Here is a 72089-nt window from a genome sequence, read left to right as displayed (position 1 = left end):
AACACTTGTACCAAGGACCGTCCACACAACACTTGTACCAAGGACCGTCCTCACAGCACGTGTACGAAAGTCCTCACACAACACATGTATCAAAGTCCTTCCACGCAACACGTGTACCAAAATTCGTCCACACAATACTTGTACCAAAGACCGTCCACACAACACGTGTACAGTGTCCGTCAACACAACACGTGTACCAATTTTCCCGTTTGAGCACAAATACCTGAGAGACTTCCCTTGCACCAGCCGTGTATCACAAACGCGTTCAATTGTCCTTCCCGTGGTCACGTTATTGATGGAGGACGGGTATTATCGGGATGCACTTATCACAGAAATCAACGAGAATATAGGGCGACTGTATCCTCATCTCCAAATAAGTCAAAGGGTTCGCGAACTAACTTCAGTTGAGTATGATCATACACCGCTTACATTCCACCAGTATAACGGCGAGGGGCAATAAGCTTATAAGCCAACTCATCACGCAGATAATAAGAAAGTATCGAGACACCTTACCTTGAAACAATACAGTGCAGCATGGACCAACTGGATTAATGACAATTACAATTAAACAACTTTTCATCACCTCACCTGGTTGCTCAGTGGGAACGAATTCCTTTTATACCGCGCGCACTGTATTGTTTCAATATAAGGTGTCTCGTTGCTTTCTTATTACCTATGTGATGAGTCAGCTTATAAGCTGGAGTCTGTCTTCTTGATAGTTGACATGAGAGCAGATTGTGAGTCTGTCTTCTTGATAGTTGACATGAGAGTAGATTGTGAGTCTGTCTTCTTGATAGTTGACATGAGAGTAGATTGTGAGTCTGTCTTCTTGATAGTTGACATGAGAGTAGATTGTGAGTCTGTCTTCTTGATAGTTGACATGAGAGTAGATTGTGAGTCTGTCTTCTTGATAGTTGACATGAGAGTAGATTGTGAGTCTGTCTTCTTGATAGTTGACATGAGAGTAGATTGTGAGTCTGTCTTCTTGATAGTTGACATGAGAGTAGATTGTGAGTCTGTCTTTTTAACAGTTGACTTGAGAGTAGATTGTGAGTCTGTCTTTTTGACAGTTGACCTGAGAGTAGATTGTAGTCTGTCTTTTTGACAGTTGACCTGAGAGTAGATTGTAGTCTGTCTTTTTGACAGTTGACCTGAGAGTAGATTGTGAGTCTGTCTTCTTGATAGTTGACATGAGAGTAGATTGTGAGTCTGTCTTCTTGATAGTTGACATGAGAGTAGATTGTGAGTCTGTCTTCTTGATAGTTGACATGAGAGTAGATTGTGAGTCTGTCTTCTTGACAGTTGACATGAGTGTAGATTGTGAGCTTTGAAATGTACTATCCCTGTTCCTAAGATACTGGGAAATGAAAAATATGTGCGATTGTGTACGTGACTGCAGGATGAAATATCAGTGAGAACACGTTCAGGAGCGGCCATCTGTTTTTCATCAATTGTTGGTAGGATGTTGGACGCATGGTACAGTTGAAGTAGACATCTCTTAACTGTTTGGTCCTTCATTTGATTGTCTGGTCCATCACTTGATTGTCTGGTCCATCACTTGATTGTCTGGTCCATCACTTGATTGTCTGGTCCTTCATTTAATTGCTTGGTCCTTCACTTGATTGTCTGGTCCTTCACTTGATTGTCTCGTCCATCACTTGATTATCTGGACCATCATTTGATTGTCTGGTCCTTTACTTAATTGTCTGGTCCTTCACTTGATTGTCTGGTCCTTCACTTGATTGTCTGGTCCAATACGTGATTGTCCAGTTTGTTTACAGGCCGGCGTTGCATGATAGAAGTTCTGCTATGCGGTATTAGGCAACAAATAAACAATTGTATTTGAAAGCAAATGGTGGCAGGTGCCACCGGTAGGGCAAGACTTGCTTATACATTTAGCAATTACCTGTCGCCAACACCGATTTTCAATGATCCATTTATTTAATTTTCACAGCTGTTTGTCTCTTACGCCCAATGGAATCTGTTTCGGGAGACATTCGACTCTGGTTATTCCCTGGCTTTGACGTTATCTATTTCCAGGAAGTGATAGGACTCGCCTGCATTAAACAGTCTTAAAAGCCGTGTGTGTCTAGATTCAGAAAAATGGTGCAAAACATGTACATCATTCAATGATGTGAAAAATGTTTGCGTATCGAAAATAATTGCACTTTTTGGCAAATTCAGGTTGGTTTAAAGCTACAGAAAGAACCACCCACACGTCTTCGACGTCCGCACCACATGTTTTGTTAGTTTGTTGTTTAACGCCGCACTCAGCAATAATCCAGCTGTTTGACGGCGGACTGTAAAATAATCGAGTCTTGACCAGACAATCCAGTGATTGACATCATGAGCATCGATGCACGCAACTGGGATACGATGACATGCATCAACCAAGTCAGCGAGCCTGACCACCCGATCCCGTTAGTCGCCATTTACAAGTATACTCGCCTTTTACGACACTGGTCATCCCTGGTATTGGATGGCGAAAAATGTCAACAATATGATGGTCGTTTGTTAAACAATTTTTTTATTCGGGTGTCCAAAATTATGAGACAAACCATCAGAGTTGGTCTGTCCAATTCATGTCGCTGTGCACATTTTGGTTTTGTTGCAATATTAGATTTTGAGTTAGTGAGCAATTCATCGGTCTCAAATGGAATCAAACGGACTGTAGTATACATTGTATCAATATCGTGGTGCAGTCATTCTGACACCAGAGGTTTCGATCCGTTTCTATACATGGGGCAGGGTAATAATGATAGATTAGAAGCCGAATGAGTATCTGTATATATCACATCACAATAAACTGACCGGAACGCAATATACTGTTATGGCACAAACAGCCCTCCGTAGAGTGCTGGGCTGTTGCGGTTTCACGTGCATGTTGCTCTAGATAGTTTATGACCTACTTTACTAAGGATTCGACGATAACATTCGACGACAGACTTGCTTCAACACAATAAACTGTGTACACGTGCTTCAACACAATAGACTTATATAACATAATTCAATACTAAAGACTGTGTACGCTTGCTTCAAGACAGTAGACCTTGTACACATGCTTCAACACAATAGACTGTGTACACGTGATTCAACACAATAGACTTATATAACATAATTCAACAAAAGACTGCACACTCGCTTCAACACAGTAGACTTTTATAACGTGATTCAATCCAATACACTGCGTACACTCGCTTCAAGATAGTAGACTGTGTACACGTGATTCAATACAATAGACAGTGTGCACGTGCTTCAAGACAGTAGGCTGTGGGCACGTGATTCAGTACAATAGACTGTGTGCACGTGCTTCAAGACAGTAGGATGTGTTCACGTGATTCAATACAATACACTGCGTGCACTCGCTTCAAGACAGTAGGCTGTGTACACGTGCTTCAATACAAAAGACTGTGTACACGTGCTTCAACACAGTAGACTTTGTACACGTGCTTCAATACACTAGATCCGTCATGTGGGCGTATTTGAGAAACATTTCGATCTTGGGGACCAGTTTTCTCCTAGAATCTCCACGGAGTACGCCTTTTACCTATACATTAGGTTTGTTTAATGGAAATATAGAATGATTAAATCGAATAACACTGAATGCATATGAAATGCGCGCTGTTAAACGGCGTTAAGTGATATGGTAATGTTAAGAGATCAGTATTTTTAATCACGTATGGCCACTTTGGGTACAGAATTGAAATTTGAATAGGTCAAAGTAATATCAAATGTCTTCACATCAGAAAAACTATTTCTAGAATCCAACACTAGCCGTGTGTTTTTATTGCTGAAACAACTTCCTTAAGTCACCACATATACAATGTGTGACGTTCAGCTCACTGAGTCATATATATAGTCCTTTCTGTCAAAACGGATGGATGGCCTCATTTACCCAACAAGCCCAAAGGCGAAATGTGATGTAAATCCCTGATATTCCACACGATTGTAAGTACAATGTGTCTTAAACAGAATACACATACTACTACCTTGTCGAGTACCACTTTTTATCTCATATTTTGTATTAGGAAAGACATATATGTAGATTTTTTCAAGAAGATGTTGACAATCGAATATGCCATTCCCCATTTTGTAGGGGTGACGGGTTGTAGAAATAGTTTTTAAAATGTTAAAGGAATATATTTCTCCAACACTCTTTATTAACATTTTACCTGATTTGACATCTTAATTTTAAGATTTCACGGATTAGACGCCAGCCTGTTCTGAAATAAATTTCATCAGGATCAGTTGTTATGATAAGTAACATATGCTGTGACTTCAGTGATGTCGGGGTATTGTTTGAGTGTCCTTTTCGTAAGGACTTTCAAATCCTCTACTGACAAATCCCTCAGGTAGTTGCTTGAGATGCAATGAATATTGATCACAAAAAGGTTTGTTAACAACATGTTGTCATGAATATCAAAAATTCAAACACGTTTTTAATAACACATGTGATATTTCACATTCATTGTCGGTTGTTTCAATGTCTTAAGTAAAATTGACTGTTCCGAGTCTGTTCACCATCGAACATGTCCTTAACAGTTTCATAAACATTATCATTGCATGCCAAAGATATGCCTTCGTTAAGTCTTGTAATCTCATCATCGAAACAGTCAGGGTTATGGCCAAGTACTACATAGTGTGGCCAAATATACAACCGTATTTCCTCTATTAGACGCAAGGCCGTCTACTAATTTCGGGAGAATCGCTGACCCAACTTGACCAGATGGTGATGAGATGGGTATTCGTTGTTGTGATTTGATGCGGCGTACGGCGTTTTTATGTGACGGATGACATTACGATGCAATGGACGGTGTTGAGATGTGCAGCAGGGTGGACGTTGTTGTGATTCGATGCGACGCACGGCACAAGGTTTGCTTGCCTGGTCCATCACTTGCTTGCCTGGTCCATCACTTGCTTGTCTGGTCCTTCACTTGCTTGCCTGGTCCTTCACTTGCTTGCCTGGTCCTTCACTTGCTAGCCTGGTCCTTCACTTGCTTGCCTGGGCCATCACTTGCTTGTCTGGTCCATCACTTGCTTGCCTGGTCCATCACTTGCTTGCCTGGTCCTTCACTTGCTTGTCTGGTCCTTCACTTGCTTGTCTGGTCCTTCACTTGCTTGCCTGGGCCATCATTTGCTTGCCTGGTCCATCACTTGCTTGTCTGGTCCTTCACTTGCTTGTCTGGGCCATCATTTGCTTGCCTGGTCCATCACTTGTTTACCTGGTCCTTCTCCTGCTTGTCTGGTCCATCACATGCTTGTCTGGTCCTTCACCTGCTTGACTGGTCCTTCGTTTGATTTGACGGACAGCGTTGCCATGCGATGTTACAAGGGAATATATTAGGTACATAGCTTTTGTTCAAAACGACCCATTACGCTACCAATGCAATGCAAAATTCAACCCAAGATCCACCAAAAGCCAAACTCATACTCAAATTTTAAAGTTGAAATTGCCATCTCACGCCTCAGACTCGGACACAAAAAGCACAATGACAAGGTTTGTCCATCTTGCAATCAACCTGAATCCATTGCTCACGTGTTACTGGAATGTCAAGACCACGCCCAAGTTCGGGCTCTGTTAAAACAAGAATTACAGTTAGATCCTCTATCTGTCACAGATTTCCTAAAGCCAATTATTAAGATATGCAATAGCGAAGGCCAAACTAACTCTATTTTTGACAGATGGACAGCTACTCGAACGTATATAAACAGAGCAGCCAAAGATAAAAATGGTATTATATCAATACAAAAAACAGAATTTCTGTGAACTCGCAATATATCTGTGTGCCCTACTCACACACAGGAGTCCCAAAGAGGGACAGGTCAGCCGAAATTGCTAAGGTAGAAGGCGACCTCTTAAACACTTAATGCAACAACAACCCCCTCCTGGGTTGCACAAACTCAACTTTCCCCTTTTCGGAAACACATTAAATGGCCTGGCCGGGCCTGTGTGCAATATACGCTTGCAGTCGGAAAGCGCACGTTAAATCTCCAATATAAGTAAGTAAGTAAGTGTAAGTAAGTAAGTAAGTAAGTAAGTAAGTAAGTAAGTAAGTAAGTAAGTAAGTAAGTAAGTAAGTAAGTAAGTAAGTAAGTAAGTAAGTAAGTAAGTTTTCTCTTTGTTTGAGAGGCATTACTTAGAAGTTGACGGATGACAAGGTAGACACAATTTAATGGATAACGTTAAAGCACCACCAACAACAATAAGTCAGGGAGACAGACAGAACATAGATGTATGTAAGTGACAGAGCGGGCCCCCGCACCCGGGAACATTGGCCACTCGGCCCCGGTGTGCGTTCTGTCACGTTCTTATCAACATGTACCCTTTTGACCTATTTCAACCTGCAAAAATAAACATGGCTGCTGTCGTCTAAAACATCACGCTGAGTTTTGTCTTCCGTCATCACCCAGAGCTGCTTTCCGAGGGCCGAAACATACGCCCTTGTACAGAAGGCAGAATCAAGATATCAGGTCAAGTATATCCAACGTATCAACAGGACTACCACTGATATTATTACTGCCTCATACAAAATGTTTCTGCCACACAGTAGTATCACGTTTAGCGAATACCTGTCGCCAACACTGATTTTCAGTGATCCATTCGTATAATTTTCCTTTTCCATTTCTGGCGTCCCCCGCCGTGATATTGCTGGAATATTGCTAAAAGCGGTCACTGTGAGTCAGTATACTGTGTCTGAGTAGGGTATTCATGTTAAACTGTAGCATGGTATCTCAATGTGCTCTAGCACTATAAGTCGGCATCAGACACACACACACACACACACACACACACACACACACACACACACACACACACACACACACACACACACACTATATCGCAATATAAGTACAATAACCTTTGACGCGACGTTAAACCCACTTTCACCTCACCCAAACTCAATACAAAAGGGGGTGGTAGGGTAGTCTAGTGGTTAAAGCAATCGCTCGGGCGAAGACCCTGGTTCGATTCCCCACATGGGTTAAGTATGTAAAGCCCATTTTGTAATATTGCTGGAATATTGCAAACAGCAGCGTAAAAACAAACTCACACAATACCATAGATTTAGGGTATGTGATTTACTAATAGAGTACTGTGTACACTTGCTTCAACACAATGGATTGTGACCCGTGAAGATGCGGGGTAGAATAGGTCCTCAGCAATCCTTGTAAAAGGCGACTTTGCTTGTCGTAAGAGGCGACTAACGGGATCGGGTGGTCAGGCTCACTGACTTGGTTAATGAATGTCTTCGTATCCCAGTTACGTCGATCGATGCTCATGATGGCAATCACTGGCTTGTCTGGCCCAGACTCGATTAATTACCGACCGTCGTCATATAACTGGAGTGCGGCGTTTAACAACAAACAAACAATGGATTGTCTACATGTGCTTAAAGACTATGGGCTGGGTACATGTGCCTCAATACAATGGATTGTGGACACATGCTTCGATGTGGACCTATCTGACATTTCGATGCTGGGGACCAGTTCTTCCCTGGTATTTCCACGGAGTACGCCTTTTACCTATACATTAGGCTTTTTTAATCGTAATATAGGATGATTAAATCGAATAATATTGAATGCATACGAAAGACTGTTAAACGACGTTAATTCAACCAATTAATATGATAATGTTTAGAAGTCAGTTTGTTTGTTTATTGTTTAACGCCGCACTCAGCAACCTTCCAGCTATATGACGGCCGTCTGTAAATAATCGAGTCTGGACCAGACAATCCATTGACTGACATCATGAGCATCAATCTTCGCAATTGGGATAGATCACATGCATCAACCAAGTCAGTAGAAATCAGTAATTGTAATCGTATTTGGCCAGTTTGGGTACAGAATTGAAATTTGATTACGTCGAAGTAATATTAAATGTCTTCAATGCCAAAAAAACACTATTTCCTGAAGCAAAATGAGCCGTGTGCTTTTTATTGCTGAAACAACTTCCTTAAGTCACCACATATACATTGTGTGGCGTTCAGCTCACTGACTAGAGTCGTATATAAGTCCTTTCTTTCAAAAGAGATGAATGACCTCATTTACCCATCAAGCCCAAAGGCGAAATGTGATGTAAATCCCTGATATTCCACACGATTGTAGGTACAGTGTGTCTTAAACAGAACACACATACTACCTTGTCGAGTACCAGTTTTATCTCATATTTTGTATTAAGAAAGTTCGACATTCATCATGCACTCGAGATGGCATGGACAGCGGCTGTGTTTATCCTGTCACGAGGGGAGGTAACCATGGTGACCCAAACCGTCGGACTCCTCATTTCGGCTGGTTAAAGTAGGTCGCCCACAGTCAACAAAGCATCGATCACTACTGAAGTGATGGGTGTGGACACATAACAGGTATCCTTGACAACGAAAGAGAGATTTTACGTCACTTTTCTGACGTATGTTACAATGTCCTGACGGCACATGGGCTTCATATAGTGTGCATGTCAGGAGTTATTCGTGAATCGTTGACACGAGCGATCGCTTAGTCCACAAAACTCTACCCATGGTCAACCAAGCCTCCTTCCTTACTTCAGAACGAAGGAACGTGATTTTTAGCCTAACCGACCATCCGTAGTTTTTATAACCCGTTCCATGGGCTTCGTACGCCGTACATATATTGCGAGGTGGAGGTAGCGAGAGTTGAATCAGCAACTCCTCTCCAACCAAACCTGGTCCCAACCAATTTCAGAATACAACCAAGAGGAACGATTTTCAGCCTTAGAACGTGCTCTCGTGGTTTATGTCAATAGGACAAAAATAAGGTAAAGGACACTCAAGGTAAGGTCGATAACCTGTATAATAATCTGTTACAGCATTCCTCGCGTACTTTGTATGTTCACGTGTTTGTTGTCACACGTACTGGATTAAGATTTCCAACAGCGTCGTACCCATGACCTGTCATCGTCAGACCACACAGGACCCCCTCCCGATGCACCAGGGGCACGGGTAGAGGGGGTGGGGTTCTGGTCCCCACCCCAGGCACGTGGTACAGTAGATAACAACTTGGGAAATAACGCCGCTTTGAACAGTATTTCAGTCTCGCGGGGTTGTCATGAGTAAAGGGGCTTTTAATTGATAAGCCGCTTTACAGTGAACAACCATGTCACTTTTGCCCAACTTTCTAATGTGCTCGACATTACCTGTGGGTTTGTTTTTAACTTTATGTCAGGAGAAAATTCATGACAACGGATCGACAACGGCAAAAATGAGAACATGTCTGACCATTGTGACAGGTACAACTGGAATATTATTATCATTGGAATGTTATCATCATTATTTGTATGTCTTACTGGTGTTTTCGTTGCAAGCGTTTGGAAAGGACGAGTTGATATAAGTCACAACACGTTAGTAAAAGTTTCTTTTAAAATTTGATCGGACATTCTCATACTCGCCGATGTTAACTTAGAAAACTGTTAACATACATTTGTTAAAGTTTATGAATTTAAAGCAACAACACGTTTCTTACGTTTTACATGCCATTTTTGTGTGAATGTAAATGATACAAATATACTAATGTAAATGGTAATATCCAGTTATTTTACACAATCCGACGTGTCGTGAAGAGGTCGCTTATTTACTGTTGCGTAGGGATACATTATGTTCATGTTTCAGCCGCTAGACATTTAGAAGGTGGTTAGAGATGGGATCTAGACAAGTTTTCAGTAAAATCGATTTTGTGTAAGAAAGAAATATTCGACTCGAAATTTGGAACTACGGTTTATCTTTCAAAATGTCCGAAACTTAACAAAGCTTATCCTGTGGAGAGGGCTGATCTGATGTCATTGAGAGTTAAATGTCACAGGACTATTCGTGGAACAAAGTAAATAGGGCTTCGTAATTGCCTCAATTGGTTGGATATCACCAGGGGAAGTAAAATACAAACCCCTCTTTACCAACTGCAACGCCCAGATAGTCAGACTGAAAGAGAGAGAGAGAGAGAGAGAGAGAGAGAGAGAGAGAGAGAGGGGGGGGGGGGAGCACACACAGAGAGACGGGGAGAGAGAGACACACACAGAGAGAGACGTGAGACACACACACAAACACACACACACACACAAACACACAGAGCCAGGAGAGAGAGTGAGAGAGGAGAGAGTCTGGGAAACCTTGTTATTGATGATGGTATCGTTGCTTATGAAATTAGCATACACACACTTCGGATAAACGAATCAATGTTTAACAAACAAACAAAACTTCTTTTTCTGAAGAGTATGTGAGTGGCGGGGACTTCCGGTGCAACAGGACAAGCGTAAACATTTCGCGAACACCTGGTGTCGATGATTTTCACTGATCCATTAATATAATTGTCATCACCAGTTCCCAATGGGATCTGTTTGGTAGATACTATACATTTTTTATAATAAGTATTATTGTCCTTTGTGTAATTTGGTAAAGGTGTTTAACCCCTTATCGCCCGGAGAGGTTTCCACAGTAACGAGGTTGCATTGTTAATATTGGTCCCCCTTCAAGCCGACACGCCGTGATATATTTGGAACACCATTCAGAGCGGCGTTACTGACCATATCGTGATGACCTATTTCAGTGACCTACTTGATGGAGTAGTCAATTCATCAACTGAATTCGCCGACCTTTGAACATGTAACACTAGGGACTGTTTTCCGCCATGACGCAGATATATAACCCTGTATGCAAAATCGACATTTGCGAATAAGAACAGATAAACCTACTTCGTTTTGGAATTTTATTTAGTCCCATTGTTGAGTAGAGATACCTCTTATTTTAATTTGGAACCGGGCGCTTTATGAATGGTTGATCTCCATTCTGCCATGATGGCAACAGCACTTTGGAAACGGTACTCTCTTGCAACGCGGAACTACATCGGGTACAAAGGTCCGCTGTCTTAATACATTCCGAAAAGGGGTCATATATGTAACAAATATTGTTAAAGTTCAAAATTAAGATTCCCATAGTCTTGACTGGTTCAAAATAAGTGTTCAAAACACATAGTTTTTCAAAAAAGAAGTTGACAAATAACCCCCAAAAGTCCAAAGATATATGTTATATTTTCATCGCAACCTCTTGTGCACTCATCAAGTCAATTCTTGCAAATCAGTGCGACAAGTCATTTCTTGAAAATCAAATATGCCATTCCCCTTTTTGTAGGGATGACAGGTTGTAGAAATAATTTTAAAAAATGTTAAAGGAATATATTTCTCCAACACACTTTATAAACATTTTACAAGATTTGACATCTTCATTTTAGGATTTCACGGATTTGACGCCAGCGTGTGAAATAAATGAGACAATTGTGGCCATGAAACAGTGGTTCCTGTATTATTTGCTTATCAAGATCAATTGTTATGATAAGTAACATGTGCTGTGACTTCAGTGATGTCGGGTTATTGTTTTCGAGTCCTTTCGAAGGGAGGTGTGTTTCCTTAAGGACTTTCAAATCCCCTCCTGACCAATCCTTTAGGTAGTTGCTTGAGATGGCAATGATCTCAAAAGGGTTTGTAGACAACGTGTTGTCATGAATATAAAAAATTCAAACACTTTTTAAAATGTGATATTTAACATTCATTGTCGGTTGTTTCAATGTATTGAGTAAATTTGCCTGTTCCGAGTCTGTTCGCCATCGAACATGTCCTTAACAGCTTCATACACATTATCATTGCATGCCAAAGATATGCCTTTGTTAAGTTTTGTAATCTCATCATCGAAACAGTCAGGTTATGGCCAAGTACTACATAATGTGGCCAAATAAACAACGGTTACCGTATTTCCTCTATTAGACGCTGTTTAATAAGTGTTGAGATGGGCAGCAGGGCGGACGTTGTTGTGATTCGATGCGACGCACGACGTTTGATGTGACGTATGACGTTACCCTACGATGGATGGTGTTGAGATATGTAGCAGGGTGGACGTTGTTGTGATTCGATGCGACGCACAACGTTTGATGTGACGTATGACGTTACCCTACGATGGATGGTGTTGAGATGTGTAGCAGGGTGGACGTTGTTGTGATTCGATGCGACGCACAACGTTTGATGTGACGTATGACGTTACTCTACGACGGACGGTGTTGAGATGTGTAGCAGGGTGGACGTTGTTGTGATTCGATGCGACGCACAACGTTTGATGTGACGTATGACGTTACCCTACGATGGATGGTGTTGAGATGTGTAGCAGGGTGGACGTTGTTGTTATTCGATGCGACGCACAACGTTTGATGTGACGTATGACGTTACTCTACGACGGACGGTGTTGAGATGTGTAGCAGGGTGGACGTTGTTGTGATTCGATGCGACGCACAACGTTTGATGTGACGTATGACGTTATGGCAGCAGGGCGGACGCGCGGCGTTTGATTTGACGGACAGCGTTGCCATGCGATGTTACAACGGAAAATATTAGGTGCACAGCTTTTGTTCAAAACGACCCATTACGTTACAAATGCGATCTAACGGATCTGACGACCAAAATGTCAAAATAGTTGCTGTCTGAACGTATTTTGATGCTTTGGTCGACTGCAAAACAAACAAGAGCAATTTTCGTTGCCCAAAATGGTGACCGGTTTATCATATGTACCGGGCAAACAACCTTCACCCAGGTACGATTTATCCCAGTTATCCATGTCTGATTTTTGGAATCCTAGAACGGCCATTGTTGCACTGTCGCCCATATAAAAACAAACCAAACATGTCAAAATTAACCAGTGCGCGACAATGCAACATTTTGGCCATTGTCGCGTTTTAAATATTATTGTTTGGTTTTTCACAAGGGCGACAATGCGGCAACGCGACATTTGTCAAGGTAAAAATATATGGTGTTGTCGCATTTACCTCCATCTGAAGCATTTTAAAGAAGCGTTAAAATTCGCGAGAGCGCAACACTGTCCCTTCTTGGATTCAATTCTGATATGTTTCAGATTAAACTGAGAAATGGAACCGAATGTTCTTCATCTCCAAGATGGCGGCGGTTGCACGCTGGACGTTCAGGAGTATGAAGGGATCTACTTCCCCAAGGTGTTCAGTGTGGACGTCATTAGCAACTTCCGCTCTATGGAGATACGTGCAGATGACGTACTACTTAGCTGCTTCCCAAAAGCTGGTGTGTGTTTTTCCTGTACTGGATAAGTATCGATGGAGATGGTGGTGTGTGTTTGTCCTGTACTGGATAAGTAAGCGATGGAGATGGTGGTGTTTATTTCTCCTGCACTGGATAAGTATCGATTGTGATGGTGTGTGTTTATTTCTCCTGCACTGGATAAGTATCGATTGAGATGGTGGTGTGTTTATTTCCCCTGCACTGGATAAGTATCGATTGAGATTGTGTGTGTTTATTTCTACTGCACTGGATAAGTATCCATGTTGATGGTGGTGTTTATTTCTCCTGCACTGGATAAGTATCGATGGAGATGACAGGGCAAACCATACATTAGTTTCTTGTTTTACGTCGCACTCAGCAATATTCCAGCTATATCATGGCGGTCTGTAAATAATCAAGTAACTGATATCATGAGCATCGAACTATAAAGTTGGGATACGATGACATTGACCAACCAAGTCGGCAAAGCTGACCACCCGAATCCGTTAGTCGCCTCTCAGACAAACATAGTTTGCTGAAGATCAGTTCTCACCCGGATCTTTAAGCGCACAAAACCACAGAACGTGTCTTTGATATAGATATATATGGGATATCAATTTGTCAAATAACATGTTTATCTCATCTGGTGACGTGACAACATTGGTATTTTCATCATCAGCGCAAGTCATCGTGTGAGTTAAAGGGGTTAATACACAAATACAAATGTTCCAACTATTCTTGCAGGAACCCATTGGTTCTGGGAGATTCTCAGTCAGCTGTCGGCAAGAAAGGCGGAGAACATCCGAGACAAGTGGAAGGGGGACATGATGATAGAGTGTTGTCCCCAGTCGGTCTTAGACGCTGCACCCTCCCCCCGGGTTCTCAACACACACGTCCAGTTTGAGCAGCTCCCCCAACAGATTGTGGAGAAGAAGTGCAAGATTGTACACGTGCTCAGGAACCCTAAAGACCTGACCGTGTCCTTCTACAACCACCACAGAGCATTAAAGGATATGTATAACTACCACGGGGAATGGAAGGACTACCTCCATCTGTTTTTGAATGGGCTGGGTATTATTATTATTATTATTATTATTAGTAGTAGTAGTAGTAGTAGTAGTAGTGGTAGTAGTAGTATTGTGTTTGTTGTTTAACGCCGCATTGTGCAATATTCCAGCTATGTGGCGGAGGTCTGTAAATTGTCGAGTCTGCACCAGACAATATTTTTTATCATCATCATCATCATCAGCAGCAGCAGCAGCAGCATCAGCAACAGCAACAGCATCAGCGTCATTATCATCATCAGCAGCATCATTATCAGCAGCAGTAGTGATGGGAATGTTATGCAAAAGGCTGTTGATCAAGTGGGCAGTCCATGGTCGCATGGAGGGCAATTGAAGTAGTTCTTGTCAGGTGACCTCAGATCGGACTATGATAACGAGTTTATCCGACTGGTTTATCGCATCGATAACGCTATCCTTGGTTTGATAGCTAGACATTTGTGGTACAAATCCTACTGTGTGTGGGGTGTGGGAGGACGGGAATAGCCAAGTAGAAACGTTGGATCATAACGCTGAAGGCCCGGGTTAGCTTCCCATTATATATGTACAATGTGCGAGGCCCATTTATTCTGTTCCTAGAGCGTCCGCCAGGAGAGCGGAAGGCCCGGGGTTTGATCCCCGGCTGCGTCATACCAGAAGACGTTAAAAGATGGTACTTGTTGTTACCCTGTCTGTGGCTCGGCAATAGGGTGTTAAACAAGGACTAGTCGGCTCGGAGACAGTATACTGTGTCTGAGTGGGGTATACATGTTAAACTGCGGCATGGTATCTCAGTGAGCTAGCACTATAAATCGGCATCAGTCCGGACTAGTACAAGCAGCCACACAAACACACACACGTACATGCACGTCGCTATATAAGTGAAATAATCTTGGACTCGACGTTAAAGCCAATTTCACCTCACCTCTTCTGTTCCCCTGTTAGGTCAGAATCTTGCTTAAAGAGTCGTTAAACTACATTCACTAACTTACTCCGCTGTGATATATGGAAATTTACCTTCAGGCCTTTTTTCAAATGAAAACTTTTTAAATTGATTCACATATTTCACTTCACAAAATCTTTGTCAACGGTAGAAATGAAGAAAATGGACCCTTCTTTTCTTTTGATGTTTCTAAAACCATTGGGTTGTTAGGATCAGAATTCTATTTTTTTAAATTTTACTTGATCTACTTTGGCATTTTCGTGAAATCTGATGAGATTGATAAACACTGCTTGAGCGCCACAGACCGCTTGAGTGTTGGTGACGTTATGAGTAGTAGTATAGCATATATCACATTATCAGACAGAAATACTACTTATAAAGTATAATAGGGCTTTAAACTGGAGGGGGCACGGGTGTCCAATTCGTCTAAGGCGCCGCGATTCGCTGTGCAGAATTGCGTCCCCTGGACACGCCAGAAACCTATGATTGTGGGTTCGAATCCCGTTTCACCCCGATTATGTTTCTAGGTTTATCAGCACCTTACCCGTGCTCGTGGGTTTCACCGAAGTGGTACACGTCTAAGACCTGCATCACTTGGGGCTTTCCTCCCACATTAAGCTGACACGCCGTGATATAACTGGAATAATGTTAAAAGCGGCGTTAAACCCAACTCACTCATTCACTTTAAATTGGAATTTTGATTTTCACATTCAAGATATGTAGGAAATAACTGACGACAGTATATTTCCGTTGACGTCTGTATATTTCCGTTGAATGGGGCTCCTGATTTGGCGACAATAAAACGCCTGACTTCTTTTATATTTCAGTTGACTGGGGCTCCTGGTTCGACAACACCCTAAGCTATATAAGAGCAAAGGAACAAAATCCCCAACTCCCAATACAGATAATGTACTATGAAGACATGAAACAGGCATGTATTCATAAGTTTTGTCCTAATGTTTGAGGTTTTGAGTTGTGGATTGATAGGTTATGTTTGTTTTGTTGGGCTTTTTTTACACGCCACACTCAACAATATACTCCAGTTATATGGCGGTTGTCTGTAACTAATTGAGTCTGGATCAGACAATTCAGTGATTGATAGAATGATCATCGATCTACGCATTTGGGATACGATGACATGACATGCTGAAGATCAATTTTCTCCCAGATTTTCACGCGCACAAGACCATACATACTAGTGCTTGATATCTATAGGATATCAATTTGTTCCGTGAGTCGCCCCTCCCGGCAAGCATGGGTTGCTGAAGACCTATTCTAACCCAGATCTTTACGGATCTCGATAGGTAGTGAGTGACTTGAGTGATATCACGGCGCGTCAGCTTAATGTGTGAAAGTACGAGTGTACGCTGTGAGTGGAAAGCCCAAAGTTCACCACTTTGGTAGAATTTACTGCTGACAAACCAAGAATCGCGTTCAAGGCGAATCTAGTTTTCGAACTCACGATCACCGGAGACGTAGGTTTGAATAGGCGATTTGGAATTCGCGTTCTCGGAGCTATTGATAAATGATTCTTTGTGTTGACTTGAACAGAGTCACCAAATCCTATTGAAGGGCTGGGAGACCTACGACACACGTGGCCTGAATACAATGAACGTCACTTCTGGCACATGTGAGCAGTACAACTTCGTCACTAAACCTATCTAAAAACCCATACAATTTATTCGTGTGTACATTATAAAGAACCCTTGGTCTCACATACAGCTGACACCCAAACCCTCTTTGAAACGATCACTCAATACCTGCCTCAATTGCTGCCCCGGGCCACGAACAGGGAATCTCATACGGTGACGCTACATGGTAATGAGACCCGATCTTCTGTGCGAAGTACGGGGGCACGGGTGGCCCAGTTGTCTAAGGCGCCACGATTCGCTGTGCAGAGTTGCGTGCCATGGGCACGCCTGAAACCTCTGATTGTGGGTTCGAATCCCGGTTCGCCCTGATTATGTTTCTAGGTTTGTCAGCACCATACTCTGTGCTTGTGGGTTTCACCGAACTGTTAAACGTCTGAGGCCTGCATCACTTCGTACTTTAACACATTAAGCTGACACGCCGTGATATAACTGTAATATTGTTAAAAGCGGCGTCCCATGAGTGAGTGAGTTGGGTTTAATGCCGCCTTTAACAGTATTCCAGTTATATCACGGCGCGTCAGCTTAATGTGGGAGGAAAGCCCGAGGTGATGCAGGTCTCGGACGTTTACCACTTCGGTGAAACCCATGGTATGGTGCTGACAAACCTACAGACATAATCGGGGCGAACTCTGCACAGCGAATCGCGGAGCCTTAGAATGGATAGACTGGGCCACCCGTGCCCCAGCATCCCATTCCATCCCATCCCATCCCAACAGGATCAGGTAGTCAGGTTTGTCAGGTCAGGTGACTTGGTTGATTGCTGTCGTCGTACCGATGGTCACTGGATCATGTGGTCCAGGCGTCATATATTCTGTATTAGGAAGAGACTTGGCACACTCGCGTGATAACGTCTGTATCTTATAGTTTCTGCATGTTGGTTGGTTGATTAACGTCCATGTTGTGTGTTACAGGACCCGGTCGCTGGGGTCCGACAGTTAGCTGACTTCCTTGGCGTGGAGGCAGATGAGGAACTTATCAAGGGAATCTGTGATAAATGTGGCTTTGAAAATATGAAAACCGTTGCCAGTGAAGTGGGAAAAGGACTGATACAAGATGGTGTGCCACAGGTATTCCGAAAAGGTGAGGTTCAATTTTCTCAACACGACAGATTGTGTGGATCAGATAATTCTTAATTCAAAATCTCCTTTTGGACACTGTCTCTGTAGGAATTTCTTCTTAAAAGAACACTGAAATAATGGACATGAAATATATTCCATGATTGGCGTTTATATGAAATATAACCTTATGACCCAGTTCTGGTGGCAGACGACTGGAGTACTTACCGTTTGGGCCCACTCGGGTCCACGCGGCTCCACTCGGGACCACTCGGTTCCACGCGGCTTTTTCCGCTAGCTGCGTGACCTGGAGTGGACATTGCTTGAATCATAGATCAAATACCGAGCTTGAATTCACTGTAAGCCGTCTAACGCAAGATCCTGCCGCATAGAGTTCGTTTTGTTCATATAGGACAGTGAAGACAGGTTATACTGTGCTCAACAGAAATTAGGTTCGCACTTTGATGTGAAGACAAAAACAAACAAATTGAACAGTTATATAAGCTCCATCGCTGTCGTCGGGTAGTGCTGAGTCACCTCCGTGAAGCTGGATGGAACACGGATTCCGGCGCGGGCGACGTCCTGTGTGACGGAAATGACCCGAATGCTTAACACTGACTGTCTCAGTTGTTGGGAAAAATCAAAACAAAAAGGCATCTTTCCGAGTCAAGGGCGTTAACTGACTATGACTTCCACGGAAACTGGACTTTTGTAGTCAGTTAACGCCCTTGCCTCGGGAAGATTTCTTGAGGGACGCAGCTCTGCACGCCGAATTGTGGCGCCTCAGACGCTAGGTCGTGTCTCCCAGACAAGTGTAATATCACAGCTGTATGAGGTAGCTATTGGAAATAGTCTACTATGTTCTCGTCACAGGCATAGCGTTATGTTCATCTATCACCAGGTGGCGTGGGGGACTGGAAGAACTGGTTCACAATTGCGCAGAACGAGGAGTTTGACAAAGTCTACTCGGAGAAGATGGAAGGATATGATCTCCCATTTAAATATTCCATTTGAAGATTTCACTCTGCATTATGCGGGGCGTGATTGTCTCAGTCTGTATACAATAAAACCCCGTCAAACCGGACGGTAACGTTTCCTGTTAAATCTTCTTGGTAAATCAATTTTTTTAAATAAGGAATAATGTTGGAGAGTTGTGTCCCTTTACTTCTACATTTCGTACAAACACGACCAATTAGCACCAGGGGTACCAGACTACCGGGGTCCCAGACGACCGGGTCAGGCCTAAGGAGGTTTTACTGTGGAACTGTTGTTCATGTGTTATATTGGACTTTAAACTATCAAGTGCATTAAGATAAATGACGTACTTTGACTTCACCAAGACTCCACTGGGGATGTTATGGACGAACGTGACGTAAAGAAAGCCGTGAAATATTGGCAATGTTAATTGACAAACAGTCATATTTAATTATTTTGGGGGCAAAATTGTTTGATCGACTCTTGTGGGCCTATATTTTTCTGGTAATTTAACGAAAGCTATAGCGGAGAAATTACTAGTTCTATAGTTACTCATTCTTTGACATAAAGAGATCAGAACAACGTGAAGTCTGTGAATGGAGTTGTACTCTAATACATGGTGTTGTACTCTAATACATGGAGTTGTACTTTAATACGTGGGGTTGTACTCTAATACATGGTGTTGTACTCTAGTACATGGGATTGTACTCTAATACATGGGGTTGTACTCTAATACAAGGTGTTGTACTGTAATACATGGTGTTGTACTCTAATACATGGGATTGTACAGTAATACGTGGGGTTGTACTCTAATACATGGTGTTGTACTCTAATACATGGGATTGTACTCTAATACATGGGATTGTACTCTAATACAAGGTGTTGTACTCTAATACATGGTGCTGTACTCTAATACATGGGGTTGTACTCTAATACATGGTGCTGTACTCTAATACATGGGGTTGTACTCTAATACATAGTGTTGTACTCTAATACATGGTGCTGTACTCTAATACATGGTGTTGTACTCTAATACATGGTGTTGTACTCTAATACATGGGGTTGTACTGTAATACATGGTGTTGTACTCTAATACAAGGTGTTGTACTCTAATACATGGGGTTGTACTGTAATACATGGTGTTGTACTCTAATACATGGGGTTGTACTCTAATACATGGGGTTGTACTCTAATACATGGTGTTGTACTCTAATACATGGGGTTGTACTCTAATACATGGTGTTGTACTCTAATACATGGGGTTGTACTCTAATACATGGGATTGTACTCTAATACATGGTGTTGTACTCTAATACATGGAGTTGTACTCTAATACATGGGATTGTACTCTAATACATGGGGTTGTACTCTAATACATGGGATTGTACTCTAATACATGGTGTTGTACTCTAATACATGGTGTTGTACTCTAATACATGGGATTGTACTCTAATACATGGGGTTGTACTGTAATACATGGTGTTGTACTCTAATACATGGGGTTGTACTCTAATACATGGGGTTGTACTCTAATACATGGGGTTGTACTCTAATACATGGTGTTGTACTCTAATACATGGGGTTGTACTCTAATACATGGTGTTGTACTCTAATACATGGGGTTGTACTCTAATACATGGGATTGTACTCTAATACATGGTGTTGTACTCTAATACATGGAGTTGTACTCTAATACATGGGATTGTACTCTAATACATGGGGTTGTACTCTAATACATGGGATTGTACTCTAATACATGGTGTTGTACTCTAATACATGGTGTTGTACTCTAATACATGGGATTGTACTCTAATACATGGGATTGTACTCTAATACATGGGGTTGTACTCTAATACATGGGGTTGTACTGTAATACATGGCGTTGTACTCTAATACATGGGGTTGTACTCTAATACAAGGCGTTGTACTCTAATACATGGGGTTGTACTCTAATACAAGGCGTTGTACTCTAATACATGGGGTTGTACTTTAATACATGGGGTTGTACTCTAATACATGGGGTTGTACTCTAATACATGGAGTAGTACTTTAATACATGCAGTTGTACTCTAATAAATGGGGTTGTACTCTAATACGTGGGGTTGTACTCTAATACATGGAGATGTACTCTAACAAATGGGGTTGTACTTAACACATGTAATTGTACTCTAACAAATGGGGTTGTACTCTACTACGTGGGGTTGTTCTCTTATTCAAGGGGTTGTACTCTAACAAATGGGGTTGTACTCTAATACGTGGGGTTGTACTCAAATACATGGGGTTGTACACTAATACGTGGGGTTGTACTCAAATACATGGGGTTCTCCTCTAATACATGGAGTAGTACTCAAATACATGGGATTGTACTCTAATACATGGGGTTGTACTCAAATACAAGGCGTTGTACTTTAATACATGGAGTTCTACTCTAATGCATGGGAAATTACTCTAATACATGGGCTTGTATTGTAACAATGGGAGTTTCATTGTAATACTGCCAGAATGCATTCTTTATACATGAAAATGAAATCAGAGTCGAAGAACATGTACAATTAACTGGAAAGTGATGTTTACAGATAAATGGCCATTTTATCACTGTGTCCATTACGAGACGACGATACAAAGTTGATCACATGGTCACGAGAATGGCAGGGTTCCCCCATTCGGCTTGTCCCGGAATGACACAAATGGTGACGAATGGAATATGCTGTGATCAGAGGACTAATTCCATAGTGGTTAACATTCAGAACGCTGTCTACCTAACTGAAGGGGAAGGACAATATAATCGTGTCGACAAAGGAACGTATATTTAACTGCTATCATGATGTTAAAGTATTACCCTGACTCATTGCGGAGACATATATTCTAATAAAGGTCGTATAAACGCCACAGTACACAACACAAATTGAAGTTTTTCTTTACGATATCTATGCCAAATTTATACAAGGTCACTACCCGTGGGGATCCTGGGTCAGAATATAGGACTCCAGCAAACTGTCGCTGTCCTAAGAGGCGATCAACGAAATCGAGTGGTCAGGCCCGGTGACTTGATTGATTGCATGTCATTGTATCCAAATAGCGTGACACCCGTGAAGATCCGGGCTAGAATAGGTCTTCGGCAGCCCATGCTTGCCGTAAAAGGCAACTATGCTTGTCGTAAGAGGCAACTAACGGGATTGGGTGGTCAGACTAGCTGACTTGGTTGATGTAGGGTCATCGATCCCAATTGCGTGGATCGATGTTCATAATATCAATCACTGGATTGTCTTGTGCAGATTCGATTATTTACAGACCGCCGTCATACAGCTGGAATATTGCTGAGTGTGGCGTATAACAACCAACCAACAAACAAATTAAACTACGCAGGTTGACGTTGCATCTTGGGCTTGCTCTCAGTGGCAATGCAACCCTCTTTAACAATAGAGTGAGTATATAACGCCACGCTTCGCAATATTCAGGCAACTGTACGGCGGAGAACACACGTAATGTGCACCAGTGGAATCAAACCCGAGACACTGCTTTAACCGCCAGGCTTCCCCGCCATCCGTATCTATACCACAGTGGTACAATGTGACGGTGCTTCTCCAGGCTGCAGTTTGCGTAGTCAGTTTCAATTGTCAATGAGTGCACGTGCAGCTTGTGTAGACAGGTTCAGCTGTCAAGCAGTGCACATGTAATTCGTGTAGTCAGTTTCAATAGTCAATGAGTGCACGTGCAGCTTGTGACCATGTTAGAGCATGATGGGTCTATTTATGATGAACTGGATAGATCTATGTGGGCAGAATTGTCAATGTTTCGTGGCGACCATTCCCGATTAAATTGTCAAAAGTCTAATCAACATGCTGTGATTCGTGGCGGGAAATTCACAAACAATCAGATATTGTTCAGAAAGTGTCCCGATTCAGCCGTTTCCAGCCGAATTCGTCCCGATTCTCCCGTTCTCAATCCGAATCTGTACTGACAGCGTCCCGATTCTCCCTAATGCGATCCGACAAAGATCCGACAGTGACAGACAGTGAACCGACAAAGAGGGTTTGCATTTGGCAAGATCTGGACGCATTCTGGAATCAATCGACAAGAAACGGCAATGAACAATTCATGCTCGTTCATAACAACAGCGTCCCGATCCTCAGGACACCGTCCAGACAACACAGGACATTGTTACGATTTTGATCCGATACAGCAGAATCTGTCACGACATAGTCACGATTGTAATCCGACTAGACATAATCGGCTGATTTTCCCGAATGTTACGGGACGCACCATACTGTCGGGGGTACTTGGTCGACCTCTCATGACCTTCCCGATCCGTAGGACTCTGTTAGGAACGTATACGACTGCGTTCAGACAATGATAGGACATTCAAGATCATTGAGGATAGCGATCCGACTTTTTCACTTTTCGTGTCGTAGCGCTGTCTGATCTCAAACGGGAGCCATAATCAGCACTGTGTGAACCTGGCCTAACTGTAGATGGCTTTACAGCAAGTGGTTAGCAAAAGGCAACAACATGTGCTTTCGGTTGCTATATTGCAACAGTATTTGCCTGGCAGCGCTTGCTGTGTAGCAACGGTTGTTGCAGGGTAGCGGTCCCTGCATTGGGAAGCCACCTGGGTCGCTTGGCAACGGTTGCTGCATTGGGTCGCTTCACACGGCTGAACATCATATCATGCAGTCCACTACTACCTCCACATCCGCGACCTTTAAGCATCTCTTGTCTTAATTTCAAGTTCCGCTATCACGCAGGATAGCGGAACCTGGCCTAATTGGGTAATGTCGTCATGGAATACACTGGTACCACGACAATGTATGAATGTTTATCGGGAGATGTACATGTACAACAGACCCGTGAAGATCCGGGTAGGTATAGGACTTCAGCAACCCATGCTTGCCGTAACATGCGACTATGCTTGTCGAAAGAGGCGATTAACTGGATCGGGTGGTCAGGCGTGCTGACTTGGTTGATGCATATCATCGTATCCCAATTGCGTGGATTCGATGCTCATGATGTCAATCACTGGATTATTTACAGACGGCCGTCATATAGCTAGGTATATTGCTGAGTGCGGCGTTAAACAACCACCAACACCACCAACAACAACAACAACAACAACAACAACAACGACAACATACCCAACAGCATGCAACTGAATGAAGCTAAATGTGTTATACACAGAGGTCACGTGATACATTTAGATATGTTTATGAATTGTTTATTAAGTACATTACATATTCATGGTTAATTATATCGTCTCCATGGAGATGTCGGGTAAGAATTTACCCTACCAACAAACGCTTGTGGTAAGAGTCGACTGAATGGATCGGATGGTCAGACTTGGTGACATGGATTTTTGTCAGTCATCGTACCCCGAGGACGTGGGACGTTGCTCATTATATCAATCACTGGTTTGTATGGCCCAGACTCAACAATTTACATGCCGCTGGGTTTTAACCGAAATATTACTGAGTGTGGCGTCTCTTCCTCGCCATTGCGCGGTTTGAATTGAATGACATCACAAAGCCCAGTACAAGAAGCGTCAGTAAAATCTCTCTGCATCGCTTTACAGTTGGTGACAACACAGTTAGTGATACTATAGTTAGTGACACTACACAGTTAGTGACACTACACACAGTTGGTAACACTACACACATTTAATGACACTACACACAGTTAGTGATACTATAGTTAGTGACACTACACAGTTAGTGACACTACACACAGTTGGTAACACTACACACATTTAATGACACTACACACAGTTAGTGATACTATAGTTAGTGACACTACACAGTTAGTGACACTACACACAGTTGGTAACACTACACACATTTAATGACACTACACACAGTGACACGACACACACTAAAACAGTTAGTAACACTACACAGTTAGTGACACTACACACAGTAACACTACACACAGTTAGTGACACTACACAAATTTAGTAACACTACACACAGTTAGTAACACTACACACAGCTAGTAACACTACACACAGTTAGTAACACTACACGCAGTTAGTGACACTACACACATTTAATGACTACACACAGTTAGTGACACTATAGTTAGTGACACTACACAGTGACACTACACAATATTAGTGACACGTACTACACACAGTTAGTGACACTACACAAAGATAGTAACACTACACACAGTTACCAACACTACACACCGTTAGTGATACTATAGTCAGTAACACTACACACAGTTAGTGATCACGATCCACAAACAGCAAATTACAAAACACTGTTCACATCATTGAACCGTCCATGAAAACTGATGGAAGTTGAACTGGCCCCTCAGATACTGCGGGATACTGCTTCTGTCTGATGAGGAGTCGTGTGTGTTGTCATTGGGAGAGTCGGTGGTCTAGTTGCCTGGTTGGTCCAGCAAGACCTTGATTCATCTGAATAAAGTTACTGAGTGAGTATGGTTTTACGCCGCTTTTAGCAATATTCCAGCAATATCACCTCGGGGGACACCAGAAATGGGCTTCACACATTGTACTCATGTCGGGAATCGAACCCGGGTCTTCGGCGTGACGAGCGAACGCTTTAACCACTAGGCTACCCGATCGCCCCATCCGAATAAAGAATGGTGACAGCTTCGGGTCACAGAGTACCGTGCATGAACAGAAATGAAAATCTGGAATGAAAATATCAAATATTAAAAACATGTACCGAAAACAAATGAAACAACGTGAATGAGTCAGTCATGATTGTCCACGTGATGGTCAGCTGCTGTCCAACTGTAGCACACCTGGTTTCAACACAGTCATACAGGTCACACATCGTAACCACTTCATCTTCATCCTCATCCTCAAACTGATGCTACATGGTAACATCACAGAAAACAAGGGGTTACGGGTGGTCCAGTCGTCTAAGGCGCCGCGATTAGCTGTGCAGAATTGCGTCCCTTGGGCACGCCAGAAACCTGTGATTGTGGGTTCGAATCCCGTTTCGCCGCGATTATGTTTCTAGGTTTGTCAGCACCATACCCATACTCGTGGGTTTCACCGAAGTGGTAAACGTCCGAGACCTGCATCACTTGGGGCTTTCCTCCCACATTAAGCTGACACGCTGTGATATAACTGGAATACTGTTAAAAGCGGCGTTAAACCCAACTCACTCACTCACGCACTCATTCACTCACAGAAAACAAACATACAGATCATTATTACAAATTCCTTGCGTTCAGTGTGGTTTAAGTCAGTGTCAAAGCAACTGCTGTCAGAGAATATCAATTTTATGACTTCACAAAACACTCTTATCCCCATAACGAAATCATCAAGATGAAAAAGGGGTTATCTCCAACAGGTTAGAAAAAGCGATATATCCTTCCTGCTGTATTGACATTTAAATTCGCCGTGCTAAAATAAGAATAGGTGATTTGTGTGGCTATATCAAAGTCAGAACTCACTGACTGGAACTCTCACATTGTTTTTCACCTGAACAAAGTAGGCAGAGTTTCCTATGTATTGCATCTGAATGAGAAATATTCACGTTGTTATTATGCACACTGACGGTATGTACCCATAGGTTAGTAATCATATGTTATCGAGACTGTGAATGGTGTTTTAGTCTCGTCAGCTGAGATCCTGAAGCACTTCACTTCCTGGTAAGTGACTTGTAACACATTTATCTGTAATCTATAGTATTCCCACTTAAAAAGAGGTCATTTTGGATCAATAAAATATGTGAGTAGTTCGTGGTCCCAACAAATCCGTAAATAATGAATACGCCACACCATCAAACACATACATGAAAAATGACGTCATGCTGCTGGCATACCATCAAACACATTCATGAATAATGACGTCATGCTGCTGGCATAAAATCAAACACATCCATAAATAATGGTGTCGTTCTGCTGTCATAACATCAAACACATCCATAAATAAAGACGTCATACTGCTGGCATATATTTAAACACATCCATGAATAATGATGTCATACTGTGACATACCATCAAACACATCCATGAATAATGGCAATACCATTGTACTATCATACCATCAAACAACTCCATGAATAATGACCTTATCATAATGCTGTCGTGCCATCAAACACGCAGAGAAATAAAGAAGTCATACTTATAGCTTATCTTCAAACACATCCATGACTAGGATGTCATACTGCTATCATACCATCAAACACATCCATGACTAAGATGTCATACTGCTGTCATACCATCAAACACATCCATGACTAAGATGTCATACTGTTGTCATACCATCAAACACACCCATGACTAGGATGTCATACTGCTGTCATACCATCAAACACATCCATGACTAGGATGTCATACTGCTGTCATACCATCAAACACATCCATGACTAAGATGTCATACTGTTGTCATACCATCAAACACACCCATGACTAATGACAATGTCATTCTGCTGTCATACCATCAAACACATCCATGACTAATGACTTTATCATACTGCTGTCATACCATCAAACATTCATTCATGAATAAGATGTCATACTGCTGTCATACCATCAAACAAATCCATGACTAATGATGTGATACTGCTGTCATACCATCAAACAAATCCATGACTAAGATGTCATGCTGCTGTCATACCATCAAACATACCCATGACTAATGACTATGTCATACTGCTGTCATACCATCAAACAAATCCATGACTAAGATATCATACTGCTGTCATACCATCAAACACACCCATGACTAATGAGTATGTCATACTGCTGTCATACCATCAAACACTTCCATGACTAAGATGTCATGCTGCTGTCATACCATCAAACATACCCATGACTAATGACTATGTCATACTGCTGTCATACCATCAAACAAATCCATGACTAAGATGCCATACTGCTGTCATACCATCAAACAAATCCATGACTAAGATGTCATGCTCCTGTCATACCATCAAACACACCCATGACTAATGAGTATGTCATACTGCTGTCATACCATCAAACACTTCCATGACTAAGATGTCATGCTGCTGTCATATCAAACACACCCATGACTAATGAGTATGTCATACTGCTGTCGCACCATCAAACACATCCATGACTAAGATGTCATGCTGCTGTCATACCATCAAACACATTCATGACCAAAATGTCATGCTACTGTCATCAAACACATCCATGACTAAGATGTCATACTGCTGTCATACCATCAAACACACCCATGACTAAGATGCCATACTGCTGTCATACTATCAAACACATCCATGACTAAGATGCCAAACTGCTGTCATACCATCAAAACACACCCATGACTAATGACAATGTCATACTGCTGTCATACCATCAAACACACCTATGAGTAATGACTATGTCAGACTGCTGTCATACCATTAAACACACCCATGACTAATGATGTGATACGGTTGTCATACCATCAAACACACCCATGAGTAATGACTATGTCATACTGCCATCATACATCAAACACATCCATGACTAATGATGTCATGGACCTCGTTTCATAATATGCCATGGAATTATTTTTACAACGCCGAAAAACGCAATACTTCGGTTGTTATAACCATGTAACCACATACTCCATTAATATACACTAAGAAGTAAAGGGGCAGCCGGGTAGCCTAGTGGTTAAAGCGTTCGCTCGTCGCGCCGAAGACCCGGGTTCGATTCCCGACATGAGTACAATGTGTGAAGCCCATTTCTGGTGTCCCCCGCCGCGATATTGCTGGAATATTGCTAAAAGCGGCGTAAAACCATACTCACTCACTTACTCACTTAGAAGTAAAAGAGAAAGTACCTCCCTGTTGTATTTTTCAATGTTTCATATTCAATTGAAACTATCTTAAGTTAGCTATATTATTATTATATCCACAAAATGAACTGTACTGGCGCTTACTCAGCACTCGCAGAATACTTCTACATGCTATACATCTTATAATTTGATTTAAAACTTTCAAATATTAATTAAAAAAAACATACGCATGATACACAACTGCTGATGGGTATTTTAGACCTCTATCTGCTTTTTTCGGCACAAATGTACATTTCAAACATGGATGGGATCATATGGTTGCACAGTCATTTCTTATCCCATTCTTCATTGAATATATTTTACACAAAACTACACAGAGTTATTTTGACATGCTATTCTAGCAATGTGTGATGATTAAACAGACGTTATCAAATTTAAAAAAAACATTTCTTTCAATTTTCAATTACATAAAAAATAATTTTGTGATACTTTAATTTGCTCCTCATTTGATATAGCCAGGTGTTGGAATATTAAACCTTCTCACTGTCATAACTTCCAAGATATATGTTTCAAATTTATACGTCTGTGTCCGTTTATATTTTAGAGTACTCGTCAGTGACCATGCCCATATGGGCTGCTAATATTTTGCTCAAATATATTCACGACATTTTACTCACTAACTTGTTGATGTGACATATGAAGATTCAACTTTATGAATATGCTCACAATATTTTCATTTTTGGTAAAGTACAGTAAACAAAATCATCAACAACCACTTGAATTCCGTTGTTTTGAGAAATTTCGAAATTAAAATATAAAAATATTAATGGACCATATCGGCATTTCCCGTATATGAAACTCGGATTTTTATACAGAAAATAAAGCTTCGGAGATATTTTGAATTATCCTACATTAACAAAATAACAAACGGTATGAACTATTAGTTTAATGATATTATGAATATTATACACTACCACGTGCACCTTCCTTTTTGTCCAAATTCCAGTGCACACAAAAAAAATATATTGTCAAGTGTTACTCGGACACTCACCATGTCAATGTTAAAAACGTTCGTTTTTGTTTGGTATTGATTAAAAGATTTTAGTAGTGCTTCAAATGTGTTGATCTTCCAAGGGGAATAATTTGATGAATTGGAAATATGCGTGAACATCGTATCTAGGGATATTGGCGATACGATGGTAATCAATAGTTCTCAGGAAAATATCTTTAAAAAAATTATAGTTAATATCTGCGATTTATCGATAATATATGTTAAAATCCTATTTCGGATTCGAACTATTCCCTGATTTATATCATTTCCGGTTGCGTTTATATCCATTCCGCAATTTTAAGTAACTCTATCAAAATGGTGTTGGAAAGCACAATTGTTTGGTAATTATTTTGGTGTATTGTATTGGAATTAGACCATATGTTCATACTTTTGTGACTTGTACTTGTTACGAATTCAAATGTGTTACGAATATGATGATCAGTTTATAATATGACTTCCTGATTCTTTCCAAATACGGCCGTGTCCAGATATGACGATGCACATTTGGTACTCGTCACCTATTATCGTTAGATTTTCAGCTACGTTTTGAATTAAATATTTTGATTTAAACATAATGTACGCATATTGTGTTTGGATCCATATGAAGTTACACCACACTGACCGATATAGAATTTATAATATTTATCTGCTATATTGTTTTGCTGAGATATGAAAGAACAAAAAGACCATGTTTTCGTTCTTCAAGTTGAAAGAACAGTCGGGTGCGAATAAGTAGGCATAGTCCAAATATTATTTTGCAATTAAACATTTTTTGTGTTACGAGATTGATGTATTTGAGTTGTGAAGGTGATTCATTTTCTATGACCAAAAGGGGGATCAGCCATGAGCCGCGATGGAGTCCTACAAGTCCAAACATAACCCTACATCACGACTGAGAACACCATTTTCCTACATCCCTTTCAGACTGTAGTGGTCGATTACCCCTTAAATATTCCTAAGATTTTTAAGAAATATTTCCCATGGGTTTGAGACTGAAAAGTTGATACTGCTGTACTCCCAGATATCTATCTAGACGTGTTATATCTTACACGGCATCTAGCAAAAAACGCACCGATTGGCGAAAACAGCACTGCGCCGAAAGTGAAAACGGTTACTATTGCCTGGCGATAACGGCGCCTTATTTTTTTTTTTACCTTGGTAGTGAAATAAATGAAATTAAAAACACACATAGTTACTTGCAAACACCAATTATTGTGAAATGTTAAGACAAGCTTACATTAGGAATTAGCATCTACTCCAATTGACTTGCCGACTCTGAATGGGAAGCGCAACTAAACTTATTGTGAAAACATCACATGCTTTGAATTTTGAAGTAACTTTATTTAAATTAACGAAATGTCAAGCTGAAACTGTATTTTTTTATCATTATATAATATATATTATTTATTATTTTATTATGAATCAGTGATTAACTGTGGAAGACAATGACAATGTAAATAAAGCATAAATACCACAACATAACATTATAAAGCATGTAAATAAGGCATATATACTACTACATTAATCATTCTTATCGTTATTATAAATAGAGGTGCCGTGTTCGCCCGACAATTAGCCGTTTTTGCCAAATGGGGTGCCGTTTTCGCTTAAGAAATTGGTGCCGTTTTAGCCTGCACCCGACTTACTCTCTGCTACCTCTGACATCAGTAGTCCATAGTGAAAACATGCCGTTTCGTGTACTTGCACGGAGGATACATCCAGCTGTGTGTAAAACGTTGGCTAATTCCTAATTTCATTGACACAAGTCTCTTAGGCATTCAGGTCGTACTTTCTAAAGGTTTGATAAATGAAGCAGTATTAGATTTGTCGAATGTATACAGTATTCTTAGAATACAAATATGTGTCTGTATATATGTACACAATAACGTTTTCTGGAGAACGCAGATGCGCATAAGAGAACCAGAGACCATATACGGACAAAACTTAAAGAGATTATTAATGTTGGATCTAATGCAGGGTTTCCATGTGTAAATAGGTTACCCATTTCAAGCATACTTGGATCATCAATGTCTAAGGTGTGTGTCACATTATGTCAATCCAATCCATCTTTTTAAAAAAAAAAAGTGGTATATTTATCCATCTTCCTGTTTGATAATGGTCGCAACATCTAATTCTCAATACAGTACAGTGTATGCCACTCACAGTATTTAATTGACAATCGATCAGGTTCTGAATTTCCTTCGATAAGTCTAAGTGTGGCCCTGTTGGATGGTTCCGTTTTATTAGATATTATATGGACATTTCTTGGTTAATATCGGTCAGCTTAGAAGTAGTGAACATGTTCTTCTTGAGCATTTTAACAGCAATGGACTTGGACAATCCTTACCCACAGAGGTCCGTACCTAACTGTTTTTGGCAGATTCGCACCCAAATGTTGGATAACCCGTACCCACTCATACCTAAACAACTTGATGACCCCAACCCAACATAACAATAGCAATACAATTTTCTCGTAGACAATGTGGACAGTGTATTACAGAAGTTGACTTGTCGTTATGAATTTTGATTAGCCTTCAACATGTAAATCAAACTAGATGATGGGAGAGGCTGTGGGTCTCACACACTGTATCCAGTATTAAAAACAGTACCATTAAATGCAGTTACAACTAGGGGTGGTTCGATACACCAACTGTGTGATCCGAGACGTATCACGATACTTGCATATGATCTAAATCTGTTGTGCATAAGCCATATTTTTCATTGATAGGATGGCCAAATACCTGGCGACCCGTGAAGATCTGGGGTAGAATAGATCATAAGCAACCCATGCTTGCCGTAAAAGGCGACTAACAGGATCGGGTGGTTAGGCTTGCTGACTTGGTTAATGCATGTCATCGATCCCAATTGCGTGGATCGATGCTCATGATATTAATCACTGGATTGTCAGGTCCAGACTCGATTATTTACAGACCGCCGTCATATAGCTGGAATATTGCTGAGTGCGGCGTTAAACAACAAACCAACCAACCAACCAAATACCTGGCACACTAACGACTTACAGTTGGCAGTGTCTACATGGTCAAGTGTGGCGTATTGGATGAAAATATTTATGTTTTCACTTCTTATATTTGCTAGTAATTAGTATTTGGTGTAATATTTATTAAATAATATATTTAAGGTAAGGCTCAATACTTTTGACTTAGTGTGATTGTGATAGATACTTGTTTCGAGAAGTAAAAAATTGCAATCCACCGATGCATCGTCCCACAAATTCAAGAAAGTTTTTTCAATATTTTCAGTGTTGACAACAGTGACTACATGCGGAATGGGGATTTCGTCCCAACTCGACTTCAGGCACAGCAGGATGCTGTCAATCTTGTTTGTCTGTCAAAGACGAGAGCTAACCCGGAGAATAATGTAGGACTACTGAAGATGTCTGGGTATGTACTCGGAATAATTGTTGATCTCTTTCCAGGGTTGCCATGGTCACTGGATCCCCCCCCACCCCCACCCCACCCCCCCCACCCCCACCTACATTCATCCTATGCTTCTACAGTTGGTTTCTGTCAATCTCATTAAAATCAGATCTTAGTTCTTGCTTCCGCTAAACAAAGATCTGAGGACATCCCATTACGGGTCACATCAGACCGACCTTGGGCGAACTTTGACCGACCAATTAAATGACCAATCAGAAGACAGCTTTCTCGTGCTTTACGGCACTAATTTCAAATTGGCGACTTCGCTTCGAAACATATTTTGACAAATTCTCGATTACAAATATGAAACCTGAACAAAGAAAAACATTCTGGAATGGCTAATAGATGGTCTAGATTGTAAGGATTCAGTCGTTAAACCTGTAACTATCGTTTGGAATACCCCATGTTAAAGTTTTCGAGGTTGCATGATTAGAAATCACATTGCGACTGTCACTTTCATAATCCGGTAAGCGACGCTGTGATCGGTCGGATGAAAGGTCGTTCTGACGTGACCCCGAATGGGATGTCTTCAGATCTTTGTTTAGCGGTAGCAAGAACTAAGATCTGATTTTAATGAGATTGGGTTTCTGTGAGCATCTTAGGGTTTAACCATGGTAATTGAGCACTTCAATGATGAACAGGATGATGAATTTAGCACTTCAATGATGAAAGATGCTTTTCATTTTACATCATGATCATTATGCAGTTCAGTATGGCTGAAGTGAATACACTATAAGGTGAATACAATATGTATAATTGAATATTTATGAACATTTATTCATCATGTTCATGAAAATAACAAGTCAGCAGTTGACATATTCATAGTTGCATCGCTCGTTACAACCTTACCCTGGGGGTCCAAAGAATTGATGGGCGTTATAGACAATCAACCATTTACCAAGGTGGCATTGTAGATGGCCAACACAGCAGACTTACACTAGTACTGCATGACTTGTATATGTTTCATTTTGTATATCTCGCTTTAATCAATTGTTAATAAATGACAGACGAGATGACAGTGTGGTAAGCTGTCCATGCTTACAAGTAATGTTTAGTGATTGAAGTTTGCTGTTTTGTTTCATCATACAAAATCTTGGACAACATAATAGTAACAGTAACCACCTAACAATCATATAAATTGAATTTTAGGCAAAATGTTTGTTTTAACTGTTAAAATCCAACCTTATTGGTAAATATTTATTTGTCAATTACAAACAATGTGTTCGGTGGTACTGTGGCAGAAGACAACATAAAAGAACTATATCATATATGTACATCTGTATGTCTGCAATAAAGATAGGAACAGTCATGATTACACATAGTATAGAATTAGTTCCGGATGAGTTTAAACTGACATTTTGCATAGTAAAACACAATCTATAGACATGATGACACACTGCCATGATTTCAGGCATGACTACACCAATTCATGCCAAGAATGTCTTGGTCACCTAGCCCGACTACTACAAGCATCATTGCAGACTTTTATGTTACTGTTGGACTATTATTAGATTAGCTTACTTTATGTACTGGACCGAAGACTGGTGAAGATCTGAGGTAAAATAGGTCTTCAGCAACCCATGCTTGCTTTAAAAGGCGACTATGCTTGTCAGAAGAGGCGGCAAATGGGATCGTGTGGTCGTGCTCGCTGACATGGTTGATATATGTCATCGAATCCCAATTGTGTGGATTGATGCTCATGATATCAATCACTTGATTGTCTGATCCAGACTCGATTATCTACAGACCGCAGTAATATTGCTGGAATATTGCTGAGTGCGTCATTAAACAACAAACAAATAAGGCATCATTGCACCAATTGGTGTAAAACTGTTTGAGTCTTCTATCCCGACTTCTACCAGCATCATTGTCTGTAGATTTTGATGTGACTGTTAGACTATTATTAGATGAGGTTACTTCATGTTCTGGACCGAACAGAAGTTTACTAGGCTTGGATTTCGGACTTGTGGCTGAAGTTGCAGACTGTTACACTGCCATGATTTATTTGTGATCCGATATTTATTATTATTCCAATTTAGACTTTCAAGGTTACCATAATGCCTCTACATTCATTGTGTTCGTGTAACCATGGTAACTATTACAGTCTGTAGGGAGTATTGAAGTTATTTGTGTAGATTTGATGATTGTCAAGAACATGTTTTTTATTTCAATTTCAGTGTTGAGGTTTTAGTCACTTTAACAACGGATGTTGGGCGTATCCTGGCCTCCCTGCATCAAGTTCAACCCAGAGGCAACATCACATTCATCACCGCGGTCAGGGTAGCTCATGTAGGTCATACTCCCACATTGGTCTTCACACAACACCCCATACCCGTGCTCGTGGGTTTCACTGAAGTGGTAAACGTCTGAGACCTGCATCACTTCGGGCTTTCCTCCCACATTAAGCTGACACGCTGTGATATAACTGGAATACTGTTAAAAGCGGCGTTAAATCCAACTCACTCACTCACTCACACAACACTCTTGCTCTGCAGGATTGCTTCCCTTAGACATGCCAGTATCCTATGATCATGGTTTTGAATCCAGATTCACCTATATTTAGATTCTTAGTTCGTCTGCAACATAACCATGTATGTGGGTTTCACCAAAAGTGGTAACTGTTTTAAGTCTGATTCACTTCAGGCTCTTCTCAATGCTTTAGGGGGCACGGGTGGCCCAGTCGTCTAAGGCGATGCGATTCGCAGTGCAGAATTGTGTCCCCTGGGCACGCCAGAAACCTATGATTGTGGGTTCCCCGATTATGTTTCTAGATTTGTCAGCACCTGACTCTTGCATCAAGTACCCGGTTAACTCCCTTGCGCCAGTCAACTCCCTTGCATCAGGTAGCCAGTAATAACACCCCTGTCTCTGGAAAATGACAGAGAATGTGATATGCCAAAAATTTGATTGAGTCAGGATCCTTAGAAATTATTTTATTAAAGACTGTTGCAGAGGATGATTTTAAACTTTATGCTATATTTACATTTTCTGTCAGTTTTGTTCAGTTCCAATTTGTAGCCAAATTGAAGCATTGAGTGAGAACTGGTTCAACATTATAGTCCTTTAATGCTACTCGCCAATGAGGACTACCATCACTGGATTTGTGTCCTTGTCCTCAGTACTATTTAGTAGTCTTGGGCTAGCGGACTAGTGTGAATTTTTTAAGGCTGAGCAGTGCGTGTAGATGTTTCCATGTTGTCGCACAATGAACAAAAACCGAGGGAGCAAAAGTTCAAAACAGTTTATTATGTCAGACATCAGTGCAGTTTCAGGCTTGCACATTGTAAAATGTTAACTTTCAAATCTTGTATACGTCATGTGACACAAATATGTATGTAAAACATCCTAGATCAACCCATGATGCAGCATTACACATGGAAACAGTTCAAACACATCAATCTCCTTCAATTGCACACAGCTGTGTTAAACGCGGTTCACAATCTGACTGCATGGCATTTTCCCAAAGGGAGGTAACTCTAGTCCAAATGCGAAACTCTAACGAAAAACCCGATGAACATTACAGTGCAAGTTTGTTGGTGTTTTCCAGTTAGCACTGAAACACAGACAGGGCCGGAACCACAAGCTGAGGATTGTTGTGTTTGTTGGTAGTCCAGTGGAGGATGAGGATAAGGAGGTAAGTACAAACTGTAATCAAGCTAGTTCACGTTCTTGGGGGGGCGCGGTCAGGTAGCCTAGTGGTTACAGCCTTTGCTCGTCACGCTGAAGACCCGGGTTCGATTCCCGACATGGGTACAATGCGTGAAGCCCATTTCTGATGTCCCCCGCCGTGATATTGCTGGAATATTGCTAAAAGCGGCGTAAAACCATACTCACTCACTCACTCATGTTCTTGGGTCATTTTGTTATATCTCTCTGTAGTACATTAGCATCAAATTCTAACACTAGCTTTTACTAGGGTTGGATATCAATATAAATCTTGGAGATCAATGTTCGTTAACTAAACATGCTAAATAACGATCAATTATCGATGAATATTGGAGAAGTAACTTTGAGCAAATATCGGAAAAACTCAGAGGCAAAACAACATATTTCACATCATCTGTGAGTAGTGACACATTAATGCATTGATTATTTTGTGGACATCTAAGATGTAAGAAAATCAGTTGCTATCCGTCTTCGGCAATGGTCAAAAACAAGTCTGCTTCAGGTAAATTAAAACATTATTTCATCACAATAATTTGTGTAAGGTATTATCGATGACACAATTTTCATATCGATAATTGTTAATGTTTATCCCATCGATGAAAGTTCTGATTATCAATCTTTTTAGTCAGCCCTAGCTTTCACAGAGTTTTTCCATTTTGCTGGGACTTTCATGTCCCATGTCAGAAGAGTATTTGATTAACTGTGTCTTCATGTTTTGAGTCTACAACAATGAAGATAACGCTTGTGCAAAACATTATCCTGAATATTGCTTTCGTACATACCATACCATACCATAAGCAAGCTTGAGAAATATTTTTTTGAATTTCTCGTTTTGGTACGGTAGGTGCTCAGCGAGCAACACAATAACACCTTTCCTCTTTCTCTGTATCTTCTTGGCTTGCATTTCGGTACACCTACGCTTAGCCCTTGATCCCTTTCCTTGGTTCCAAGGGGCACGGGTGGCCCAGTCGTCTAAGGTGCCGCGATTCGCTGTGCAGAGTTGCGTCCCTTGGGCACGCCAGAAACCTATGATTGTGGGTTCGAATCCCGGTTCGCCCCGATTATGTTTCTAGGTTTGTCAGCACCATACCCGTGCTCGTGGGTTTCACCGAAGTGGTAAACGTCTGAGACCTGCATCACTTCGGGCTTTCCTCCCACATTAAGCTGACACGCCGTGATATAACTGGAATACTGTTAAAAGCGGCGTTAAACCCAACTCACTCACTCACTCACTCCTTGGTTCCCGCCAGTTTGATTTGCTGCGATACTCAGTCTAACTTACAATCAGAAAGCTTGTTAAAAACCAGATTCAATTTTGGGTTGGTGATATCAACAACATGGCAGCTTGTCCCCTTGATTGCGACAAAGTTCGCGAGAAATTCAACATTGAAAACCTAAATGACATGCAAGAGAAAGCCCTAAGAGCCCCGTTACCCATTTTCCTTTTCCTTATCTTGACGTTTGATATCAATCTCTTTGTTTCACGGTAGTGGGAACAAAGATCTGATTACATCCCATTGCCGGTCATGCTGATCAAATATGTGTTATTTGAAAAGTCTTCAAGGCACATTGGCTAAGTGTGAGATCTGTGTGTTGTTGCAGCTGGTGAAGATGGCCAAGAAGTTGAAGAAAGAGAAAGTGTCTGTTGATGTGATCAACTTTGGCGAGGAGGTATGTAACTTGATTAAACCTTGTCGAGTCTGTCATCTGATAAACACGATAAAGCCATCTATGACATATGAAGAGCAGGCATACAAGTATTTCAAATCTATGGAGACACACTGGAAATAGCAAAGTTTTGTTAAAATAATCCTGGAATCTGATGATAGAGATGCAATATTATGTTTAAGTTTGTTCAGAATATTGAATTTCATTGAAAGAAGTTATTGATAAGTTTTTCCTATTTTGTATTAAAAACCTCTTAGTAGACCATAACCGTCTTTACCCTGTTTACTGCATCTTCCCAAGGCAAGGGGGTTAACTGACTATAAAAGTATAGTTTCCACCCTTGCTGAACTAGGCTGGATCCGCCTGGCTCGATCGTAGCGCCACCAGTGGCTATTATGAGTTACGTCCCTTATATGTCTCTCCTATTGACTAATTAGATTCCACCTCTCATATCAGTTGCATTTGCTCCAAACAAAATCAAGACGATCTGATCGCTAATCAAGATCTTTGTGGTAATTAAAGCGGTTTTACTTCGCGAAGTGCATCAATTCACTCAAGCAAGTTGATTACAAACATGAAAAGATTTGGAATATATCTGTTGACACTAAATTGATGGTCATATGCTTTGCAAATCCTGCAAACGACCAAAATCTGGACAGCAGTTTACAAACTGGATGTCGATTTCGTTACGCGATGTTGATTGGACAATGCATAGACTTGTTAGTTCAGCCAAAATATAACTCCAAAATTCCAGCCTAGTTCAGCAATGGTGGAAACTGGACTTTTATAGTCAGTTCACTCCCTTACCTTGGGAAGATATGTTTACTGTGTTTGCGGATGTTTATTACTGATTGAATGCAGGGATCTTATATACATAGACTCTACTTTAGTGAATAAGTGCAACAACTCGCATATTGTAACTAAGACATACATTGCTCTTGTGGGCTTACGCAACTGGTATCCAATTAGAAGTCTCACTGAAACAGCATTTGAAGCCCAATTATTTTCAAATAGGTCTACTGGTTGGTTTACAATTACTTAAACTGGCCAGAGAGTGCTATCAGGGCCCAATTGCACAAAGCGATCTTAGTGCTACGACTATTGTAAACCTATGTTAAAGTATGGGAGTTATGATCATCTTAGCGCTAAGATCGCTTTGTGCAAGTGGGCCCAGTACTCTGTATGAATGATAACGACAGTAAATGGTCAATGGCTCTAAAACCTGGAGCCCTGATATATGGATGGTGTTTTGTTTCACTTGATGTCCTGGGATGTTTCAGGGAGTGAACACAGACAAGCTGACTACATTCATCAATACAATCAATGGAAAGGAGGGAACAAGGTGAAAAATATAAAATAATAAATAATCTTTTTTCAATAGCATTCTAAATGATGGGAGGAAGATGGGGATCAATCTACTGTTCCTTTAAAAGTCTGTTTCCCAAATCATTTGATGTAAAGTATTGGCTTCTGACTGAACAAAATTCACATACTGTAAATCTTAAAATTGATGCGTCTTCAAATTAATTTGACTGCTGACCCTTAGCTAAAAATGCTACACAATATTAATGTGACTTTGTTATTTACTTGTTACAAATGCCGACATAGTTGTTTGTGCATATTTTCAAGTTAGTATTTCCACTATTTCCAAAGTGGGCTGTGAGGCCGTCTTATTGTTGATAGTCATTTTGGAAACATAAATGCAAAATTCGCCTTATACACGGCAATATACAATAATCAAGAAACAGATCAACAAATGAATTTGTGTGAGTTTGTTTGAGTATGAACCTCTATACAGCCTATGGGGGGTGGGGCATCTATACTTTTCCGATGATGTTATGATGTGACAGTGTTATGATAACGTCAGTGTTTGCCTCCGCAGCTCGCACCTGGTGACTGTTCCCCCTGGGCCGATGTTATCTGATGCTCTGCTAAGCTCCCCTGTCATCGTTGGAGAAGATGGCTCTGGCGTCGGCATCAGTGCAGCAGGATTTGAATTTGGCGTTGATCCTAATGAAGACCCTGAACTTGCTCTTGTAAGAAAATGTACCTTGTATACAAATATTGGAATATTGATCACGATGATGTAATAAGTCGTGTCCTAGCATCAGTGGTATCATTACAATATACAAGACTATTATCCCCACCTCGAAGTGGAAGAAGGATATATTAATGTCCATCCATCCTTCTGTCCTTCCGTCTTTCTGTCCGTTCGTCATGTTTCATTTCTGGAGCATAGCTCCAAAACCATGTGAGATATGAAACTTGGCACACAGATAGGTCTATTGATGATCTGGTGCTTTTTTCTGTTTGGGATTTATTGTAAAATTGATGTTTCGAGTTTCGATAGCATTGGCAACGACTTTGACTTGGCAATAGTGCTCTTTTCCAGAGCAGATCTTGAAAACCATACAATATATCTTGCCTTGCACACAACTGGACATGTTATATTGGCGGGGATAGGAGTATTTCATGCTTGTTCCATTGGGTAAAACAAATAGAACATTAGCTCTTTAGAGCCATTTTCACAATGTCGCATATGACATCCAAGTGGACAAAGTATGTGCAGGAAATATGAAGTGAAGGACTAATCAGCATAGCAGTGGAGTTACCAGGGGAGATAATTTACTGTGTTTGCAAATTGAGCAGTTGCACATGGGGCCCCTGGAGCAGTCTGCAGATATGTTTGTATGTTTTGTATTTTCAGAGCTCATTCGGCAGTCTATTCCAGACAAATGAAGCCTTATTTGCAAATTACTTGAACCCAGACTTTGATGATTTAACCTGGGGGATCTCTGCTGTTACTTCCTGCCTGAGGGAATTGATTGTTTGTTTTAAGGGTATAAAGTTTTGAATGTAAATTGGAGAAATTCTTTTGACAATTTGGAATCCTTCCTGAGCCATGGCCTTTAAGTAATTTTCATCAAGAAAATTACTGCCAGCCATAGTGTTATAACAACCTGCCCCTGCCTGGGTCGATAACAGCCTATGAGATCAGTACTGCTAGTTGTTTTGGAGCCTTTCTGCATATTTCAGTAATGTGGTTATTTAACTCATGCATGGGGTCCATAGTCACACCAGGCAGGACAACACTGTTGTCACAAACTATTTCTTTTTAAAAGCAGAGTGACCTTTCTCCCCAGGCTAATTTCCTGGAACCGTGAACTTAAATAAGTTTTGCTTATATTTGATACAAATATTGGAACTCAGACGTGTTTGACATAACATTTTTGGGATTGCAGTTAATATCTATTTTGGTGGGTCACTTGAATATGTTACCCCGAAAGTGACAATGGGCCAGATAGAGGATGTTAGGAAGAGGAGGGTGGGGTGGGGAAGGGCGACACAGTTGGCTCAGTCGTCTAAGGCGCCGCGATTCGCTGTGCAGAGTTGCACCCTTGGGCATGCCTGAAACCTATGATAGTGGGTTCAAATCCCTGTTCGCTGTGATTATGTTTCTAGATTTGTAAGCACCATACCTGTGCTTGTGGGTTTCACCGAAGTGGTAAACCTCTGAGACCTGAGACCTGGAATCCTGTTAAAAGCGGCGTTAAACCCAACTCGCTCACTCACTGTTAGAGAGGGTCCCCAGCAACCTTTGCCGGTCATAAGAGGCGTCCAGATGGATCAGGTGGTCAGGAAAAGTGACTTGGTTGATTGCATGTCATCGTATCCTGACAGCGTGGATCCTCGCCAACAATATCGTTCACTGGATTGTCTGGTCCACTGTTGATAGTTTACAGGCTGCTGTGATATAGCTGGAATATTGCAGACTATGTCAACTCAGAAAACATCACAGACTGTTTTATGATGATTACATGTCATTGTTAACCAGCATTATAACGTTAACAGTTTATAGCTTGCTCATTATATGGTTGCCAAATGTCTCCATGGTAACTGCTGTGTTGTTGCAGGCTCTGCGTGTGTCGATGGAGGAACAGAGAGCCCGGCAGGAGAGGGAGGCGCGGGACACTGCAACACAGGCTGTCATGGAGACCGGCACCCCAGGGCCACCAGCCACAGAGGGTAGGGCATTTAGACACTGGATTGTTAGCTCACCCTGGCATTATCACTGTGAGCGTATGCTATTGGTCACTGATCGTCCATTTGTTTGTCTCATCCTTATGATTGAACTTTAAGATGTCTTCTCCAAATCGACTGGATGCATTTCAAGATCATTTTCACATTTCATGTTCAACAGATGCCTGTTTAACAAAGTAAACATTTTTAAACTTGTCTTATCTCACACTATGCATTTCAACATACTTCACGTCACTGGTGAGTGGTGACATATTCAGGCATTGATTACTTTGTGGACCTTCATGATGTACCAAAATCAGTTGCTTTCCATCTTCGGCAATTGACATGATTCACAATAACAAGTCTTTTTCAAAATTTAAACTTTTATTTCATTACAATAGTTTATGTCAAATATTACACTGTTGTCTCGTGACGTGGTATGACCCTAGGGCACATATGATTTTATGAACTCTGATATTTTTGCCCTCGTAGGTAATAACTGTTGATATTCTTTCCCATCGACAACGATTCAAGTTATTGATCTTTTTAGTCAGGCCGACCGCTTCCGTGGTCAAGTGGTAGAGCGTCCGCCCGGAGAGTGAAAAGTCCGGGTTTGATCCCCAGCCACGTCATACCAAAAGACGTTAAAAGATGGTACTTGTTGTTACCCTGTCTGGCGCTCGGCATTAAGGAGCTAAAACAAGGACTAGTCGGCTTGGAGTCAGTATACTGTGTCTGAGTGGGGTATTCATGTTAAACTGCAGCATGGTATCTCAGTAGGCTGGCACTATAAATCGGCATCAGTCCAGACTAGTACAAGCAGCCACACACACACACACATGCATGCACGTGGCCATATAAGTGCAATAATCCCAATTTCACCTCACCTCACCTTTTAGCCAGACCTACTACTATTCATTGCTGATTCTGTAGTTTCTTTCAACTGATGTTCTAACTTCCTTGCCAGGTGGGAACCCCGAGGAGGTGCTTCTGGAGAAGGCAATTGCCATGTCCATGCAGACCGATGAGGCCACCACACCCACACCCACCAGTGGCATGGACTTTGGAGCAATGTCTGAAGATGAACAAATAGCATATGCTATGAGGCTTTCACTCAACACAGGTAGTAACTTCTCATCATGGATAAAGCTTTCTATATATGGTCTGTGTCTTAAGCCATTAATTCAAAATCAGTGATAGTCCTTTGGATATATAATGGCATTTTTAACAAGATTGCCTTGTGTGGAAGGGGGTCTGGACTAGCAAGTTTCACTGAACTGCTTAAAGCAACGTTAAGGGTTAGGGTTAAACTCAACTTTCTCACTTAGCTGTGTCCTGTGTCTTAATCTTTGATTGTAGAATGCACTGCAGGATTTTACAGTGTTTTGCAGCTAGTATACACAAATATTGAGAGGAATATAGTGTGTCCTGAGGGACACACAATAATATTTGTTGTACCTACAGCGCATCAAGAGCAGTTAGGGGTGTCTCAGTGTCTGTTAATTCACCCACCGATCATGACCACTGTCCTCATAATCACTGATTCATTCAAAGCTCTAAAGTAATTATCAAAATGTACAGTACACTACACAGTTTAATTAATTTACAGGGCCCTCAATCCCCCACCGTGATATTGCTGGAATATTTCTAAAAGCGGCGTAAAACCATACTCACTCACTCACTCACTACAGGGCCCTCATATTATCTGCCAGGACCCTTAAAATTAATTATTTTCTATGTCAAAGTAAAACCCTACACAATCAGTGACAGTGTCTGAATCATTGACTGTGAGTTGTACTGTGTCTGAATCATTGACTGTGTTGTACTGACCTGACAGTGTCTGAATCATTGACTGTGTGATGATGTACTGACCTGACAGTGTCTGAATCATTGACTGTGTGTTGTACTGACCTGACAGTGTCTGAATTATTGACTGTGTTGTACTGACCTGACAGTGTCTGAATCATTGACTGTGTGTTGTACTGACCTGACAGTGTCTGAATCATTGACTGTGTGTTGTACTGACCTGACAGTGTCTGAATATGAATCATTGACCGTATAATGTACTGACCTGACAGTGTCTGAATCATTGACTGTGTTGTACTGACCTGACAGTGTCTGAGTCATTGACTGTGTGTTGTACTGACCTGACAGTGTCTGAAACATTGACTGTGTTGTACTGACCTGACAGTGTCTGAATATGAATCATTGACTGTGTGATGTACTGACCTGACAGTGTCTGAATATGAATCATTGACTGTGTTGACCTGACAGTGTCTGAATCATTGACTGTGTTGTACTGATCTGACAGTGTCTGAATATGAATCATTGACTGTGTGATGTACTGACCTGACAGTGTCTGAATCATTGACTGTGTGTTGTACTGACCTGACAGTGTCTGAATATGAATCATTGACTGTATATTTACTGTTTTGCAGAAGGAGGTAGTGAGGGGAACACGCCAGCCCCAATGGAGGTAGAGGAGGACACAGGTGGCAAGCCCGATGCTGCGGCCACCGAGAAGAAGGTTTGTCAGTCTGTCCCTCTAGTTGTAGCTATGAGCCTGTAACCAAGACGCTATGGTATCACCTGCTTACTGTACTGCAAGTACTAATACTGGTCAACTATTTTAACTAGGGTTTCCTTTCAGCTACTATAACCCCCCTGTTGGGATTCCAGCATGACAGCCACTCACTCACTCCCCACTCACTCACTCACTCACTCACTCACCACCCATCCACTCACCCACTCACTCACTCACTCCTACCATATTTCGCATCAAGTACTGCCTTGCTGTAACTCTCATTGTCATTTCAGTGTAATAGGTGGCTCTCATTAAATGCTGGTACCTTACACTGGCCAACAGATGATAAAATATGTGTGCCCCCACCTGCCCCAATTAACAGATGATAAAATGTGTACACCCACCCTCCTCAGTTATCAGATGATATGATATGTGTGCACCCAATCACCCCAATAAACTGGTCATAAATTATGCCTGCACACACCCTCTCAGATTAACAGATGATAAAATATGTGCACACTCCCATCCCAATGAACAGGTAATAAAATGTTTGTGCACCCACCATGCCCAATTAACAGATGATAAAATATTTCTACACCAACTCACACCAATTAACAAATGATAAAATATGTGTGCACTGGTCCACTTTAATTAACAGACGGGGGCACGGGTGGCCCAGACGCCTAAGGCGCTGTGATTCGTTGTGCAGAGTTGCGTCCTTTGGGCACGCCAGAAACCTTTAATTGTGGGTTCGAATCCCGGTTTGCCCGATTATGTTTCTAGGTTTATCAGCACCATACCTGTGCTCGTTGGTTTCACCGAAGTGGTAAACGACTGAGACCTGCAACACTATGGGCTTTCCTCCCACATTAAGCTGATACGCCGATACTGTTAAAAGCGGTGTTAAACCCAACTCACTTACTCACTCATTTAACAGACAATAAAATATGTGTACACCCACCCCAATTAACTGATGATAAAATATGTGTACACCCAATCACCCCAATAAACAGGTGATAACAAATATGTGCAATGAACATTTCACAGCTAGTTTGTTCTATTTACTAATCATCTCTTGTTTCTTTGTGTAGGATGCGGATGAAGATTACTCAGAAGTCATGAATGACCCAGCATTTTTACAAAGTGTTTTGGAAAATTTACCAGGAGTTGATCCAAACAGCGAGGCTATTCAAAATGCTGTTAGCTCGTTAACAAATAAAGATGGTACAAAGAAAGAAGATGGAAAGAAAGACAAGGATGCCAAATGAGTTGGGATGAACCTCAACATTATACATTGTTATCATTTTGAAAGTTCGGAATACCACATCACCATCCAGCCTTTTATGCAAAATTGTACAATTCTGACTGGTTTGTTACCTGACTTAGTCATTCTGAACGTAGCCTCACTAGTTCAGTTATTGAAATAATGGTTTCGAGAGTTAAGAGTGAGGACTTTCCAGTTTTGCATATAATGGTTTTGTTCATGAGTAATGTAAATGATACAATGCTTTGTGTATTAATCTTTAGGATTGGAAGAACAGAGCTATAACTTGGAAATTGATGTTAACAGTTTTGCAGCCTTGTTTGCAATCATTTCATTCATGAAACACACGTGATGTGTTGTCAATGTGTCAACTACCAAAATAAATGTATGCCATAAACATGGTTGATGTTCGATTCTTCTTTCCTTGTCCCTTGTAGGCGGAGCTTGTCAGTCCCTTGTAGTCAGACCATACCCTTGTAGTCAGATCTTGTCAGTCCCTTGTAGGCAGAGTTTGTCAGTGGCTTGTAGGCAGATCTTGTCAGTCCCTTGTAGGCAGATCTTGTCAGTGCCTTGTAGGCGGAGCTTGTCAGCCCCTTGTAGGCGGAGCTTGTCAGCCCGTTGTAGGCGGAGCTTTCAGTCCGTTGTAGGCGGAGCTTGTCAGTCCCTTGTTGGCAGAGCTTGTTAGTCCCTTGTAGTCAGAGCTTGTCAGCCCCTTGTAAGCAGAGCTTTTCAGTCCCTTGTTGGCAGAGCTTGTCATTGCCTTTCAGGGAGAGCTTGCCAATGCCTTGTAGTCAGAGATTGTCAGTCCCTTGTAGGCAGAGCTTGTCAGTCCCTTGTAAGCAGAGCTTGACAATCCCCTGAAGGCAGAGCTTGTGGGGTGGGGGGGTGCAGTCGTCTAAGGGGCCGCGATTCGCTGTGCAGAGTTGCATCCCTTGGGCACGCCAGAAACCAATGATTGTGGGTTCAAATCCAGCTTGGCCCCGAATATGTTTCTAGGTTTGTCAGCACCATACCCGTGCTTGCTCGTGGGTTTCACCAAAGTGGTAAATGTCTGAGACCTGCATCACTTCAGGCTATCCTCCCACATTTAGCTGACACGCCCTGATATGACTGAAATACTTTTAAAAGCAGCGTTAAACCCAACTCACTCACTCACTCTTTTCTTCTGACTCCTGGAAACAAATCAGTACTCAGATGTAATTTACATCTATACCTGGCTTATTCCAACACTAGCAAGATCAGAGAAAATGGTTTGGGGATCTTGCCAGTTTCTTGGTAGTTTTCCTGGCTCACGTTTCTATCAATGTCAACCAATTGAGAGGCAGGCTCCTTTACTTGTTGAAGACCCTCTTGATCTCATGGGTCGCAGGGGCGGTCGGGTAGCAGGGGCGGTCGGGTAGCCTAGTGGTTAAAGCGTAAGCTCGTCACGCCGAAGACCCGGGTTCGATTCCCGACATGGGTACAATGTGTGAAGCCCATTTCTGGTGTCCCCCACCGTGATATTGCTGGAATATTGCTAAAAGCGGCGTAAAACCATACTCACTCACTCACTCATGGGTCGCATGACTCATCACGATCGATCTCCGCTACCTCGGTATATTCCCTCCTGTCAGAGTTTACAATCACAAGTAGTCCCAAGGATACGTGTTTTGTCCAACTTATGAGCCTACTCATCACATAGGTAATAAGAAAACATCGAGGTATCTTATGTTGAAACAATATATGTTTTGCGGTATAAAAGTAATCAAAACTTTGAGAAAAACCAGTGCAGCATGGACCAACTGGATTCATGACTTGTAAAATTGAACAACCTTACATCACCTGCCCAGGTGGCTCAGTGGGTTACAAAACAAAACATGATATGTGAGGTATAGTAGTATTAGTAACTCCTTGTGGGAGGGTTTACAATCATTTTGAATCTGATTTCAAGGGATTACAATTAAACTAATGCCCTCTATGGGGGAATTCAACCGTTTAAAAAAACACCTCATGGGGTTACACAAACACGTGTGAGGTTTATAAAGTCAGGTAAGGCTCTTCAATTTGCAGTCTTGGGTTACGTCCCTTAGGTTGGCCAGGGACTATGAGAGTTGTTTCCAATCCGTTTTCGCCCTGATAATGGTTCTCGGGTTTGTCACCATTCCCGTGTTTCTGGGTAATACAACAAAAGAACAATGAATAGTGTGGAATGTGAGAATAGTAGAGAAGGTGCATTTGTGCCTGTTCCAGGAAGTATTGAAGTATGCGTAAAGTGTTTGATAAACGTTTTATCAGCGCCCCTATGTCGTACTGTGTCAGCTGAATGTTAGAGAAAATTGAGTGAGTTAGAATTTAACGTCGCATCGCATTATTACAGCCATATAGCGACTGTTAGAGAAGTGAAGTGAAGTGAGGTTAGGTGAGGTTGAACATTGCGTTCAAAATTGTTTCACAAGCGACACGTGTGTCTGCTGTCTATATCCTTTTAAAGTCTCCCTGATGGAGGTGGGCAGGAGCTTGCATCATTACATCACTTCCTTGACGAAACAGTCATAGGTGAGGTGAAATTGGGTGTAACGTCGCATCGGAGATTATTGCAATTATATAGCTACGTTCATGCACGTGTGTGCGTATGTGACTGCTTGTACTTGTTCGGACTAATACCCATTTTATAGTGCTAGCCCACTAATACCTTGCCGCAGTTTAACATGAATACCCAACTCACACACAGTTTACCGACTCCGAGCTGCCCAGTCCTTGTTTTAGCCCCTTAATGCCGAGCACCAGGCAGGGTAACAACAAGTACGTTCTTTTAACGTCTTTTGGTATGACACGGCCGGGGCTCGCCGGGCGGACGCTCAACCACTAGACCACGGAGGCGGTCTGGATCCGTCAAAGCTAGAACGGATGGCGTCTGTCCTATAATATTACAAAGACACGGACACGCATAACTTCTTGGTCTTTCTTTATGCCACCACACTGAGGTTGGTGTTCCATATTGTCCCACCAGGTGAGTTTGCACCATTGCGGCTGGTGATAGTAAAAAGCGTCTAAAAGACTTAAAACACTTATCTTACTTCACAATAGTCTAGAAAAGGTCTTCAGCAACCCATACTTGCCGTAAAAGGTGACAATGCTTCTCGTAAGAGGCGACGAACGGGATCGGGTGGTCAGGTTCGCTATCTTGGTTGATGCATGTCATCGTATCCCAATTGCATGGATGGATGCTCACGATGTCAATCACTGCATTGTGTGGTTTAGACTCGATTTTTTACAGACCACAGTCATATCGCTGGAATATTGCTGAGTGCGGCGTTAAACAACAAACAAACAATCGTCCAGAAAACCTAATTTCAGATAGCATTGTTAAACCATCTTCATGAGATCAGTCATCTGAGAACTCCAAACAATAACTCCAACAGAGGACGAAAACGTTATTACGGCAGTGTCGACGTTTAATCCTAAAAATCAAAGTACTATGTCTATCCCACAATAACACTTACCTATTTTGACGTAAATACAAAAATAGGACACTTCTACAAAGTTCTACAAAGGTTAACTTCTGTGGAATGTTTAACAAGGAAAATACTCATAGATCCAATTTGTCATCATGTGCAAGTTGTTGGGACATTGTTATTAATAAACACATGCTAATGATGTGGTTGGAATTGTACACTGGATTTCATATGATTAAGGAAATGATTTTGTCGCTTTTATCTTTTATTAACATAATTCATTATTTCCGTCTGACTTCAAAAACATGTCACAGTTTCAATAAAGAACTTTCCCTGTCTCTCTTGCTCACCCTTTATCTCTATCTGTTAGTCTCCCTCTATCTCACACGCCTGCTCTTTCATCCCTTTCTCTTGATCCTCTCCCTCCATCTCACACGCCCTCTATCCCTTTCTCTTTATCCCCTCCCTCTATCTCACACGCCCTCTATCCCTTTCTCTTTATCTGTCAGCCTCCCTCTATCTCACACGCCCTCTATCCCTTTCTCTTTATCCTCTCCCTCCATCTCACACGCCCTCTATCCCTTTCTCTTTATCCTCTCCCTCCATCTCACACGCCCTCTATCCCTTTCTCTTGATCCTCTCCCTCTATCTCACACACCCTCTATCCCTTTCTCTTCATCCTCTCCCTCCATCACACACGCCTTCTATCCCTTTCTCTTCAGCCTCTCCCTCCACCTCACACGCCCTCTATCCCTTTCTCTTTATCCCCTCCCTACATCTCACGCGCCCTCTATCCCTTTCTCTTCATCCTCTCCCTCCACCTCACACGCCCTCTATCCCTTTCTCTTTATCCTCTCCCTCTATCTCACACGCCCTCTATCCCTTTCTCTTGATCCTCTCCCTCTATCTCACACACCCTCTATCCCTTTCTCTTCATCCTCTCCCTCCACCTCACACGCCCTCTATCCCTTTCTCTTTATCCCCTCCCTCTATTTCACACGCCCTCTATCCCTTTCTCTTCATCCTCTCCCTCTATCTCACACGCCCTCTATCCCTTTCTCTTGATCCTCTCCCTCTATCTCACACGCCCTCTATCCCTTTCTCTTTATCCTCTCCCTCCATCTCACGCGCCCTCTATCCCTTTCTCTTTATCCTCTCCCTCCATCTCACGCGCCCTCTATCCCTTTCTCTTGATCCTCTCCCTCAAACTCACACGCCCTCTATCTCACACGCCCTCTATCCCTTTCTCTTCATCCTCTCCCTCTATCTCACACGCCCTCTATCCCTTTCTCTTTATCCTCTCCCTCCATCTCACACGCCCTCTATCCCTTTCTCTTCATCCTCTCCCTCTATCTCACACGCCCTCTATCCCTTTCTCTTTATCCTCTCCCTCTATCTCACACGCCCTCTATCCCTTTCTCTTTATCCTCTCCCTCCATCTAACACGCCCCCTATCCCTTTCTCTTGATCCTCTCCCTCTATCTCACACACCCTCTATCCCTTTCTCTTCATCCTCTCCCTCCACCTCACACGCCCTCTATCCCTTTCTCTTTATCCCCTCCCTCTATTTCACACGCCCTCTATCCCTTTCTCTTCATCCTCTCCCTCTATCTCACACGCCCTCTATCCCTTTCTCTTGATCCTCTCCCTCTATCTCACACGCCCTCTATCCCTTTCTCTTTATCCTCTCCCTCCATCTCACGCGCCCTCTATCCCTTTCTCTTTATCCTCTCCCTCCATCTCACGCGCCCTCTATCCCTTTCTCTTGATCCTCTCCCTCAAACTCACACGCCCTCTATCTCACACGCCCTCTATCCCTTTCTCTTCATCCTCTCCCTCTATCTCACACGCCCTCTATCCCTTTCTCTTGATCCTCTCCCTCCATCTCACACGCCCTCTATCCCTTTCTCTTCATCCTCTCCCTCTATCTCACACGCCCTCTATCCCTTTCTCTTGATCCTCTCCCTCCATCTAACACGCCCCCTATCCCTTTCTCTTTATCCTCTCCCTCTATCTCACACGCCCTCTATCCCTTTCTCTTTATCCTCTCCCTCTATCTCACACGCCCTCTATCCCTTTCTCTTTATCCTCTCCCTCTATCTCACACACCCTCTATCCCTTTCTCTTTATCCTCTCCCTCTATCTCTCTCTCCCTTTCTCCCCTCCTCTTCCTCTCTTCTCTCTGTGTCTCGGAGCGGTCGGGTAGCCCAGTGGTTAAAGCATTCGCTCGTCACACTGAAAACATGGGTACGATATTGCTGGAATATTGCTAAAAGCGGTGTAAAACCATACTCACTCACTCATACTCTCTGTCTCTCTTTTTTTCTCTCTGTGTGTCTCTCTCTCGTTCGCTCTTTCTCTCTCTGCCTCTGTCTGTCTTTCCTTCCCTTTTTTCTCTGTCAGTCTCTGACTGCTGAACTGCCGCGGGGAGTGCACAGTTCTCAGGTGTCACGTGGTATGCTTGCATTGTTTGTCCGCCTTCGCTTAGTCACACCGAGGGTCGCACTTCATAAAACGTGTGCGGCTGAGTTTGATCACATGCTTGGAAGTTGAGGACCATTGCAGGCTCACAGAAATCTCATCTCCCAAGGACTTGTCCCAGGCCGAGTGAGTTTTCATACTTTTACTTTTTTTGGTATATGCAGCCATGAATTGATAAATCTACTGTACTCATATCACACCCGGCGCATTGCGAGACACGAAGCAAAAAGAGTATTGACACTTGGCAAAGTTAGCTGCAAGTAGAACACCACTTTTGTCAACGTGACCATTATATGCTCGAGACGAGATCGAGTGGGAACCAAACTGGCTGTGACTGTCACGGGATCTACTTTAGTTTCTGTTTAGTAGATCGGCAAATAAGCACGAGTTGAAAGGTCTGAACGAAGAGTAAAATCTATTCTGGAATCACAACTTAATCTAAACATAAAGATATACTTGAAGTATAGTCTACTGTGAACATGAAATTGCATGTCTACACAATTGTTCCATAGTTTATGTATGTGGCGGGTCATGTTCTGTTTAACCGGCCTCGGGAGGTAATTGAAGCTTAATTCGTTTTTTTACAGTTTCTATTTCTGCACATCCTTTGTTTTCCCTGCGTGTAAAGTCACCCTACCCCTCTCTCCGTGTTAGATTTCGGAGATAATGTACTTCCCTTTTGAGCAACACGGTGATTTCGTGTACGAGAGTTATCTCGTGAATTGGCATACGCACAGTTCGACCTCCCTGACATCGAACACACAATGCCATTTAGTAAAGTACAGATTCTAGTACTGGTGGTGGGACTCAACGCTTGTTTACAACGTTTGGTTACAACGCTTGGTTGCCTGCTGAGCCACATACGGGGATAACGTAAACACCAAACGTTTTGGAGGGCATAATTCGCGAAAATATTTGTTAAGAAATGTTTTTAGCGGAACATCTTATAGGGGACACGGATGAGACAATTGTCCCAGGCGCAGCAATTCGCTGTTTAGAGTTGTCTACCGTATGTGTGCCCGGAGCCTAGCTTCGTGTGTTCTATTCCCAGATTCCCAGATGCACCCTGCGTATGTTCTCTCGTTTGCCCCACGTGCACGTGACTGTCAGCACAGTGGTAGACATATAAGACCTGCAACATGTCGGGTTATCCTCCCACATTAGGCCAGCACGTTTGGATGTACCTGAAAATGTTCAAAGTTGCGTTATCTATCTATCGACATTAAACCAAACAGATTCACTCACGAGGATGAGCTGGCAATGTCGTTGTTAACCTTCTAGCACCTTACAGTCAGCTTGGGTTGTATATCCCCCAGGGAGCTGAGAATGATTGTTGAGTGCACACGGATCCAGTGACCTGGGGAATAATAACGATTTAAGTATCCCCCTCAGTGGTGTGGAAATATGCGCAATAAAAATTGCCTATTATCATCAATTGACGTTAACCTAAACACAAATTTCACAAATAATGGTGACTATCTATCGACGTTAAACCAAACACAATCCCTCAACTAAAGACGCCTATCTATCGACGTTAAACCAACCTCACTCCACTTAAGACGCCTATCTAGCGACGTTAAACCAAACACACTCATCTAAAGACGCATATCTATCGACGTCAAACCAAACTCACTCACTCAATTAAAGACGCATATCTATCGACGTTAAACCAACCTCACTCCACTAAAGACGCCTATCTAGCGACGCTTAACCAAACACAATCCCTCAACTAAAGACGCCTATCTATCGACGTTAAACTAAACACACTCACTCCACTAAAGACGTCTATCTAGCGCCGTTAATCCAAACACAATCCCTCAACTAAAGACGTCTCGCAAGCGACGTTAAACCAAACACACTCCACTAAAGACGCCCATCTATCGACGTCACACCAAACTCACTCACTCCACTAAAGACGTCTATCTAGTGACGTCAAACCAAGCACACGCAACTAAAGACGCCTATCTAGCGACGTTAAACCAAACAAACTCAACTAACGCCGTGATATTACTGGAATACTGTTAAAAGCGGCGTTAAACCCAACTCACTCATTCTGTTCTTATCACCATGTTAGCTGAGGGATGGGTAGGGCCATAGTTCAAGATGAATTCATGCTACACAAATATTAAAAGTATTAACATATTATCAAAGTAAAATGGATTACATCCTGTGGTCCCTGAACAATGAGGAAGTCCATGCTGTGTCAAACCTACCGGAAGAACCAGGATTGTCTGACACTCGTGACTCGGACGAATTTGTAACCTTTGGCCTCCGTTACAAAGAAATGACAAGCCATTCTGAGATGAGTGAGTGAGAATAGAACACTTTACTGTCCTAATACACTCTTAAAAAAACCCCCCAAAACGCAAGGTAGATTTTTAGTAATTTTATTGTACCTAATAAAGTCGATATATTTAATTCAATATCATAGACACAAATATGAAATTCTGGAGCTCGATAGTCACATGTTGTCGTTGTACAAAGGCATTGAAAACGGTTCATTGTCATGTCACATGAGGCCACAAGGCTGCGCTGAACTCAGTATCTCGTGTGACCGTCCCGGGCAGCAATCACGGTTCTACATCTCCTCGGCACTGACTGGTTAAGTGTGCAAATTCTGTCCTGCGGAATTCTGCGTGTAACGCGTTGGCCAGTTGTGGGGGTGTCTGCGGCGTGTTCTGACGTTGACGTAAACGTCGATCGAGCTCACCACAGAGGTGATCGATTGGGTTGAGATATCGAAGGGCAGGGCAAGACGTTGATGTTGACATTATGAAGGTAGTCTACCGTGGCACGAACTGTGTGCGGTGGAGCGTTGTCCTGTTAAAACAGCTCGATCTGGTGATCAATGATTGGAATAAGGTGAGGTTGAAGAATTTGATTCCTGTAGCGATTTGCTGTCAAATTTCCCTGAACCACAACCAAATCAGATCTCCTGGTGTGATGTGTTCTCCATCCCCCATCCTCCCCCCCCCCCCCCAACAGACCATGATACTCCGCCCTCCCCACACACACCATGATACTACCGCCACCGAAATTGTCGAATTCACGTACGCAATGTGGGGCAAAACGCTCATTTCGACGACGATAAACACGTTAGTCTTTCATCTCGCCGGTGAAGAAGAAATCGTGATTCATCGGTAACCAAATTCGTCTCCAGTTCTCAAATTCTAAGGCTGTAAGGCATGGCACCAACGTTAACGCACGCGTCGCTGTCGATGGATCTGTTGCAAAACAGGGACGATAACTGTTCTTCTGGGGTGGATTCCAGCCTCGCGAAGATGGTTCCTGACAGTCTGGTCCGATATTCTCCTCAAACCAGGGAGGCGTCCTGCAGTCTCCGTAGTTGCGATATTGCGATGACGCATGTTCCGATCGGCAGCGCTGAGTCTCGGCATTTTCGAACTTGAAAAATGTTGACAATTGAATCACTTATTGTCTTATGCTTCCCTTTATATAGCCACTAGCACGAGTTACGAATGTCATAACTTGCACGTGCAGTTTTCTTTACTGTTTTCCTCCATGACATTTGTAACGAGTGAGAAATCAATGCCGTTTAAGACATTGCAAATCGACAATGGCTGCGTTTTGACGCACCGTTTGTCGAATATTAGGCCACCAACATTTTCCAATAACATATATCTAATTTAATTACCGACGTAGTCCGGTTCAGTGAACTTCATACTACCTGTGAGTTTCTTTTTTTGAAGAGTGTATATCACGGCGATTCGGGCCGTGGAGTATCCTAGTGGTGAAGGCGCTCGCTCGTCACGATGAATACCCGGGTTCAAATCCGCTGTTGGAGCCAGTGAAAATGGTCTTTGGGCTTAATTCATGTGTCAGTCTGGTCCTGCATCGATCGTGTACAGAGCGTCATAGTATTGGTGACACAAGACTCTGTCTCTCTCACTTGACTCCCCAGAAGTTGAACCTGCGATATAAAATAATTTATGGGTAGCATGCGACAAAACACTTCACAGGGCTCAACACTGGTGGCAGGTTTGATAAAATAACTTACACTCGAATCGGTGTGTAACGCACACCCCTCTCCCATCCGCTGACCAAGATATTCACCTCTTATATCATACAAAACTAGGTTATGCTTCTATTGTTCACTCTAACATTGTTTGTGAACGCCTCAGGCGTACATAATTCACTCACCAACTCGCCAGCTCACTTACTAAAACACGCACGCACTCACTCACTCACTCATCCATTGGTTGACAATCCCACTCACTGTTGACAATGCAAGAATGATATGAACTATTTTCAATTCCCGTCTGTGCGAAGTTGCTTCCCGTAGTCCTACCAATAACCCACGATCGTGGGTTCGAACCCCAGGTTCGCCCAGTCTGTGTTCTTTGGTTTGTTACCACCATACCCGTACTCGTGGACTCCACCAAAAGGGTAAACCTCCCCCACTTCGGGCTTTCCAGCCACATCAAGCCGACACACAGTGATATAAATGAAATACGTCATTAGTGAGTGAGTGAGTATGGTTTTACGCCGCTTTTAGCAATATTCCAGCAATATCACGGCGGGGGACACCAGAAATGGGCTTCACACATTGTACCCATGTCGGGAATCGAACCCGGGTCTTCGGAAATACGGCATTAAGCTGCCCCACCCTCCTCACTCACTCGATTAAATTCGTATCCCTTTGAGAGTTGCAATAATTGATTGATTTCAATTTGGTGAATAACACGGGCTATTTTACAGTATTAAGTATTTCGTCAAATGTCACATTTTCCATTTGTAATGGTTTATAATTTCTGTTACAGTCCTGACAATGGACGTGTGGCGTCTTCGCGGCATCGTCTTTCTATTGGTCATCCCGCAAGCCTCGGCCAACGCAAATAAATGTCAGAAATATTGCGTTTGTAGCATGAAGAACCATAAAATGGCCTGTCATGGAGTGGCCCTTACCTATGTACCAAGAGCACCAACATACGTTAAGGAGTATGAACTGAGCAGCGCTAGTATTGGCCAGCTGACCAGAGAGCACATGAAGAACCTGACTGATTGTGGTCTCACAAACCTCGTCCTTAAGAATAACAGCATCACCGGTATTGACACCGATGCCTTTGTGGACCTGCATTATTTACAGAAACTGGCCTGGGAGCAGGATTCCTTTCCTCTTTCCGACTTTGAACAGTCAATAAAACAAGTTTCCCGTAACCTGAGTGATGTTTCGATATCAGCGTTCATCCTTGACAAGCATTCCACATCTGCGTCTAGCTTTCAACATCTTGAGAATCTTCAATCACTGAAGCTTAACATGCGTCAATTGAAATCGTTTAATGCAACAGGTTTGAGCAAATTGATCAGGTTGACTGGTTTGGACTTAAGTATGAATCGATTACGAAGCTTCTCGGTCACAGAGGTCGTATCAAACTTGAAACACTTGAATCTGGAGCGAAATGACTTGACGGAGGTTCCTCAACTTTGTTTAAACAAATCTGCTCCATCCATTCCCCAACTGAGCAAACTTATCCTACTTGACAACGCCATCCGAATTTTGGAAACTAGTGGTATATCCTGCTTGAAGAAAATAAAGAAGTTGGTTCTTTCACAAAATAGAATCGAGACTTTGAGCGATAATGTCTTTGCCGACTTCGCGGAACTCACAGAACTTCAATTGTCAAGGCTGACGTCGTTACAATATGTGGAAGATTTGGCGTTCAACTCGACATCTTTAACTAAAATACTTTTCACAGAGAATCCTAAACTGACAAAAAAGAAATTCAAGCCTGCTTCTTTGTTTTCTGAAACTCCTCGCCTGACAACACTTGACCTCACTAACACTAAGTTAGATATAAGCGTAATGGAGTTGAAGGCGTTACTTTTGACACTGACCAACGTCAAACACCTCACGATGCAGAGGACCCTTATCAAAGAACTTCCAACAGGAGTTTTTTCAAGACTAACACAGCTGGAGAATGCAACATTTTCAGGAAACATGTTAACAGGTTGGAATAAAGATGTCTTTGCCAATGTCACCAATATAAAGCGCATATTCTTTGACGGATGTAACATCAAGACAATAAATGAAAGCTCTCTGCCGTTGGAGTTCCGTCTGAGTGTGAAGGAAATTGATTTAGCTAATAACCCGTTCATCTGTACCTGTGATTTGTTGTGGTTCAAGACATGGATGGATCAAGTCAGGGCTAACGGGAGTATCGTGTTTTCCCAGTACCCGCACAGATACGAATGCAGATCGCCGAACATCAAACCTCTCAGACTTGCGGATTTCCATCCGACAGAAAAATCATGCACAGTCACAAAACTATACACAGTCATTCTGACAATTGTATTGTCTGCGAGCGTGGTCATCACTGTGACAGTGTTGGTAGTCTATCGGTATCGGTGGTACCTCCTCTACTGGATATCGCTGTTCAGACGACGACGACAAAACAAGGGTGAACCGGAAGAGAAACAATACGACGCCTTTGTCTCCTACAGCAACCCCGACGGGGACTGGGTCTACGACGAGCTTCTGAACTTCCTCGAGGGGGAGGTTGGGCTGAGTCTGTGTGAGCACAGCAGAGATTTCCCAATTGGTAGATACATCATCGACAACGTCATGGAGGCCTTGGACACCAGCAGGAAGACCATCTTGGTCATCTCCAACGAGTACATGAAGAGTGACTGGTGTCAGTTTGAGCTTCAGATGGCCCTGCACTCATTTCTGAAACACAAAATTGACATTGTGGTGATTCTACTTGACCAGATCAAAGCAGATCACGTTACGGCATCTCTTCGAGCTCTGATGATGTCAACAACTTTTATTCAATGGTGCGATGATTTTGAGGCCAAGGAACTTTTTAAGGAAAGGGTAAAAAAAATCATGTGTGAAGGAGACATTATTGGTCAGAGAGACCATACAGGCCATGATATACACGCAGATGCGGCAGATGACGATATCCTGTTGCCATGAAATTATAACGAATGAAATTATTCAACATAATTTTGTTATGGAGTGATATACATACATCATGGACCGCCTCCGTGGTCTAATGGTAGAGCGTCCGCCCGGAGAGCGGAAGGTCCGGGGTTCGATCCCCGGCCGCGCCATACCAAAAGACGTTAAAAGATGGTACTTGTTGTTACCCTGTCAGGCGCTCGTCATTAAGGGGCTAAAACAAGGACTGGTCGGCTCGAAGCCAGTATACTGTGTCTGAGTGTGGTATTCATGTTAAACTGCCGCATGGTATCTCAGTGTGCTAGCACTATAAATCGGCATCAGTCTAGACTAGTACAAGCAGCCACACACACACACACACACACACGTGCATGCACGTCGCTATATAAGTGCAATAATCTTGGACGTGACGTTAAACTCCATTTCACATCACCTCACCTCACCTCACCTCACATACATCATGCTGACAAGGGAGCATTAACACAAATATCTGGATGGTTTGTGCGACAAGGGATAGCGTTTGCGAAAGGGTTTCACATTTCATAGATATCGTAGGCTTACTGTGTACTGTTCATTAAAAATGCAGACGCCTGTTATTGATATTGCATGTCGCATTACAGTTTGAAAGAGAAAATATTTTACTAGCGCCATTGTTTAGAATATATAAAATATTTTACACCTGTAGATTCCGAGTGAGTGAGTATGGTTTTACGCCGCTTTTAGCAATATTTCAGCAATATCACGGCAGGGGACACCAGAAATGGGCTTTACACATTGTACCCATGTCAGGAATCGAACCCGGGTCTATCTGCTGACAACGAGTTGGCGGTGCACATGCTTTGGAAATCCTGCAATCGACCGAAATTTGCACGACAGTTTACGAACCGGATTTCGATTTGGGTGCGCGATTTTGATTGGACTATGCATAGACTCGTTAGTCACGCCTAAACGTAGCTCCATAATACCAGCCTAGTTCGGCAAGAGTGGAAACTGGACTTTTAAAGTCAGTTAACTCTCTTGCCTCGGGAAGATGACAAAAGCTGGTATATATATATAACAAGTGGTTTGATCCAATGTATGTTGATCTATTTATACTGGCGTGGCAGTAACTTATACCTGTGTTAGATTTGCCTTGTTCTTATCGCTGTTGCTAACTTGTGTATATTTGCCTGTTAGACGTATCTCACGCAGTGAGGGTCATATTGTTAATTGCGATACTTAAAGCCTTATTGCTTTAACTTGGTTATGATTTTCAAGTGTTGATAATCCCTCAGTTTGTTTGTCTTTGTCAATGCGTCTTTAATTATTAATTATGTATATGTACTTCACGTGTGTATAATGGCATCTGAAAAATCACGTTCTCTATGAACCTCTTTTAAAAGGTTCCTGTTCGTCACTCCAGCGTGGGTGGCGGTTCCTCTGTATTTGGGGTGTCATTTTAGCATGGACGGCGGTTCCTCTGTATGTTGGGGGTCACTCTAGCGTGGGTGGCGGTTCCTCTGTCTGTTGGGCGTTACTCTAGCGTGGACGACGGTTCCTCTGTATGTTGGGCGTCACTCTCGCGTGGACGGCGGTTCCTCTGTATGTTGGGTGTCACTTTAGCGTGGGTGGCGGTTCCTCTGTATGTTGGGGGTCACTCTAGCGTGGGTGGCGGTTCCTCTGTCTGTTGGGCGTTACTCTAGCGTGGACGGCGGTTCCTCTGTATGTTGGGCGTCACTCTCGCGTGGACAGCGGTTCCTCTGTATGTTGGGTGTCACTCTAGCGTGGGTGGCGGTTCCTCTGTATGTTGGGGGTCACTCTAGCGTGGGTGGCGGTTCCTCTGTCTGTTGGGCGTTACTCTAGCGTGGACGGCGGTTCCTCTGTATGTTGGGTGTCACTCTAGCGTGGACGGCGGTTCCTCTGTATGTTGGGCGTCACTCTCGCGTGGACGGCGGTTCCTCTGTATGTTGGGCGTCACTCTCGCGTGGACGGCGGTTCCTCTGTATGTTGGGCGTCACTCTCGCGTGGACGACGGTTCCTCTGTATGTTGGACGTCACTCTAGCGTGGACGGCGGTTCCTCTGTATGTTGGGTGTCACTCTAGCGTGGACGGCGGTTCCTCTGTATGTTGGACGTCACTCTAGCGTGGACGGCGGTTCCTCTGTATGTTGGGTGTCACTCTCGCGTGGACGACGGTTCCTCTGTATGTTGGACGTCACTCTAGCGTGGACGACGGTTCCTCTGTATGTTGGACGTCACTCTAGCGTGGACGGCGGTTCCTCTGTATGTTGGGTGTCACTCTAGCGTGGGTGGCGGTTCCTCTGTATGTTGGACGTCACTCTAGCGTGGACGGCGGTTCCTCTGTATGTTGGGTGTCACTCTCGCGTGGACGACGGTTCCTCTGTATGTTGGACGTCACTCTAGCGTGGACGGCGGTTCCTCTGTATGTTGGGTGTCACTCTCGCGTGGACGACGGTTCCTCTGTATGTTGGAGGTCACTCTCGCGTGGACGACGGTTCCTCTGTATGTTGGACGTCACTCTAGCGTGGACGGCGGTTCCTCTATGGCTGGGACTTATCGGATTGTAAAGCAAAAGAATATGCGTTTTGTCCGAAAGTAGGATAAGCTAAGGGATTGTCATTTGGTTTCAAACTGCATTCTCACGGTGTCCCCCAGCGGTGCTCCGTGATCCAATGTAATCAGTTGATGACAAAATGGATGACTACAACTTCCCTATGTGGAGCAATATTCCAGCAGTTTCATCCCTTGGTGTATACGTAATTTTCACAACTGTGTTTTTGTGTGTGTGCGCGTGTGTGTTTGAGAGAGAGAGAGAGAGAGAGAGAGAGAGAGAGAGAGAGAGAGAGAGAGAGAGAGAGAGAGAGAGAGAGAGAGAGAGAGAGAGAGAGAGAGAGAGAGAGAGTGTGTGTGTGTGTACGAATTATGCAAACCACCCAACTACTTACTATTTTGTAGATGATCAAGAGGGCGTGGCTTAAATCAATATGCTTTAGAGCAATTTAACAATGTCAATGTTCCGAATCTGTTTTATGCAAATAATTGCTTCTGTCATGGATTTTGAGTGGTTATTTAAGTTATTTAAGTGAGTGAGCGAGAAAACTCGAATTAACGAAAAAATAATGAAAATTAACGAGAAATTTCGATTTGATTTTTTTGTGTGTACCAAAGTGGCATCATTAGACTTTCGTAAAGATTTCAAAACAATAATTGATGAAGTTCTATGTGGTGTCGTCTATGTATTTTATGTGCGCTTCGCCTCACCGTCATTCCATTACTTTAGTTCATCTCTGGTAACATGACTGAACTGACATATAAAAAATGTTTAGGAAACAAAAGGACCATTTACTGTTTACTAAACGGTGGCCTGTAATCAGGATGACAGGTTGTTTTTAGATTTACAGGACCATGTAAAGCCAATGTTATTATAAAGCAATAAAGCCTTTCCATTTGATACGTAATCCCTGTCTGAATGTCGAGTGCACGATTACGACTATATCATGAGCATGTGTTTATGAATCACTACTAAATAGTGACAATACCAGGTGTTCGCGACAAGGTAAGCGTATCCTGCCCCACTGGTGGCCCCCGTCACAAACACATGCAAACCCCGTCAATTCAGACCATCATGGCGTATTATCTTCGCATGGGAGGAAACACTATATAGTGGGCCCAGATGGCAAGCCCATACAATAGGCCCAGGTAGTAGGCCTATATAGAAGGCCCATATAGTAGGCTCAGATAGTAGGCCATATAGTAGGCCATATAGTAGGCCATATAATCGGCCATATAATCGGTCGATATAGTAGGCCCGTGTAGTAGGCAAATAGTAGGCCATATAGTAGGCCCATATAGTATACTCGTATAGTAGGCCATATAATGGGCCCAGATAGTAGGCCATATAATAGATCATATAATAGGTCGCTATAGTAGGCCATATAGTAGCCCAGATAATAGGCCAAGATGGATGGCACTTAGAGACAGCTGGTATGGCCAGATAGTAGACACGTATAGAAGACAAAGGTAGTAGGCAAATATAGTAGGCACAGGTAGTTCGCAATGTCCACGAGGATAAAAACAGTGAAGAAGCTAATGTCTTGAACACATTAGATATATTTATAACTACGACAATACTGTAAATATGGTGAACACTGGACAATCCTACTGGCACATAGCATCGGTGTGATCGGCCAAAATACACGGCTAATAAACGTAGAAACAGCTTTGGGGTGAACTGTTTGGAAATTCGATATGACCGTGATGATCTGCGCGATATACGTTCATTTCGACGTCGCGAGACACGGCCACGTGTGTGTATGGCCGCTTGTATTCGTCCGGACTAAAGCAGATTTTATAGCGCTAGCCCACTAAAATACCATGCCACAGTTTAACATGGCTACCCCACTCAGACACAGTGTACTGACTCTGAGCCGACCAGTCCTTGTTTTACACCATTAAAGCCGAGCGCCAGGCAGGGTAACAACAAATATCACATTTTCACATCTTAGGTATGAAGAGGCATGGCATATAACCACTGAGCTCCGTCCACTAGACCACGAAGGCGGTCCTCAGGACCCGTAGTTAGCTAGGTGTTCCTGAGTGTGTTGTATGCCGAATGCTACAGAGGAAATGTTGCTTTTGTGGAAGCGCTCCATAAATATTGCCTTGTCCCACAGAGCTCATGTTCTCTGAAGCTGGGTACACGTTCGTCAAAAATCTGATTCTCTTTTGGACAACGAGATCGTAAATTGTGGTTCATATATCGCTTAGATGTTTTAGATTAATATGTATATATTTTTTTTTCAATTCATATTTCATGTTTTTGTCATAGTTAATAGTTATCTAATCTACTACACATACGCATATACATGACGTATAGGAATCATGTTCTCATTGATGTTAATATTTGATAATATATGTCACATATATGTAGCTGTTTGTTTAAACAGGGGACACTGTTGTGCCTGTGGGCCGCCTCCGTGGTCTAGTGGTAGAGTGTCCGCCCGGAGAGCAGAAGGTCCGGGGTTCGATCCTCGGCCGCGTCATACACAATAGACGTTAAAAGATGGTACTTGTCGTTATGGCATTAAGGGGCTAAAACAATGACTGGTCGGCTTGGAGTCAGTATACTGTGTCTGAGTGGGGTATTCATGTTAAATTGCGGCATGGTATCTCAGTGAGCTTGCACAATAAATAGGCATCAGTCCAGACTAGTACAAGCAGCCACACACGCGCATGCATGTCGCTATATACGGAGTATGTGCAATAATCTTGGACGCGACGTTAAACTCCATTTCATCTCACCTGTTGCACCTGTGTTTGAGCGGTCGTCGTAATGTACTGTCGCCCACTGTATACTTACCTCATCACTCACACGCACACATGTACGACAGGTGCTCGGATCATGCCCACGTGTATCGCGAACACCTGGTGTCATCACACTGTCCTACCCCGTGGGGATCTGGGTCAGATTGTTTGTAGGAAGAGACAACCGAATGGATCTCGTGGTATCGGTAACTTCTCAGTCTGCCTACATCTCAATCTGCCTACACTTTTTTGTAGGCAGACTGAATATAAATTAGTTATTAGTGTAGACTGAGAGTAGTGAAATGCTATCTTACCTGGTGAAAAATGGAATGGTCCACAATGTAACAGCGAGAGAAAAGGAACATGTTGCTTTACATACACGTGGTATCAACAGTAGATTAAAAAACAACATCGGCCACAAGGCCTTTCAGACATAAAATAATTTAAAGGTTTATGTGAGACATGCCAATGTTTCATTGTTTTGGTTAGTTATCAAAATATTTTTTTAATTATCAAGTTCCAATGCCTTCTCAGTTAGAAGGATTAACCAATTAACTCAGAGATCAAACACTTACTTATCTACTTTGTTTTTATTAGTTAATCCTATTCACACTTTTACTAATATTTTTAACCTATTACTTTATTTAGGAGTATTTTATTCTAAAAACCCTGAAATAGTATAAAATGTGTGTGTGAAACTTTGGTGACATTGTTATGATGGCTGCGTTACAGAAAGTTGAGTTCCATCACTTCTCAGGCTGGAGGTCAGCAAGTCTTGTTTGGAGGCTTCAGGTATCGCCAACTCAAGAGTACTGTTGAGAGGGTTACTGGTGCAGAACTTCTCCCTATCGCCATCCAAACTGACTTTGAGCTGCCAGCTATTCAGGCCTTGGAAGAGACATGAGACATTTCCTAGCTCTGATCTTCGTGGGCGTTTGTTACATTACAGCCAGTGTATTCTGCGCAAGGTCCAAGCACTTGGTCTTGTTAGAGACTACAGAGAGGATGCGGATGTCCAGAGAATCATCAGACGATCTGCTTGCCTCTCCTGCCACCAGACACAGTTCAAGATACATGGCTGGAGATCCTGGGAGATAGGCCGGACATTCCTCTTTTGAACAACTTCACTGACTACGTGACATCTACATCGGTGGATGATGAAGCCCATTTTCAGATTCGAATGTGGAACCAACACAACAATACAGGGCCGAGAACAAACAATCACCTCGAAGGATGGCATTCACGCCTGGATAGAAGCTTAGGTAAGGCCCATCCATCTCATATCTCTCTTTGAAGATGAAACAGACACGTTTCGACAGGTAAGCTTGTTTTTTTGTCATAATGTATTCTATTGAATCTGAGAGGCTTATAATTCTTAGCAAAACCGTACGCTCAGTTAGAGTGACATACGATGCAGATATATTGGAGTAGCCATTATCAGTGTTAAGACGTGGCAATCAACACCATCAACGTCTATCTTGTCATCCGTCAACTTCTAAGTAATGCCTATCAAACAATTTAGGACCACATACAACAAAACCCCGTTATTACGGAAATTCCACCAACTGGTCGAGTTTTGTAGGGAATGTCTAGATATAATTATGAGAGACTTTGCTATGATTCGTTAAAGCGGACATGTGTTAATCCGGACACGCTTTAATGTGGACATTCGTTAATCTGGACATTTGTTAATATGGACATTTGTTAGTATGGACATGTGTTAATCTTGACATTCGTTAATCAGGACATTTATTAATCCGGACAATGTCCCTGCTAAGGAAGTTCACTGTATATAAAGTAAGGGTCAAGGAGCTAGGACGTAGGTGCTGAATAACTACAAAACACAACCACAACTAGTGGGTCGTATAAGCAGCCGCTACTCGCATCACTGCTGGTAAGTCGTACATTATGAAATACACGCTACATGTAAAGCGACCTTACTGTTCCTACTGGCAAGGGGTCACGTGACCCTGTCGCCTAAAGTCCCGCAATTCGCTGTTTAAAGTGGCGCCCCTTAGGCGAGCCAGAACGCCAGAAACCAATGATCAAGGGTTCGAATCCCAGTCTCACCCCGATAATGTTTCTAGGTGTGTGAGCACCATACCCCTGCTCGTGTAGTTCACCCAAGTGGTAAACGTCGAGTTTTCTTCTCACATCATGCAGACACGCAGGAATATGACTGAACAAGTGTTCACTACCGCGTTAAACAAAACTCACACTATTGGCAAAGACTGTTTCCAGAAGCCAAAACACTATGAACATGTGATTAGAGGAATTAATGTCCAGGGTCCACTTGCACAAAACGATCTTAGCGCTAAGACTATTGTAAGCCTATGTTAAAGTATGAGAGTTAATACGTATTTGTAATGGCAATAACGATAATGAATTATTATGTATCACATAAACTGCTTGTACTTAGACTTATGGGCTGAGAGGCCTACATTCTGCATCGCATCGCATCGCATCGCATCGCATCGCATCGCATCGCATCGCATCGCATCGCATCGCATTGCATTGCATTGCATTGCATTGCATTGAGGCGTAAGATGTTTGTTACTCCGTCAGAGCAACTGAACAACTGCCACATGTACATCCCCATCTTACAATACGTCTGTGAAGCACTCAGACCGCCTCCGTGGTCTTACCGTAGAGCGTCCGCCCGGAGATCTCCGGGCGCGTCATACCAAAAGACGTTAAAAGATGGTACTTGTTGTTACCCTGTCGGCATTAAGGTGCTTAAGGCTGGTCGGCTCGGAGTCAGTATACTGTGTCTGAGTGGAGTATTCGTGTTAAACTGCAGCATGGTATCTCAGTGGTCTAGCACTATAAACCGACATAAGTCCGGACTAGTACAAGCAGCCACACAAACACGTACTTACTTAAATTAGGAATTTAACTTGCGCTTTCCGACATTTGCGTATTTCGCGCACACACACACACGTGCATGCACGTCGCTACATAAGTGCAATAAGGGATTGTCTAAACGTCGGGCCAATAATCGGGTCGGGTTAGTAACTGTCCCAGCACTTCTTAAGTAACTAAACATTCTTTATACCTAAAGACTAGTATTATATCTACCTATATATCACTTTAGTGTCTCATATTGCAGTAGTTAAAGAAAACATGGTGCTCAAAGGGAAGCCCCTTTCCCTCTACATTCTCAAAGTTCTTTATTAGAAGTGATTGGTCTGTGCTCGGTTTGACTTGGCCCGGGCTGTCAAAATCAACTTTAAACTCACAGATGTATGATCAAATGTGTTTACATCTATAGACTAAGTAAGGATAAGAATTTATGGATAAACAACTTCTTTATTACAATTACGAGCGATGTAGGTTCTAACACCGTTATCAAGCAAGTGATATACAGTACTTACTTACTTACTTACTTTGGAGATTTAACGTGCGCTTTCTGACTGATGCGTATTTCGCACACGGGCCCGGCCAGGCCATTTATTGTGTTTCCGATAGGGGCGAAGGTGGTCTGTGCAACCCAAGAGGGGGCTTTAGGGGTTGCTTATATAGAATTTGGGAATTTTGAGATTTGGAATAGATGCCGATGGGGTTGGAAAGGAGAACTAAGGGAGCTGGGTATGGTGGATGTTTGTTTGTTTATGTGATTTTGATTTGGTAGGTTATTATGTTTTTAGATGCGTTTTATTAGTTCCGTTTTGATTAAGAATACGCCTAAGGCCTTGAAGTTTTCTAGTTTATTTTGTGGGTTTAGTATTGCTTCTAGAGTGAGAGCCTTGTTTAGATTGAGGTAGGTTTGTAATGCGGTTCGATGTGTGAGGTAGTGTGTGCAGTGGATGAGTGCGTGTTCTGGGGTTTCTGGTTGTTTGCAGAGTGACATTTTATTTTTTTAGGTGGTTATTTAGGTTGGTGTGTCCTGTTTGGAGTTTAGTGATTACTCTGTCGATTTTTTTTGATGGATGGAGAATTTTTGGTTTGGTTAGTGGTTTGCTGAGCACTCTTTTGATTTGGCTATTTGAGTTTAGATATAGGTTATGCCATTTTTTTGAGATTTGTTGTTTGTTTACACTTTTAATTTCTGATTTTGAGATGGGTAAGTTTAAGCTTATTTCTGGGATTTTGAGGGATAGTTTAGCTGCTTTATCGTCGTTTTCATTACCGTATATTCCTACGTGGGCGGGTATCCACAAGAAGGTTATTTGTTTGCCTGCCTTAGTTAGGTCGTTGGAGCTTTTAAGTATTTGATTTATTAATTTAGGTCGGTTTTTGGTATTTTTGTTTTTGAGGGCTTGCAGTCCACTTAGGGAGTCAGTAAGTATTAGGATTTTTGTGTGTTTTTTTTTTATTCTTGATTGTGGAGGGCTGAGGCCATGCCCATTAGTTCTGCCGTGAATATTGATTGGTTATTTGGGAGTTGTAAGGATTGTGTGGTTTTAGTTGGTTGTGTGGTATGGACTCCGAAACCCGTGTGTTTGGAGGTCGGATCTGAGGATCCGTCCGTGTAAATGTGACACCAATTCGGCCAATTTTTGTGTATGTATGCTAGTGTGGTAGTTTTAGCTATGTTTGGGTCGGTTTGTTTATTTATTTGGCTAGCTAGTGTTGTGTCTATTTTGGGTATTTTAAGTTTAGGGGTGAAGATATTTGATTGTTTACAGTTTTGTTTAAGATTTTTAATTTGGTGTTCATTTAGGTAGTTTGTTATTCTTTGGGATATTGGGGTAAGTAGGGGGTGTTTACGAGCTAGATCTTGGTTTTTAGGGCTGATGTTTTGGTTTATTAAGTTTTGGATGAGAGGGTTTGATTGGGACGCGGCCCAGAAATTTAAGCTTAGCTGTTCCCTGCGTAGACTTAGTGGCATTTCTCCTGTTAAGGCCTGAAGTGAGGTGTAGGAGGTGCCATGTTGGGTGCGTGTAATGAGTTTGAGAGCCTGATATTGTATTGAGTCAAGTTTTTTAGATAGAGAGTTGTTTAGGGTGTTGTATATGGCGCAGCCGTAGTCTAGTTTTGATCTAATTAGGGATATGTAGAGAGAGAGGAGAGTATCTTTGGAGGCTCCCCAGTTAGAGCCAGTTAGGCATCTTAGGGTGTTTAGGTCTTTACTGCATTTAGTTGTTAGGTTTTGGATGTGAGCATCCCAGGTGAGATGTTCATCGAAAATAAGTCCTAAGAATTTGGTTTGTTTTTGAAATATGATTGTTTGATTGTTTAGCTGGAGGATTGGGGAGGCGGGTTTCATGTTTTTATGTTTGAATACTATTCCTGTTGTTTTTTCTGAGTTAAGGGAGAAGCCCCATTTGTCAGCCCATTGGTGTATTTTATTAAGAGATTTTTGGAGTAGATTTTTGGCCATTTTCATGCTTTTAGTGCGGATCCAGATGGCTCCATCATCCGCGAATTTTGATGTGTTTACTTTAGGGGATAGACACTCGAATAGATCGTTTATTATTATATTGAAGAGGGTGGGGCTGAGGATACTGCCCTGTGGAGTGCCATTTTCTAGGGGACATTGGTCCGATAGAGTTTGGTCTATACCCACGGTTATTTTACGATTGTTTAGGAAGTCCTGGATGTAGTTTATTATCTGACCTTTGAGTCCTATTTTTTTAAGTTTTTGTATTAGCCCATCGTGCCATACCATGTCGAAAGCTTTAGAGAAGTCTAAGAAGATGCCTGTGGTATATTGTTTATTTAGTTGTCCTGTCTTAATATCTTGTTCTAGTCGGGCGAGGTTATCTAGGGTTGAGCGGCCAGGAGTGAAACCGCTTTGATCTGGGTTTATGATGTTATTTGGGGTTAAGTAATGTTGTAATCTATTTTTAGCCATTGATTCCATTACTTTACATAAGTTTGAAGTTAGGGATATTGGTCTATATGAGTTAGCTTGATTAGCTGGTTTATCAGGTTTAGGGATTGGTATGACTAGGGCCTGTTTCCAGGGAGTAGGAACCTGTCCGTTAAGGTAGATGAGATTGTATAGTTTGAGTAGTGCCAGGAGTAGTTTTAGGGGGAGTTTTTTAATTATTTTGTAAGAGGTTAGGTCTAATCCTGGGGCTGTGCCCTTTTTCCTGTTTTGGATTACGTAGAGGAGCTCCTCCATTGTGTAGGGTTGATTTATTTCTAGATTGTTATTGTTTGGTTCTTTTGTGGGTTTGTTTTCTGTTTTAAGTTTATCTTGGAATTTTTGGCTGAAGTTGCTGTTACTGCTGAAGGCCGAAAAGTGGTTGGCGAGATTATTTGCTTTTTGGGCGGGGTTGGTTGAGTTGTTAATGTTAGTGTTTTTTTTATGTCGTTTTAAGTCTCTAATGGCGTGGATTTTGCGCCAGACCGTTCTGGCATCTGTATGGTTATTTATACCTTCGCAGAATTTTTTCCAGTCTCTACGTTTGGCTATTTGGACTAGTTTTTGAACCTGGTGGTTTAGTTCGTGGGCTATGTTTAAATATTTGTAGTCGAGTTTTGCTTTATTGAAGGCTGATTTACGTTTTCGCCTAGTCTGTTCTATTTCCTCATTCCACCATGGTACCGTCGGTTTGCCTGTCTTAGGTGTTTTGAAGGGGATGGAGGTTGTGGCTGCGTTTATTATATAGTCTGTTGGGTTTTTACAATAGGTTTCTGGATCATTATTTTCTATTTCGTTTAAGTTAGCTTCGTTGCAGATATCTTGGAATTGGTCCCAGTTAGCTTTATTGTAATGGAATTTTGGTTCTTGGTTTTCTGTTTGGATTGGTACGTTTGTATTTCCTATGGTTATGTTTATGGGGAAGTGGTCACTACCTAGCGGGACGTCGTGCACTTCCCATTGAGTGCTTTGGGCTAGATCTGCGGTGCATATGGTTAGGTCGATAGCCGACATTTTTTGGTTTATCTTATCGTACCTCGTGGGTTTGTTTGCTATTAAGGAGTACTAGGTCGTTTGTTTCTATCCATTCGGAGATTAATTTGCCATGATTATCTATTTTATCATCTATGCTCCATGTAGGATGGTGAGCGTTAAAGTCTTCTAGGAATATAGTAGATTTATCGCTTATTTTGAGAAGTTTGTTTAGATCCTCAGGTTGGACTTTTTGTTCCGCCCAGTGGTAAATATTTATGATGTTTATGTTTTGGTTATTTAATGTGATTTTAATGCCGTTGGCTTCTAGGTTTGGCGTGTCTATTTTTATTTCTTCGTAATTTATATCTTCCCTGATAAATATGATTAGTCCTCCTGCGGCTCTTCTTGTTTTCGGTTTAGCTCTGTCAGTTCTAACTGAGTTGTAGTTAGGTAGTGGGAATTTCGATTTTTTTTGAGAATTTGGTTTCCTGTATACAAGCAATGTGAGGGGGCCTTTATTTAGTTTAAATCTAGTTTTTAGTTCATGGCCGTGGGAGGTGAGTCCGTTGGCGTTCCACTGAAAAATATTTAGTCCTTCCATTATTGGTTTCGGGTGATTGGTGATTTAGTTTTTAGTTTTTATTTTATTCGGTGAGTTCTTTTAGATGGAGGTTAAAGAGGAAGAAGGGAAGGTGATATACAGAGTTGTTGGCAAGTATATATACAAGTAGGAGGCAATGTTTATACAGTAGAGTTAAACTGGAATAGAGAAGCCTGTTATGTACACACAGGGGTAGTGATGACAATCGTCGGTAAAGTCAGTTACATAAACAAAGGATGAAGCCAGTAATATAAACAACAGGATTATGGCTGATTGGGGTCTTTGATGAGTTGATGGTACGCCGGGGGTATGTAATAGCCTTGGTCACGGTCGATTGACGGCGTACGTGACCACTTCATCTGTAACTTGGGAGAAAGTCCTTTGTAGCGCCTGTTAAAGAGGCACCATACTTTATACCAAACTGAAAATGATTTGCTGTGTAAATGTCTGTCATAATTCTTTTTCTGTCTATGACCAGCAAC

At 42.2% G+C, this 72089-nt stretch overlaps 3 protein-coding genes across 3 annotated transcripts; all 3 read left to right on the top strand.

The window, feature by feature from the left end:
* The first annotated feature begins 12912 nt into the window (after positions 1–12912).
* Positions 12913–18761, top strand: LOC139453201 (sulfotransferase 1C2-like). Its single transcript, XM_071234828.1, has 5 exons — positions 12913–13081; positions 13802–14128; positions 15868–15971; positions 17604–17772; positions 18649–18761. Exons 1-5 carry the CDS (start codon positions 12913–12915, stop codon positions 18759–18761), a joined length of 882 nt encoding a protein of 293 aa, XP_071090929.1.
* An 11019-nt stretch (positions 18762–29780) lies between these two features.
* On the top strand, positions 29781–46476 carry LOC139452326 (26S proteasome non-ATPase regulatory subunit 4-like). Its single transcript, XM_071233761.1, has 11 exons — positions 29781–29841; positions 32761–32901; positions 35115–35226; positions 36485–36571; positions 38206–38274; positions 39552–39613; positions 40154–40307; positions 42186–42297; positions 43259–43414; positions 44730–44818; positions 45907–46476. The coding sequence occupies exons 1-11, from the start codon at positions 29816–29818 to the stop codon at positions 46081–46083; spliced, it is 1185 nt and encodes a 394-aa protein (XP_071089862.1). The 5' UTR covers positions 29781–29815; the 3' UTR covers positions 46084–46476.
* Positions 46477–52067: 5591 nt separating this feature from the next.
* Positions 52068–58931, top strand: LOC139453117 (toll-like receptor 13). Its single transcript, XM_071234744.1, has 2 exons — positions 52068–52120; positions 56776–58931. The coding sequence occupies exon 2, from the start codon at positions 56784–56786 to the stop codon at positions 58929–58931; it is 2148 nt and encodes a 715-aa protein (XP_071090845.1). The 5' UTR covers positions 52068–52120; positions 56776–56783.
* Positions 58932–72089: the final 13158 nt, after the last annotated feature.

Source organism: Haliotis cracherodii, unplaced genomic scaffold (genome assembly GCF_022045235.1).
Source record: "Haliotis cracherodii isolate W230 unplaced genomic scaffold, xgHalCrac1.p SCAF_9, whole genome shotgun sequence".
Taxonomy (NCBI): Eukaryota; Metazoa; Mollusca; class Gastropoda; order Lepetellida; family Haliotidae; genus Haliotis; species Haliotis cracherodii.
This window is presented reverse-complemented; position numbering and strand designations above follow the sequence as displayed.

Excerpts from the sequence above, each read along its gene's own strand:
- LOC139452326 (XM_071233761.1), top strand. The coding sequence starts at position 29,816 with ATGGTGTTGGAAAGCACAATTGTTTG. Across the intron at positions 29,842-32,760 it reads TTGGAAAGCACAATTGTTTG|TGTTGACAACAGTGACTACA; the intron begins GTAATTATTTTG and ends CAATATTTTCAG. Across the intron at positions 32,902-35,114 it reads GGACTACTGAAGATGTCTGG|TGTTGAGGTTTTAGTCACTT; the intron begins GTATGTACTCGG and ends TTTCAATTTCAG.
- LOC139453117 (XM_071234744.1), top strand. The coding sequence starts at position 56,784 with ATGGACGTGTGGCGTCTTCGCGGCATCGTCTTTCTATTGGTCATCCCG.
- LOC139453201 (XM_071234828.1), top strand. The coding sequence starts at position 12,913 with ATGGAACCGAATGTTCTTCATCTCCAAGATGGCGGCGGTTGCACGCTG. Across the intron at positions 13,082-13,801 it reads TAGCTGCTTCCCAAAAGCTG|GAACCCATTGGTTCTGGGAG; the intron begins GTGTGTGTTTTT and ends CTATTCTTGCAG. Across the intron at positions 15,972-17,603 it reads ACTATGAAGACATGAAACAG|GACCCGGTCGCTGGGGTCCG; the intron begins GCATGTATTCAT and ends TGTGTGTTACAG.